Source organism: Hirundo rustica, chromosome Z, assembly GCF_015227805.2.
Source record: "Hirundo rustica isolate bHirRus1 chromosome Z, bHirRus1.pri.v3, whole genome shotgun sequence".
In the NCBI taxonomy this organism is placed as follows: Eukaryota; Metazoa; Chordata; class Aves; order Passeriformes; family Hirundinidae; genus Hirundo; species Hirundo rustica.
In genome coordinates, this window is record NC_053488.1 from 40,602,132 (window position 1) to 40,663,079 (window position 60,948).

The 60,948-nt window shown below is 40.7% G+C and overlaps 3 protein-coding genes across 3 annotated transcripts; all 3 read right to left on the reverse strand.

The window, feature by feature from the left end:
- Positions 1 to 10,233: 10,233 nt before the first annotated feature.
- On the reverse strand, positions 10,234 to 25,102 carry HSD17B3 (hydroxysteroid 17-beta dehydrogenase 3). The gene is given in 5 exon segments (XM_040090983.1): positions 10,234 to 10,340; positions 10,343 to 10,396; positions 11,447 to 11,480; positions 11,482 to 11,561; positions 24,949 to 25,102. Coding segments are annotated over 5 exon segments (429 nt in total).
- A 2,007-nt stretch (positions 25,103 to 27,109) lies between these two features.
- On the reverse strand, positions 27,110 to 48,981 carry SLC35D2 (solute carrier family 35 member D2). The gene is made up of 12 exons (XM_040090598.2): positions 48,839 to 48,981; positions 46,105 to 46,138; positions 44,437 to 44,523; positions 41,559 to 41,626; positions 39,576 to 39,647; positions 37,548 to 37,616; positions 36,392 to 36,494; positions 34,298 to 34,390; positions 31,897 to 31,964; positions 31,097 to 31,175; positions 29,811 to 29,893; positions 27,110 to 29,194 (listed from the first exon to the last, which is right to left on the reverse strand). Exons 1-12 carry the CDS (start codon positions 48,979 to 48,981, stop codon positions 29,092 to 29,094), a joined length of 1,002 nt encoding a protein of 333 aa, XP_039946532.1. The 3' UTR covers positions 27,110 to 29,091.
- Positions 48,982 to 49,621: 640 nt separating this feature from the next.
- ZNF367 (zinc finger protein 367) lies at positions 49,622 to 56,959 on the reverse strand. The gene is made up of 5 exons (XM_040090597.1): positions 56,245 to 56,959; positions 55,113 to 55,263; positions 53,333 to 53,452; positions 52,813 to 52,951; positions 49,622 to 52,228 (listed from the first exon to the last, which is right to left on the reverse strand). The coding sequence occupies exons 1-5, from the start codon at positions 56,602 to 56,604 to the stop codon at positions 51,988 to 51,990; spliced, it is 1,011 nt and encodes a 336-aa protein (XP_039946531.1). The 5' UTR covers positions 56,605 to 56,959; the 3' UTR covers positions 49,622 to 51,987.
- Positions 56,960 to 60,948: the final 3,989 nt, after the last annotated feature.

Genomic DNA, 60,948 nt, shown 5'->3' on the forward strand with positions numbered 1-60,948 from the left:
AGCAGCAGGGTACGTAAAGCCTAAAGGTCTAATATGTTCTTTCAACCCCGACTTGTTTTGTACAAGTTGGTGTGCTCCTGAGCAATGCACTACTGCCGTTCTCCATGCACAAGCTAGAGTTGCACTGCTGACTGTGTTTTGGTTACACACTCTCACAGCACATCTCTTGTTTTACTGCTTCCCAGGAGACAGTTTCAGGCACCAGGCAATGCTTCCATTTTCCAGTATGACACAAGAAAGATAGTTCCTTATGCCAGCAGCACAAAGACATCTCTGTATCACTCATCTTCCTCACCCTGCTCACTTCCCTGCCGAACACATCCTTGCAGTGCCTGTTTCAGGAGTGAGGCCAATCTACACCTCATTCCCAGACACTGGCTCAGCCATCCAACATTGGCATTTAAAATCTGATATTTTGATCTCCTAGTTTCAATAATAGCACTTCAATAAGAGGTATCCATTTGTTTGATTAACTCAGTCAGGTCACTTCCCTTCGAGAAATTTGTGCTGCTTAAAAAACCACAAACCATTAGGACTGAGTGTAGACAGTTTACAATACTATACTTTGCCTTGAAACACTATATCTGGTATCAGCAGACGTCTGGTTTTATGCAGATTCATTCTGTCTCAGTAGAGATTGAGCCAAAGCCCACTGAGGTCACTGGAAACCTTTCTCCTGCTTACTTTCTGTGCTGATAGATCAGTACTTTCTGAAGCACACTTGTAGGAGTTAGCCTACCCTGGACAGGAAAATACAGGCAGCTATAATCCTAATATGGGCCGCATGCATTATCTTCCAGAAGTCATTTTAGGCTGTACAATCTATAGGGAAAGAATTAACTTTCCCAGCACTTGCAGGTTTATCATATTCTACGCCAATAAACAGCAGTAATACTAACCAGCCTCCCTATATCTGCAACAAGTCTTCCAAAAAGGTAGCTTCCCATCTTAGTATCTCTGATGTGGGATAAATGTTCTGGTCTCCATGGAGATCTTTGACCCAGAGATCTTAATAATAACAGACCCCTTACTGAGCCCTGTACCCACATCAGTCCTCAGCCTAGATCACTCTCCTTCTGTTACTCCAGCTCAGGCACAGGAGACAGCCATCTCCCCCTCTCTCCTGCACCCCAAATAGGCTTTAGTCTACATCAAAACATTTGCTTTTGACTTCTTGCCTTCCTTTGCCAAGTATTTTTTGCACAAATACATTTTTATCATTGTTTCTTTCCACTGTTTACTTCTGCAGTAAATTTTAGGCCCATGTCTATTTGAAGACAATGAAAAGAACTTGGATGTTGATTTAATTCTCGTTGACCTGTTCAATGAAGATATTTCCCAGCACAAACTCATACTGTGCTCACAACATGGCAAAGACGAGCAGGAGCACATCTCCTCCTAGGCTTCAGTTCCAACAAAGTCTCTCATTGTTTTGAAAGAGGCCTTTAGTATCTTGAACCGTAGCAACAATTGTTTTGCCACAGATTTTCCAAAAGGTTCCCCAGGAATAGCCCATATATCTTTAATCTTTTCATAGGGAGTAAAATTCCTAGTTGCCTGGATACTTCAGGGCGGTACAAAGTGCAACAGGTCATACTCCAGTAGGTTTTATACTCTCCCTTGAGTTAGCAAGGATGTAACTTGGTTGTGTAAAGCAGAGTTTGACCTTGCTCCCCACTCACTCACTCTGCAACCATTCAACTCAGAAGTTTGCAGAGTAGTAGAGGAAACATAAGGGGAGAGAAGAATGTAATAGCCCTCTTGGGCAAGCTTCCTTTTTTGAGTTTTCTTCACCAAGCAAGTAGCCAGGAACAATAACGAGCCTTTTTTTTTTTTTTTTTTTTTTTTCTTCCCAAGTGCCTTTCTTTTTGACAACAACAACAAAAACTCACAGCCAGCTAACCCCCCAAAAAACTGTCAAAATCAAATGAAACTGAAAATAAACCAAACCAAAGCAAAACAAACAAACAAATAAATAAATAAACCCCCAAGAAAACAAGAACAAGCCCACTAAAATCAAAACCCCAAAACATTGTGGAGAGGGCAGAACTGTTTCACAGGTGGTCTCCTTTTTTGGTGTGAATGCCTCAGTATTTCATGACAAATGCCCAGACTCAGATTTGAAACATCGGAAAAGTTTAGATCACTTTAGTTCAAATATGCTTTATATAACAGTTCAGTCACTCTTGGTTTTAATAATTTCTGAAATGTTAAAATACACCAAAATTAATTTAGGAGACTTAAGTCAGAAGTGTATTTTGCCATCACTCTCTCAGTTTGCTCAGTAAGCTGGACAGCAATTTCAATGTAGCTCACACAGACTGTATTAAAATGAGGACCTAAATGTGTAAGTGTGGATGTTGGTATCCAGCTTTAATATCCAAGACTGAAAGTGAGATTTAGGAAGCTCTCATTGTCCTACAGCTGTCTCAGGAGATGCTAGGGGATGTCAAGGGGCAGTTTATACCTGATGTCTGCCATGCTCCTGCTACAACTGCTGACAGTGACTGATGGTGTGTCTTACTTTGGAAAACTCAGGGTTGTAATGCTGAAATCTGCCTTTGCCTTCAGAAACCAATATGTACCAGAATCTATGCTACCATGGCTTAAAGACTATGCAGAAGCTCTGCAAGTATGCTCTTAAACAAGAAGGGTCTTTAAAAAAGAAAGAGGACAACTGTCCCTTTACACATGTTATGATTAATTTGGGAATCTTGAAATGTCATAATGCTAGAAGACCAAAGGACAGAGCAGAATAGTCAATGAACCATTTGAAGACTCTCTGTCTTTATCCTGTGTTTTAGGAGACTGACATTTCTGAAGTGCATACTGCAATCACTGTCAAGGCCAATCCCATCAGCTGCTCCCACAGCAAAGCATTCCCCACTCGTACAGCTCTTTCATGCAGCTACCACATACTGGGATATCATAAATAAATTTTTTAGGCAAGTTGCCATATCAAATTCTTTCTCTTGTGGGTGGTCCTTGAGAAAAGTAGAGCCCTGTCTGTATTACCAGTCTTGATAACAGACTGTTTACAACATTAGGATTCAATGGTTTAGGTTTTTTTCCCTTGTTGTAAATTATTTGTCTAGACAGCCTTGAAGCTCTAATCTTTGTGAAAGTAAGGCTTTGACTTAGCTGCTGATGTAATCCACTGATTGAACACAACATATTTTTAAAATCAATCCTGCACTGCATAGTTCCTCTTCTCCTTAATCTAGTAGTGTTACACTAACAGGAGGGTGTTGTGGTTTTTTTCTTTGTGTGTGTGTGTGTTTTTGTTTGTTTGTTTTGGTTTGGTTTGGTTTTTTTGTTTTCTTCTGGCGTGATTTTCTTCTTTGCCGGAGCATGTGACTAATGTAATAACTGAAATCTGTGTGATTCAAAGTTTAGAAACTTGCATCCCACAGTTGTAAATTGTTTTATCTTTACTCAAAAAATAGTGATTTGTGGGGAAAAAATCCCAATGAAACAAACAGAGAAATAGTCAAAAGTAAAAAAAAAAAAACAAAAAAAAACCACAACAACAACCAAAAAACCCCACAACAAAACAACAAAAAACTAAACCAAACAGCCCCCCCCCAAAACCCAAACAAACCAAAATTCAAACAACAACAAAACCAAAAAAAATCCCCAAAACCCCAAAATCCAAAAGCAAGGAAGCAAACAAACAAATAAACAAAAAAACCCCGTACAACCCAAGAAAACAAAAAAACCCAACCAAACAAAAACCCTCAACAAACCAGCAGAAGCCTCACTCAACTTTATACTGACCTGCTTACTGTACATTCAAAACCCCTAGTGAATTTTGTGTGTGTGTGTGTGTGTGTGTGGCCCTTATTGAAGACCAACTTCAAGGTAACTCAGGCCACCAACACTATGGCATCATGTGTAGCTGACTATGCACATGCATGCTCCCAGGGAAAAGCAGGGGAATGTAACAAGTGTGAGTGTGTGAAAGAAAGAGAGATCCTTTAAATATTTTGCTTTGTGCACTACACCATATTTCTCACCCAATTTATTTTTCCCACAGGTTCAGTGTTCTTTTTCCTATCTCTCTTCTGCTCCATCATTGCTCAGAAAAACAGGCTAGGCTTAGTTCCTTGCAGAAAAATCAGGAAACAAGCCCTCAGCACACTCTTGAAGGGCCTGCCATTCTGTACCTTTCACTTAATGCTTTTGCAGGGCCATTAGCTGTGTGATTGTCTTACATGCCCAAACAAAATTGTGGCTCAGTATCCTTGGGATCCAGCCCATAAGGATGATGACCATGGCCAAAGGTCTTCCAAGAAAGTGCCAGATTTGAGGAGAACTGGAATTGATGCTGGTCATCCCGATGGCCTGCCCCCATTGTGACAGGATCCACCTGGAGTTTTTCTAGTGAGTGGCTTTGGTTGCAGCCAAAATTTTCATACTCTGTTTTTGAAGCAGCCTTAAAAAGCAGAAAATAACCAGATGGAATTCTTCTTCTGGCTGAAGAGGTCATGAAATTTTCCAAGATCCTGCCATTTGGGACCATTACTGGTCAGTGATATAGTGAAACGGATCAAGTGCAACTTAGGCGAGCCTGTGGGTTTTACCAAACTGAGTGGTATAGCCAACACTTGAAGGAAGGGACCTTGACAGGCTTGAGAGGGCAAGTGTGAACCTCAAGAAGTGCAACAAGGCCAAGTGCAGGGTCCTGTACTGAGATTTGGGCAATTTCCCACATCAGTACAGACTGAGAGGTAAATGGATTGAGAACAGCCCTATGGAGGACTTGGAGATATTAGAAGATAAAAAGAATTACATATGAGCTGGCAACATGTGCCTTCATTCCAGAAAGCCAGCTGTATCCTGGGCAGCACCCAAAGAAGCACATACGGCAGGGCGAGGCAGGGGATTCTGTCCTCTGTTTTCATGAGAACAGAGCTGCTGTGCACCCAGAGTGCTGCATCCAGCTGTGGAGTCTCCAGCAGGAGAAAGACATGAGCCTGTTGGAGCCTGCGGTCCTGAGGAGGGCCACAGTAATAGTCAGAGGGCTGGGGCACCTCTCCTAAGAAGAAAGGCTTAGAGAGTTGGGGTTGTTCAGTCTGGAGAAAAGAATGCTCCTCATTGCATCCTTCCAACTGATAAAGGAGTCTGATAAGAGAGAGAGAGACACTTTTTATCAGTGTCCAGTGACAGGACAAAGGGCACTGGTTTTAAATTGGAAGAGGTTAGATTAACATTATATATAAGAAATAGTTTCTTCACTGTGGGGTTGGTGAAACACTGGAACAGGTTGCTCAGAGAAGAGGTGGATTTCTCAACCGTGGAAGTGTTTGTGGCCAGGATGGATGGGGTCCTGAGCAAGCTATTCTAGTTGAAGGTGCCTCTGCCCGTGGCAGAGGTGTTGGAGTAGATGACCTTTGAAGTTTTTTCCCAGTCAAAACCATTACCTGATCCAGTGACCCTGGGAAAAGGAGGCATAACCCTCCATTAAGGCAAGGATGGCAGCTTTTCATCAAACTCCCAGGGTTGGTGGAGTCAGAATATAAGCACACAGACCCAGAAAAGTTTGGCTCTAGGTGGATACCCATTATTTTTGTTACTAAATTTGAAGACATTTGACTTTCTGAGCCATGAGTTTCCTTAGAAGTCATAGGCTCCTTGGAGGATGGGGCTGAGGAGAGGTGGCAGTATTTGTATTGAGGTGATCCTCCTTCCTCTGAGTGGCTTGGGGCAGCTGCTTCACCTCTCTGCACCTCTTCTTCCCGCTCTGTAAATGGAGGCAATACTGAATCCTTCTATGAAGAGCCACTGCTTCAGTGTGCGGTTTTGTGGTTACTAGCAATGTTCTATCACAAAAAATGAAATTCTGTGCTATGGGGTCTGTGGGAGAAGCAGAAGGCCTGACTTGCTGGTCTGCTCCTCCATCTTCCCCCTAGGTAGGGAGTACTGGGAAGAACTGCCGTATTTCCCTTCTGTTTCTATTTCAACATCAACCAGGTCCAAGAGCAAGAGCAGGTAATATAACTTAAAGTAAAAGCAGATAATATAAATTTCGAGTTGTTTGTTGAGCACTCAGAAAGAACACACGCTCTACAAAATGAAGAGGAAGGTGTGATTGCTTCTCCTCCAAGCTTACACACTGATGGCTGATCCACTCACTAACTTCTCTGAGAAGTCAAAGGAGGGGAAACCTCTTCTTGCAGATTTAGACTAATTTATCATTAGAGAGAGAACGTCTAATTTAGCATTAGAAGACTGGAAGTCAGCAAGATCTGGCCTAATATTGTGGAAATAGAATCACGGAATCATAGAATCCTAGAATGTGGTGAGCTGGACAGGACTGAGGAGAATTATCGAGTCCAACTCCTGCCCCTGCACAGGACGCCCCATGAATCACACCATCTGCCCGAACTGAAACGTCAAACAAGGATACTTAGCAAACTGACCGTGCAAGAGCAGCAAGTAACAGTATCTTCGTGTTCATCAAGAGAAACACATTGATACAAAGCTCATTGCTCCGCTCTCTACTCAACAGCCTGCAAGACCCATGAAGAATGCACAACCACAAACCACTCTGAGACAAGAAATGTGGAATTGTAATTTGTCACAGATTACAGGACTTAGAAACCAGGTCTCTTAGTCACTAACCCGTGCCTGTATCAATGGTACTTCTGTGTTACTAGGGTCCCTGTATGTCAGATAAACATTTGTTTCCAGTGACAAAAAATTGACATTGTAGGAAGGGTGAAAGCATGTTCTTCAGCATGAGTTAGGGCACTCATGTGAAAATCAGGGAGAAAATAAGGGAATTTGTAGCTATATTGCTGGCATCATGACAAGGTGCAGGCAAGGGACTCCTCAGGTTTGTTGTTGCTGTGACTCCCACTGACTCAAGCAGAGTACGAGCTGCCGCTCCTCCGAAGGAGTTGCTTCCCCCTGCAGGGACTGCTAGCACATGTAAATCAAGCAGGCAGAGAGCTGCCTGGGGACAAGGCCTCATAATGTGTTTGGAGTGGATGAACTGGGAAAGAGACATGTACTGCATTCATGCTGTACCTGAGAATGTATTGACTGAACATATACATATGTGGAGAAATAGGCACTTCTACTAATGACAGACACAAACCCTACATTCCACACTTGGGCCTCCTATTCAATGTGCATTTCCCCCAGGAATTTTAACAGCTTTTGGTGTACATGCAATATGTAACATATCTTATATTCTGTATTTATTTGCTGCACAGCTGCACAAATATAACACTTAGAAGAATACAGTTTAATAACTTGAAAATATAGTCTTTATGGAGTGATGAACAAACTGTTTCTATTCCTTGTTTTTCAAACCAGCAATGCTGAAATGTCCAGCATAGATGTCTCAATTTTACTTCCAGATGTTTTCTACATCGGGTGATGATATTCAAGCAATAGTTTTATTTCCAATTCTGACATGAAAGAGCATAAGGGTATCAGCAGTTTCACTGAGTTCTGTGGCATAACCAATTCATAGGAGCCCATGTGAGTAAAATAATTTTTCTACAACTGTTTGCAGAACTTGGTCAAATCCGCTTATACAGCAGAAAATATACATATAATTTTATGTATTGCAATTTTCATTATTTCATTTCAGAGATCTCAGCTTGATCCTTAGTTGTTCTTTTGAGACTTATAACAAGTACTGGAGACATGTGCAGAAAATTGGGACCTAAATGGTGCTATAATATATGTCTATGATGTGTTGCCTATAGATGTCATTAACTTCAATACAGCAGACAGGAATTTTTGGAGCCAGCAGGATATATTTTGTGACTTCTCTTCCATTTATGTGGCAAAGATTACATGGAATGTCCCTTACATTTGGCAAAAAAACCCTCGTTTATTAATAGAGTCCTTGCTATCTTCATGCTGTTTTACAGATACTTTTTGAAATGCAGAAATCAAATAAACAAGCAAAATTAAAAGATACAAAAAATTGCTGAATTTTAAAGAACAGAGACACATCTGATTAAATAGCATAAACTAGCCTAGCCCAGGATAGAATAGCTCAGTAGGAAAGGACTTAAAGCTATAGTTTATAGAGCTGTCTGACTACTTCAGAGGTGACTAGGAGTTTAAGCCCAATGTGAAGGGCACTATACAGATGCACTGACAGGCACAGGGCATCAACCACTTTTCTAGGAAGCCTGTGACAGTGTTTCACCATTCTCTCACTTTCTAATGTCCAGATCAGAGAGAAGAGATCAGACCCTCCCTCTCCAGGTCTCCCCTAAGGAAGTTGTACAGGACAATGAGGTCACCCTTGAGCCTCCTTCTCTCCAAACCAGACAAACCCAGAGCCCTCAGACGATCCTCACAGGATTTGCCTTCCAGCCCTTCCACCAGCTCTGCTGTCCTCCTCTGGACCATTCAAGGACCTTCCCACCCTTCTCAACCTGCGGGGCCCAGCGCTGCCCACAGGACTCAGGGCGAGGCAGCACCGCGGCTGAACCCAGCAGGATGATCCCAACCACAGCTGGTGCTGCTGTGTCTGGTGCAGCCTGGGATGGGGTTTGCCCTCCTGGCTGCCCGGACACACACTGCTGACTCACCCTGAGCTGCTGCCGACCAGCACCCCCAGATCCCTTTCTGCAGGGCTGCTCTACACACAGCGCTCTCCCAGCTTACACTTGTGCCCAGCTTTACTGCATCCCAGGGGCAGAACCTGTATTTGTTCTTGTTAAATTTCATGCCACTGATAATTGCTCAGTGCTCCAACGTATCCAGATCCCTCTGCAAGGCTCTTGTGCCTTGAGAGAGTCAGCAGCACCTCTCAATTTGGTATCATCAGCACCTTTGCTAATGGTGCATTTAACTCCTGCATCCAGATCATTGGTAAACTTCTTGACCAGAACTGGTCCTACAATGAATTCCTGAGGAATACCACAGGTGATTGCTCACCAGGCAGATGTAGCCCCCCACACTAAAACCCCTTAAGTTCTGACATTCAGCCAGTTCTTCATCCAAGTACACTGTGAGCCTGATCATCACAACAGCTTGTCCAGAAGAACACTTTGAAAGACAGCATCAAAAATCTTACTGAAATCTTACTAAATATTACTAATATCAAGAAAGACCTTACTCACCACCTTCCTTTCATCCACTAGGCAAGTGACCTTACTCTAGATGGGTATCAAATTAATTAGGTAAGATTTTCCCTTTATGACCCCACAATTACTATGACTGGTGATTGCATGGTCCTTGAAATACCTTTTAATAGCGTCCAGATTGATTTCATAGCCATCCAATCAAAACACTTGCTTTCTGGACTCATTTAGCAGTGTAGAATTACTGTGTATCCTTTTCTTAGGCTGCTGCCTCTTGCATCCCATATCGGGTATTGCAGAGCCATTCACAGGCTCTGGAAAGAAATACACTTTTTTTGTCATGGCAGACTTCCCAAAGCCCAGTGTATACTTTACATTCTGACAGATTTCTTTTTTTTCTTCTTGCAAATTTCCTTGACTTTTCCAAAGAAGCCAAAGACACAAAACACTCACTGAAAGCATGAAAATACACTGTGAACAAGATGGACATAGAGCAATTATTGGTTTATTCATAAATATCAAATAAGCAGAATTATTTGTGACCTTCAAGATTATATCAAAATGGTAATATAAATTTCTTGGAGCCTATGCAAGGCCCACAAAAGCTTTTATTTTAGGATTTCAGTAACTACATTTCTCTTAGAGGAAAAAATCCCTCTGCTTTCAGCATATCTGTTCCCCTTCTTATACTTGCATTTAATGCTTATCATTAACAGCTGCTGTGTATAACTGTTTACTCTATTTTGTTAGCATGGTATCCAAGGAAATGATGTCTCTGTGACAGTACATTCTGGTTTTATGTCCTTCCTTTCCCTCACTAATAACTTCTGAAATTGCTGGCCAATTTTTGTCAAGGAGTAGAGGTCTTGGAAAATTCCTTAGCAAGATCATGAAAACAGGCAGCTGGAGAGAGGATGAAGACTAACCAGACACCAAACTGAGCTCAGCTCAAGGCTCATAAGCAGAGAAAACCATACTGTGCTATTACCACCACACTTTACTTGTGTATTCCTCTCTTCATATTTTACATATTTTACATATTTTATTTTAATATAATTTCATTATATTAGCTTTAACAACCCACTGTCTCTTTCTTGTTTGATATCCAAGGTCCATGAAAATAGTGAAAAGAACAGGCTGAGCCCAGAACAACTTGGCTGAAGACTTTGGAAGTTATTTACACACAAGCAAATTCAATCAGAATTTTATGGGTGAAACATCCCAAAATTTCATCTCCAAAGTTGACATACTTCAGTGATTCACTAACAAACTCTTCTGCTGTCTAATAACACCAGGGTTTTGATAAATTGTCATTGGAGCAGAAACACCATAAGGACTCACTACATAAAATAAAAAATAATATTAGTAACAACAACAGTGTAATGCCATCTAATACTTATGTAAGGCACTCCACAGAGTCCCACAGCATCTGACATATTTTAACAGATACTTACAATAGATTAGGACACTGTATGGAGTAAGTAATAGTACTAGAGTGAAATAAGGAAAAAAGCTGCATAAAGAGAAGAGAGAGGACTTTGTCAGAGTCACTTGGCGGTTCATCGGGGACAGCTACAGAATACAGGTTTAGGCATCTCAAATATTCTTGAAGCATTTGCTAAAATGAAGACTAATTTGGCAAGATACCGCAATTACCTTTGTCTCTGACACTGACTCATTACGTATACTTGGTTTTAAGAATTGGCTAAGAAGTTTTTACAACACGTCATTTATACAATGGTCTGTTCGATACACTACAGCCATAAAATACTCTTAAATTAACAGACTTTAATGACTAACTGTTGCTGGTCTTTTACAGAGCTGCTGGCTCTCTTTCACCCAAGCTAGCTTGAGACTGCGACAGACAGGAAAACTCCTCTGGGTCCTAAAATCCTGGGGAGTGGCGGAGGGGCTTTTTCCTCTTATAACAAGAGAGAGAGAGACTCCACATCAGTGGCGGAGGAAAGGAGTCAGACTTGATGAGAGGGCGAATCCAAGGCCTTGTGGTCTGGGCTTACATGCAGGGGAGGGGCTAAAGGAGGGGACAAACCAACACCCAATGAGGTGGGAGTGGAACAGGGTTGGAGGGACATTCAAAGAAACCAATGGGGAACATTAAGGGAGGAACCTCCTTGGCTCTTGCCCTATCATTCGATGTCTTTACCTGAACTCTCCGGAAGATAGGAGGAACAACCAAATGACAGACAGGGCCCGTAGGAGGGGACTGGGAGGAGTGTGGAAGGATTGACAGGGAAGAAGGGCAGGGACAGACCTCGGGACATAACATTTTCCAGGGGAACAGGGGAGTACAGAACAAACCATTATAACATAAAACCCAATATAAAAATGAAATACAATACAAAACCAAATAACACACAGCAACAACTGACCCAGAACGCCAATATCCGTGTCTTTCAGATATTTTTTCAATGCTCTTGTACACTGAATTTTTAGTGAAATGAGCTTTCATAACCTTCACCTTTTGATCTGTGGCCAGCTTTGTAACTAAAGGAAAACCCAAAACCAAAGACCAACCAGCCAAGAAAACCTGTTTGCATCTTGAGAAAGAGGGAGAGCTGTAATAAGTAATGAGAGAAACAACCAGATGTCTTGCTAAGTAATGTCCAGTGTACAGCAAGCAATCATTTCAACCTTCTTACTCTAAAAAATAATACAGCACAAGCATAATGCTCTCACTCTATCCAGCTGATTTCAGGAAAATGGCCTGGCAAATATAAGATGAATTTATGCCCTGAAATCAATTGAATTTTTCTTACAAGATCTAAACAATGTTTAGTCCTTCAGTAACAGCATGGACTGAGTCCTTCAGTAATAGGTCCTTCAGTAAAAGTTCAGAAATAAAACCACATAGGACTTCTTCCCCTTGTTATCATAATATTTATCAATGAGCACTGTCAGCATACATTAGGCAAATGAACGTGCATGCCAGACACCTTACAGAACCACAGCATTGCAGAGCAATTTAAAAGAATTCTGATGGATAGGATAAGGATTTTAACAAGTGGAACTTATTTTTTTTTACACAAGAGGAGGGGTAAACAAAGTTGGATGGGATGCAGCATTTTCTGCATTATTTTTTTAAAATTCCTTGCCTGTTTTGACATTTGCACTCTCATAGTCTGAGCCTTTCTCAGGATTTTGCAGCAGTAAAAGGCATTTTAGAGAGGCGACAGCTTAAATTTTACAAGGTCAGTTAGAAGGGAAAGGGAAATGTGTGTGATTTTTCCAATGTCATTTCTATGCAGGAGAGGAGCCCAGCTGTACATTGCCATTATCCTCAGCCGTTGATTTATAGCTGTTCATATATTCAATGCAGTTTCATGTGGGAAAGAAGTAGAAACTCTTATTTACTAATTTTTAAAGGCAAGGCACTCCTTTAAAGAGGCCCAATAAGGTCTCCTCTAACTAGATGTTCACACTGTAAATTTTTGCTCCTAAAACTGCTTTCAAGTTTTATGGGCAACCTGAAATCCAGATGAAGTTTGCTGAAAAAATGACAGGCAAAGCTTGGAAATGTCAATAGAATATCAGATTGCAGGCTCTCTGCAAGTGGCATGAATTCAAGTGCACACACATGGCAAAAAAGTGCATATGGCTTTCGGGAAAATGTCTCTTGCTGATTTGTATTCTGATTTAATCATAAGAAGACAGAGAGCATAGCCTTGAACAAGAATCAGACTTGCTGAATTATTACCCAGAATTTTTGTCTCATCCATTGGTGCTCATTCACTAAGAAGAGGCCTTGTGCTAGGTCTTGAGGGAGAGCAAGGATGCAGAAAGCTGGCTTTGGGTCCAGCAGGCCAATTTGTAACAAATTGGAATCTCTTTTGGAGGATGCAATAAAGTTGCTCACTTCCAGTTGTTCCTCTTCGCCCCTAAATGCTCTTCGCAAACTTTGAGTCTTGACCACTTTACGCTACGCAAGTAATGCAGTTTGAGGAAACAGCAAGCACGCTGACTGAAGATCTGAAATGTGGGTTGCATCTTGCGTGCAGTTTTAGAGGACATTTGTCTCCATGACAGAAGAAAGGAGGAAGGAGTGCCTTTTTTCTTGCCTTCTTCTAAGCTGCAGTTCTGTGTATGAAAGGGACAAAACATCCTTTGAACCTTCAACCTATAAAAGAAACTCTAGTGGCAGATGACCCTGTCATGGTCCCAGGCTGGGTGAATGGTGAAACTATAAATAAAAGGACATTGTGAGTGTAAATGCAGTGGGCAGGAAAGAAGAGAACAACAGCTGGAGCAGACACCTACAGTGACCTTCTGATTGAAGAACTCTATAAACAAAATGAGACGGTCTTAAAAAGTGTAGTGATGTTGTGACCATCTTTCTTGTGGGCAATCAGAAGGGCAGCCAAAACCAGAGTAACATAAAAACGAAGATGAAACAAGCCATTTGGACTTTCTCTGCAACTCCTTGTCTGTACAGAACTGTACGGCTGCAACCAGCTCTGTCAGCCAACAAACAAGTACTCCAGATGGCTTTCCTCTGTCTCTTTAAGAATAAGCCAATATATTTAAAAAACAATAAAACCCTCATGCTGACAAATGAAGACAAATGAATTATCTAGCGATAGCTCTTCAGAAAATTATAACAATACTGTAAGGGAGAGAGCCAAAAAACCAATTTTCAATGTTTCTTATGTCTCTCACTCTCTGTGACAAAGATTTATGATAGTCTTTGAAGATACAAGCCATTACATCTCTGTTTAAAAGTCTTAAGTGTCCTAGAAGCAAAAAGCCTAGCTTTTCAAACACTAGGACAAGTTATCGGTGTTTTATGGGGGTTTTGTTGTTGTTGTCTGGTTTTTTGTTTGTTTGTTTGTTTTTATAATGGAGTAAAAACAAATTTAAGAAACACTAAAAGTGGAACCAAGTTGGTTAATTCAATGTATTATAAGATATATCACTAAGACTTTTACATTTAACTCCTTCTGACCTCAGACCACTTGGGAATCGGATTGCTTGTCAGATAGGATAATGTGCTGTTTTATGAAATTTATCAAAAAGGTAATAAATCTGAATGAAACATGAAGTTGTTTAAGATATACAGCATTCCAGAATCACTCCCCTCTTATTTAGATAGTTTAGAGAGTTATGAAGATATTCTGAAAATCAAGGTAGCAAAATGAATGTCCAAATGGCACAAGAACTAATCTTTGTAGAAAGGTCTTTTTGAAATACTAGAGAAATATTTGAATATAAAGAGAGAAACACAATGTCTAAGATGGTGTTCATATTCAGTGGAAATTTGCAGATAGGAGAGCAAATTGAGGAGTTTACCTTAAGGGATCAGCATGACATTTTTAACAGCCTTTTAAAATGCAGAAAGGATTTGCAAAATGAGATATTTTATGCCAGTCAGTGAACTCCCTATGTTACCTGCTTATTGGAGCAGGCAGGACAAGAGGCAGCGGACACAGCTGAGCAGATTGGGAACTCAGCCTATAGCAGGGAGGACAGCTGAATGAATTAGCATCTTCACAGGTCTTTTTGGAAAAAAGGTGTATTTTGCCCTGGGCTGTGTGGGTTCCTTTTTTTGTTCACTACTTTATTCTATATTAGCAGGCATAATTTCTGTGTGGTTTCCTGCATCATCAAATCCAAATTCATTAGCTGTGTGCTCCACTAATCTAAAGTGCTACAGCTGTATTTTTATTGTATCTAAGGATAACACACCTTAATTTCCATTAAAAAAATATTAGTTTCTAATTTCAAAAAAAACCACAAAAGCCCCATGAACAAATAAACAAACAAACAAAAAAGCCAACCAAACAAAAGAAACCCCCACAAACCAACCCTAAAACAGCCCATCAAAACAAATAAACAGTAAAAATCCCTACCAAACCAAACAAACCCCAACCACACTTGTGATGAAGAATTCTACATCTTGCAGAAGGGGTGGCTTTGTTTGTTTGGTTGGTTTTTTTAGCTTTAACAACAAGATGGTACAGATCCTGAACATAAAAATGGATCCTAAGATATAATTTTGCAAACAGGACCTAACTCTGCCTGTACAGCTTGCTTAGGAAATATAAGCAGAAAAAATGAAACACTACTGCAGTTAGTAGCATTCCATTATTTCTAATCCCCTGGTATTGTGCTTTGATCAATGTTTCACAACCGCAGTACTAAATGTGTTATGTGAGCACTATACCTGGGGTCATGATTCTGTCTACCCTCTGTAACACCTACATTGGTATTTTTTATCTCATTTTAAAAGAGCTTTCTAGTCTGAATGAATGGAAATCCAGTTTTCAGTTCCAGTGTGTCTTTAGAGAAATGTTTTTCTTACTGTGGATTTCTGCCAGTTCCAGCTCTGAGTGCTGTCCTCAGGCACACCTGCGGCCCACAGAATTTGGAAAGCTAAACTTTGAGATGTCTGTAACTACCCACAGTTTAGATTATTTTAATTCATAGCACTCAGTATCCAAACAGATGTGGCAGTATTATTCAGCAAATAATACAATCAGTTTGATAACTATGCAAGGCTTTTCAATATAATGTCCTTTGACTGCAAAAAAAAATATGGTGTACATATTAAAAAAAAGGAAACAAGAGTAATGTGTCCAGAGCTCCCTGCTGATTTCAGTGCCTCCACATCAGATACTCTATGCTTTTCATAGCTGTATTTTTCTCTCTTTTCTTTTGTTTGTGCTATCTACTTGTTAAGATATTCATTTCCAGTCTGACACAATAAATAGCAGATGGCTCACTCTGGACTTCAGCCAAAACTTGCTGAAAACAATTGAAAGACCTCACTGGGATTTGCCACCAATTTCAGAAAGCTGGGGGAAAGGCTATGCCCACAACCAGGTGGAACAGTGTCTAAACGTCGTCAGTGTAGCTTGACTTCTGGGGTCACACCACACACATCCCCACACTTTGGATTACATGGTATCATGGGTTGGCACAATATTGTTTTCTGGATATGGAGAAATGTAAAGTGTTTTGCCCTGCCCTGACCGTAGAGTGGGGTGGGGGGGTGGGGAAGGACAGGGACCTATCAAAAAGCTGGCTGAGATATTGGCAGCTAAGGTGACCAATGAGAAGTGTCGATGCGACTTTGGAGGGGACATTTAAATAAATCTGCTGCTGACTGCCCTCACTCTCACTTCAGGGATCTGCCATGAGGTAACATCGGAGGCGGCCGGGCCAGCCCCAGATCAGGCCTTGCTGCCCCTCTGGGCGGCTGGGCCAGGCCTGGCTGGGCCCCTGAAAGCCACTGCCCTCACAGGGAGGGCCTGGGCCAGCAAAGCCCCTTTCTCCTGCTTGCTGGCAGTGCTGGCCATGTGCTTGGACCACGGCAGAAGGGGCCAAAACGTGGCCCAGCTTAATCACCGCTGGCAGCGGAGAAAGAAAGCCTGCAGCTCCATAACAACTCTGAGCTGAGCCGCCCTGGATGAGACCGAGGGGTGGCAAAAAGAACATCTACCAGCTTCCTCCATCAGCACAGCTTTGCATTTTCTTCAGCTCCTGCAGCCTTGTGTAGCCTTTGCAAGCCCGAATGGATTTAACCCTTTTCTAGTAACATGGAACTTTTAAAGCACAATTCTTCCTTAAAAGAAAGAAGAAAGAAAACAAAGAGTACTCGAACAGATACTGAATGAAGTCAGTTAGATGAGAAGTGAAAGAACTAATGTTATTGGAAAAGGATTGAAGAAGTGGACATTTTTAACCGGACTTCTCTAAGGTGAATTATGGAGAAATGAACTGTTCTTTGAAGCATCTTAGTATTGCTGGGTAGAATGAAATTCTAATCAAAATTAAGGACTGATGTAATTGAGATTTATTTAGGAACTTTATTCAGAAACTTTAAAGCCCCCCTCCTGGGTTAAAAGGAGGTCCCAGCCTTTGAGACAAAGATGATTTTAGACTAGAAGAAGTATTCTTAAATAGTACCCCAGATACACTGAGAAGCTTTGCTGATAGAACATCACAGTCTGTAAAAACTGCGGGCGGTAGCAGATGTGTGACATTGGGAGCACTGGACTATTTTCTCTTGAGGCAAACGTCTTCATAAAAAGATCGTAGAAGGACTCTTCTCCTAGAGTAATGAGTGGTTATGTCTAAATAGTGAAACTGACTGAAAAGCCTAAGTTGTGTCTTTCTATGTTGTTCAATAAGAAAGTTAATAGTTTGTAAGAGGAAAGAAGTGTGTTCTAAAGTATCATTCTGTTTTAGTTTAAGTTATTCTTTTTCTCAACTTTTTTTCTCATTCTTTTAATCTGTTAATAAAACTATTTTTGTTAATTTTTAAGCTTAAGCCTGCTTTGCTTTTTTTCTCCTAATCTCTCCCTCCCACAAAAAGAAAATTAATACTGGAACCCCTACACATGGACAACACTGCTGCTGTCAGTGAAGCTTGAAGCTCCCAGTGAACAAGTGAAAAGCATTGGTGTGTTAGACGGCTGCTGATGGCAAAAGAAGAGCGTGACTCTCTGGCTTCGGGTTGGATATTTCTGCTTTTATTCTTAAGTCCTGCTTTGGTTGCTGGAGACCTTTCCCGGGGACAGCCCATGCCAGAGACCCCTGGCACCTCCCCTGTCGTGGCTTTTTCCCCCAGGGGGCAGGGCCCATAGGCGAGACCCAGAGGCACCACCCAATCAGTGCTGAGTGGGAGGAAACAGGATTAGGTTTGAGGGGGATGGGCACTGCTGGGCAAGGACAGATAGAAAAGAACATTACAAATCCGATGAAATATAAACCCAATTAATGCATTATAACAGGTGTGGGCAGAAGGTGTAGAAGTTTTTGCTGGACAGACAAGTCCTCCACAGTGCAGTGCAGTATGGTCTCTGTTAGGAAGGTGTCCAGCAGGTAGCCTTGTAATTATGCATAGTGGGGAGGAATTTACAATTTTCCTTGTCAGATACCCCCTCCTCTCCAAGAGAAAACTAGTCTATCCAGACCCCCACCCTCCAAAAAAAAAAGAAAAAAAAAGAAAAGAAAAGAAAAGAAAAAAAAAAAAAAAAAAAAATAAAATAAAAAGGAATTATGATAGATAGACAATTTCTGGGTCCATTCCTTGATTTTAGTAGCTGCAGGTTGAAAATTTACAGACTTTTTCACCCAAGTCTGCCGCATCCCTGATACATGTGCTGCTCTCTTAGATAAGTATCCTGGACCTGCTACCCCATTGGACTCAGCAACTAAGCTTTCTTAAAGGTAAGTCTTTCCAGCTTGTATAGATATAGTCATGGGTGACATACTTCAAAACATGTAAATCAAGGAATCTGCTGGATAGAAGCCATGTATAGGAAAAAGACAGTGGAAAGAATGATTTTCATTATAGCAATCTGTAAAGTTAATGGAGGATAAAGACTCATTTGACTCCTAAGTAAGTCAATCTTAAAGTATTTATACAAGACCTTCACCAGGATTAATGGTTAATTTCCTTTGAAGAAAAGAACGGGAGCATTAATTCTAAAGGCACTCTTTTTAACTGTTTCACCAAGAGCCAAATCTAATTTGGAAGCCTTAAAAAACCAACCAACCAAAACCCCAAACTTGTACTTTGATTTGTCTGTATTTACAGATTTTTAGGGGCAGATAAAGGCAGTGAAGAGCACACATTCACATTTTTTTTTAGCCCATCACATTCTTTGAAAGAAAGCATATATTTTTAGAGTGATCCATGTCTATAAGGGGCCAAGGTACACAGTAATATAAAAAAGTTTTTAGTATTGAAGCAATACTTGGAGGTACAACTGTAGCAATATCCAGCACCCTGCTGTGCAAGGTGCCACGGGAAAATCCCTGTAAAGCCAGCCTCGTAAATGGGAGCATAAGATTGAGACAAATGTTTACAAAATTCAGTTTTTCAAAAGTTCTCCTTTCATCACTATAGTTAGTCCACTTCTTGCCAGGTACAAGAGATTAATATAGAACTGTTAGGAAACAGTAAGGTGATAAGAATCTTTAAATTTTTTACAGTTTTGTAAAAAGAGCAATAATGAATTTTTAAAATTGTTTTCATTCACCTGTTGCTTGCCTAACAGATAAAAAAGAGATGCTAAAACCAGACCAAAAATAATCAGTCTTCTAGAGACTTTCAAAATATTTCCTTCAGTGTATAATCTTGGACCCTTACAAGAAAAATACACTGGACAATAAACAAATCCCAATAATATGAAAAAAAAGAAAAAATGGAGACAACTTCAAATGAATGAAAGTCTTCAGAGAGTGAAAACCACATGAAATTTCTCAGAAACACAATTTTATTTTAATTTTTATTAGGGTTTGGGAGCCTAGTCATGTTGTTGGCTTTCCAGTCATTTTACAGCCTCATCTTCCATCATCATACTTTTTTTTCCTGAGGAAGTACATTAAGCCTATTGAATTGAAGGTCCAACAGCTAGAAAATATTTGGACTTTATTAATTTTTATTTCATATAAATTAAATCTGATGCAGGTTAGAGGGATAAATTTTAACTTTTTTTTCTTATTTTTTAAAATTAGATTCAAATTTAAAAGAAAAAGATATAAAGAAATCAAAGAAAAAAGGTGAATTATATACATAAACACTCAAAATAGAATCACAAAAATGTACAACTGCCAAGATGTTGGCAATAGCTGGAATTCTAGAGCTGCAAATACTATTTAACATAACAATCCATTTGTAATCAGTCTGGTATCACCATGTGAATAAGTGTAGAACAAATAGAGAATTTTTTTCCTGTTTTTCTGAAGCCTCCCATTCCCATCAGATTTTTGGGCAAAGTCAGGGAAAAGATCATGGCTCCAGTTTTTGAAATTATGTTATTAACTATTTTCAGCTGAGCTGAGTGTATAAAGAAAGATAAAACTAAAACTAGAAAAATGCCTGTGAGAGAAAGGAGAAATAGAGCTAAATTAGCCACCACAAAACATAAAGCTCATGTTATCTGAAAGAACCTTCAGATTTACTTAGAAGAGAGAACTGCCAAAGGCCATCCACTGAAGTTCCATTCATTTCTATCGCTGACTCCCTGCAACACTTTCATCTTAAAAATATTAGAGGAAACAGTTTGCCCTGTTGGGCTCTCATGAAACAATGCAAAGAATGTTGAGAAATAAGGACCTTTCTTCAAAAATTTTCTCCACCAAGAGTATAAGGGGATGATGCCCTGCTAAAGGCATCAGACACAACCATCTGCATTTTCAGCCTTTCTCACAATATTGTGTTGTGGAGCTCCTCTAACATAATTGATCAGGTCTCCAAAGACACCTGTGCAGACTTGGGTACTTTGAGGTTTCTAAAGTCTGCTTTAAATACTCCACTTGAAGCTGTCAGGTAGAGAACTATAATTGCATACCTATTATACACTGGGCTTCTCAGTATCATATCAGCTTTGTCTCTGTATTTCATTTTATAGAAAAACCCCTCCTAAAATGTAACTATAAAAGGATTCTTACTACTAAGGTTGCATTGTATTTCACCTAAAAGCACATATTTAGGGCAATCTTATAAAAGCGTTACCTAGCCGGTGAGAGGAACCTCTCTTTCTGCTATGCACCAGACTAATCAGAAGTATAAGGCATGTATCAAGGCAAAGAGGGCCATACACCTGACTTGCCTATTTTGATTCCTCACCCACATAGAAAATGTGAATTCTTCCCAGAAACAGGTTTTGTAGGACACTATAATTACCATGAGATATAGAGAGACCCTCAAGCAAACGAAAAGAATTGTGCGTGGAATTCCCTGGCCACCTGCAGGAAAGATTAAATCTGGCCTAATATTTCAAATGATGTTAACTTTTAGTGTTGATGTCTTTAGCACAAAGAATTTTCCTAATATACAAAGCCTTTGATGTTAAAGAATGGTGTTTCCCTTCGCAATAAAGAGCAAGTACTGGCTCCCAGCACTGTGTAATAGGAAGCTGCATATGTTAGGAAATCCTGACTCCCAGTGGCAGAGAACTAAAATGCTCCTAAGACTGTCCATGTAAGATCATTATTATGAACTCCAGCCATAACATATCATGAAAACTAAACATTTAGAAATAGGACAATGATAAAGAAAATTCAAGCAGAATCATCACTCTGGAATCTGAAAAATGCATGATTAAAAAGTTTAAACCAACATTAAATGAGTATTAAGTCCCTCTGCATTTTCTAGCATGTTTTTACAGCTCAATCTGAATTTATTTTTTAAACAATAAAACTTCACAAAAGGCAAAATATGTTTTAAATTTAAACTATGCATGTGTCTGCTGCATTTACCTGGACAAATTACTTTTATTCTACATAGGTCATTAGATGTAATTAAGTTAAAATCCTTAATAATGCTTTGTGGAATCTGTAGTTGCCTACAGTCATTTTCTGCTTCCTAGAAAAGAGATCCTTTTCTCTTCCCTGGGATTGTACTGAAATGATCTGTGTTTCACCTTTCGTCTTGCTTTAACTGGGATTCAGAACCATAAGGTCCCTATGAATCAAAAACTCATTAATTCTAAGTATGATTCAAGTATTTCAACCCTAGTTTTAGTCTAGCAGACCAGATTTGAGGAGCTGTTAAATTAGGAAATGAAAGCATCTCAAATGAATGAAGCCTGTCCCAAAATGGTCTGCTGAAACACTAATTGAACACAAGCACTGGCCTGACTAATAAGAGAGTGATGAACAAGAGTAAAAAGAATAGTGACCATGCGAGCCAATTGCACCCTGCTAATGCCCTGATATCACATGAGAAGTGTGAAGAGGCCAAACCATAAATCTCAGAGTATGTCATGGTCTTGTCCACAAACCCGGTATGTCTCAGGTGCTATGTCAGTAATAGATGACAAAGCACATCTGTGGTTACTACACCATAAAAGCAGAACAAACAAGACTACATCAATACCTGAAATCCTAATCCTTTAGTAGAGATGTGGCAGACTAGCAGCTGACTCACAGATTACTTCCTTTTGTTTCCTCTTGTAAGTCTAGTGAGTTTAAACCCTATCAGCCAAGAACTCTTGGGCGAAGTGTAACAGAAGCCTGGCTTTTTGAGTATGTATAGCAAGCTAGATCCAAAATTCCAGTACTCTGACATCACAATAGTCAATTAAAAGGTCAGGGTCTTCATCCTCAAGAAGGTCAGTTATTCAAAACAACTCATCTACTCAAAATACATGTAGAGCCTTCAGGGAAGCCTGGATATTCATTCAGAAGAGGATAAGCTCGAGTTCTATGTGTGCTTGCCTCTCAATACAAGCTTGTGAAACTAAAGGTCTGTGTCCTGGCATCAACAAAGTAGGGTTCTGAGACCTCATGGCTGCCAGGTTCTTCATACAGTCCCAAGCAGCTTTTGAGCTTAAGGGACTTTGCAGAGTCTTGTATCTAGGCATAAACCTTGGAAACAAGAGAACAGAACCTGTAGATAGTGTAATCTCTCTCTGGGCCTCAGTCTGCTGAGTTTTACCCAATGAACCACCTACTGGGATTTCCACATAAAACTGAACACAGGAAACCACATTCCACTAGCCTTCCAAAATACAAAACCTGCTCTCTTTAGATTCCTGTAGCATATGCTACCAAGTGTGGAGTCCTTACATTAGTTGTGGCTCATCACCAGCCCATGCCTGAGCTCAGGACATCAGAAAGAAATTACTCACTTGACATCAGAACTAATACTCCAGAAGATTGTACCTATCAAGCAAGGGCTGCCTTCACATCAGCACATAACACCGGTGGAACCTATACCAGAAGAACATCTGAGAATTTTGTATCCTGACATCAGAGCAGCAAGACAGCAGTGCTGAGCCAGAAACTCTGAAGGCACACAAATATTAAAACAGCAGGATCGGATTTATTTATCCACAAGCCACACACAAGTGTGTGCTTCTACTTCAGCCAGCAAGATGATGTGCCAAGCTATGAGCTCATGTGGTGTGGGCTTGGGATCTGTCCCACAGAGCAGTAGCTGAGCACAGCTTCAATCAAAGAGACCACCTGGAGAGGATGGTACATCTCAGCATGGAGAAAGATGACTCTCAGTCATCTCACAAATGCCAAAAATAATGAACAAATATTCCACAAAATCTATCCAGTTCCAGCCAAGTTTTTTAAAAAGGACAGCATTGGATTCACCCTTTCTTATGGTATAATGCAGCCATTCACATGTAACAGCTGACCATTTAAAGGGGTTTACTCTTGCATAGTCCATACCGCACAAATGAAGCAGAACAATGGCAGAGGCTCCAATCTAGAAACTGGAGCCTTTGCTCCAATCTCTGCTTTCCAACCTAGAAATTCAGGTTCTTGAAGCCTTCACATGAAAAATATCACCAGGTGCTCACACAGAAAATTAATTCAGCAAGCTGCATAAAAAAGATTCACCCAGAGACATGAAAATAATATTTAGGCATTTTTGATGCCTGCTCTCCCTGTATTGATCCCATCCCATTTCCCCTGACCTATGTATTCATCAGACCCTCCCCATTTACTTATTAATACTGCAACTCAGTAAGTAGACAAGAGGCAGCATTTCCCCTTCTCTCCCATGTTTGTTGTTGTTGTTGTTGTTGTTTTTTCACAACTATGCCAAATGTTAAACTCTAATACCTGGTATTGGTCTTTGAGCTTCCTACATTCAATATTCTTTCAAAAGTGGTTATTGTATTACCATTCCCAGTAATGGAAGTCATAAGGTATGTAGGCGTTTAAACAATGCATAATGAAAAGACTAGTGCAAAGATACCGTAAATCAAACCAAAATATTTTTTTTTCTTTTCCTGTGAAATACATTTTATTAACTGTGAGCAGAAGGCATCATATCTAAACTCTTGCATGTTACAGGATATTCTTTGTCACCTGGTCACCTCAACCCTGAAGACAGCAAATCATGATTCATTGCTGTTTACCTTCTAGAAAGCAACCTAGTTTAGAAGGAAGACACCAAAGAGAAAACGTACTGCTCAGTCACAGTCAGTAATAGCAATGTTGGTACAACACAAGGCCAGCCTGCCCTCAGTGCTGACTACCATGGGCAAATAGGAAGGTACTGATGCAGTAACTCTGTACAGCAGCGGCTACAGCACAGAGATCCTTTTCCTCCTGCAACCTCCTAGAGCTCGTGATTCTAAATTAAACTATTAATTATATATTTAATTGATGTATTTTATATATTTATATCATTTTATATATTTAGTCCCATCAATTCTAATGCAGGAAAAAGGAAACAAGCACAAGTCTACTGTTCAGGTATTTCTTAACAAGCTGCCATCAGCAACATCGGCAGTCAAGGAACTCAGGAATGCCAGCACCTGTTCATTCTTGCTTTATACTGATAACCTAAAAAGCTTAAGAAAAACATCAATGATCAGTAGGAAGAAAAAGGTGCTTGTTAAACTTTGTGTTATTTTATGAGAACGGATACTATCTTAAAAAAAAAATACTGCCAACTTGCTGCCTTTGAATATTTTAGATTAAAGTAAATCTAGTTCATTAATGTTATAATTAAGGATAGGCCAGCAATTTAGGAAAAGAACACACTGGAGCAACATCAAGAGGCACAAGAAAAGGTGCTTGCTTTGAAAACTGGAGAACATATGCTAGACATAAACTAGCAGCTTCACATATCAGAAAACTGAGGATCTGGGCAATGCCTTTAAAATAAAAGCATTTGCGGCAGAGAGAAAACATCAGAAGTAGCAAAAGGGAGAGAATTCACCAGGGTGTGAGCTCTTACCAGGCTGACTAGTTTTCTATTCTCCCCTAGTACACAAAACCTTCAGGGTCATAAACCCAAAGCTTTAGGAGAAAAGAAAAAGGAGCCAAGCAAATAGTATATATCAGAAATTGTGTTTCATTCTGAAGGAACAGGGTAAAGAAATGCAAGGAAAATTATTTCTAATTAGTAACAATCCACCACCCAATTACAAGTAGGTGAAGCAGTTTTGTTTACCTGCCCGTTCTTCCATTGACCAAAAGAAAGCCTAAGGTAAAGAACTCCAGATATATGACAAAAGGTCTTTCATAAATCTGATGCATTTTACCAGAGTACAGAAACAGATCAGACCCCCAACAAGGCTGAGCAGCTGATGCTGGAACTTGTCCATGACAAGCAAAGTTAGTGAGCTTGTATGAATCAGACACTCTCTGCATAGAAAATGCCTCTTTCCAGCACACAGTTAGTCTTTGAGCCTTGGCAGAGAAGTGAGAGGAATAATCAAGTCACATGATTTCATTTTTCCAGGAAATGTCCAGGATTTAGATTAGAATAACATCACTACATTACACCCACAATTGTAAACTATTGAGAAAATCCAAACTAAACAATGATTTCTGATGTTGGCCTTAGGGGAAAGGTTTCACTCCTTTTCTGGAAACTACACAACCCCAAAAAACTAATTTTATTGTCATTGTTTACCATTCATAGAGACCAGAGATGGTCTAAACCAAACCTTTGAAAAAGAATACTCCAGAGATCAACATTATTTCTTACAGTGAAGAGTTAAATTGAAGTCCAGACATTTCCCGAACAAATTCACACTGAAACTAGAAAAAAAAAGACTTCTCATGTTTCATTACTGACACCTTCAGACAGAAACCCACAACTGTTCAGATGTTTTACAAGCGAAGACAATGTCTGAATCACAAGGAAGGTAACACTAGCTAATCTGTAACAAGAAGATAAGAAATCATTACTGTCTTAGCTTAACAACAACCCAGTTTCCTTACACTAAAGCTGTCTTAATTTTGCCATCAGGGTTTACCTCATAAGTAAGCCCGGTCAAATAAATAAAAAAGTTTTGAATATTATATGCATGAAAGTATTTACAAGCAATCACAAATAACCAGTATTCAAGGAAAGCCTTAAATTTGAGGTTCCATTGTTTCCCACAGATAAAAATAATGCTGAATACCTCTTTTAAATTAATGCCCCCAAAATTTAAAAGAATCTCTTCTATTTTATGATGGAATCAAAACACAATCTTCCACAGCCGTCAGTCTTTTCTGGATTTCCATGTTCCATTTCTATATTTTTTTCCTGTGGTTGGTAATGAGTCTCAGATAGGTCTACAGAGCTTCATGGGCCCAATATGAGTAAATTAGATCAAAATAATGAGACGAAAATGAAAATAAAATCTTAAGAATGTGAAGAATTCTTCATTGAGTCCAGTCTAAATTTTTTTCTGAGGTAAGTTTTTTTTGCCTCTCTGACTTCCACAGGAATCATTGCCAAAACTTTACACAGTGAATGGGTAGAAAGTTCCTTGGGTGACCACATTTTCTCACTTCCCTACAGCCAGGTCACTGCTAAAAAATCCCCACAAAATTTAGAGCATGAACAGATGAATGTAGAGGACAATATTGTTTTCTGGTCCAGTAATTATTTTTCTTCTATTTTGTTTCCTTGTAAATATACCCTGATACCTCTAATAGTACAAATGTAATATTTAAAACCTTAAGTTCATTAATATGAAATCTGTAGAAAAATAAGCAGCTGTGTCCTAAAAAAAATCAGTTTTAAATTCCTATCTTATTAATTGAAAGACACAATTATTGACATTCTGGATGAAACAGCCATGCAGTTTCCTAAATTCTAACATGATAGATGTGCCTGGTTGAGCACATATTTCCAGAATTTTAATCAGCATATTTACTGGAGTCAACAGTATCTCAGATATAGAGGAAAACAGTAAGTGACTGAAACCAAGTTTCTTTGTGAAAGTATACAAGCACTTCTAGATAGTACCTATTTCTTGTTATTCCTAGATTTATTTTTAAAATTATTCTGACTAACACTGTCCTAGAGACTATGATTATCAGATCTGTATTTCAGGTGAGAAATATAAGACTGAAGCACTTCAAAAACATTCTATAAACAAGAAATTAAATAAAATCACTTCCAGTATGGTACAGAATGAGCTAAAGAAACTACTTTAAGTACACTATAGCAGTTAATCATATAAAAAGCAAATATTTGTGTTGTTCATGTGCTTGGGAAAATGACATGCATCCATCCACAAAAAAATACAATCCAAACAAAATACCTGTTCAATCTGTAATCTGTATATTTTTATTTATAAAAGGTACAGCAAAATATTGATGAATTATATGCGTATGTTAGGTGTTCTTTTGTGGGAAGTATATCTTATTTAGCAGGCACCTTTGTGTGTTCATCAGTATTGCAATCAAATAGCACTCATACTAAATTCATAACTAATGAAAATCTTCCAACCTTGTCTCATGGCAGAGAGTTAAGGTTCAGGAATTGAAATTCTGGAGGTAGAAATTATCTAAAGAAAGAGGAGCCTTATAAAAGAATACACATAAAAATATTGAGGATTTTTAAGCATAAAGGAAATCTTTAAAAACAAAAGATCTCTGAAAAATACTTGCAGCAACACTTTCCCTCCAAAGGTCTCCAGCAGATAGAAAATGAAAGTCACATTCATTGCCAGCTGTGAGAAAATGAATAGCTCAGATTTTTCTTGTCACTTTGACTGTGCCTTTAAATGCCATTTCTACAATCTGCAGTCACTGCTTCTCCTGCCATTCAAATCCATGCAGGCAGTCATTCCATGAAGCTTCTGGTGTGAGTTACCCATACGTTTCTTAGATCTAATTCAGACTGGTTAGTGATGTGCTACACACAGAATAATGCTTTTCAGATTTTCTTTGCAGTATTTTAATTCAAGTGGGGAACAAAGAAGTCATTAGACCACTCTGGTTCCACGTCAAAGTCTTTCAAAATCTTCTTTGGATTTGACTATTTTCAAAAACGTTGCCCCATGCTCACAGGGAATTAAGAGCTTCAACAAGATTAATTTTTCTGCTGTCTTCCAACACTTCAATGCTCCTCTCACATTTTCAAAGGTTAACGCTTTATCCTCAGGTAAGCGTTATCAAGTATTTTCAAATAAGGAAATATAGATGCAGGCGTTATTGAAATATAGATATGAGTGTTATTGTCTCAGATGAGAACTCAGACAATCAGTCTCTTAAACACTGTACCAGCTGAGCCTACTGCAGTAATTCCCAGACTCATTATGATTCCTTGGTTAGAAACTGAAAGTATAAACCAGACAAGCTTTTACTGTATATATAAGACACAACAGGACACTAGCCATTTCTCCTTATTTAAACACAAGTCAGTCTTCCACATATCTATGTTTCCCTTCCCTACTATGTTTGTAGATAGTAGCACCACTTCTCTGCAGCGAGGTGGTTACAGACAAAATGTGAGAGGAGGGCTCTGTGATATAAAAAGAAAAATGTACCTTAACAAAACCAGACTTGTTGGCACTGGCTCACAGACACACAGACACACACACACAAAAATCTTTAAATATTAAAAAATCCCCTGTAATTTCCCTACTCTCCTTGATTTGCTGCAAAGTTATGAGGGTTCATTCATAACAGTGACAATTGCTGCAGAACACCATAGTGTGATTCAGGATGAGAAAAACACAGACAGAATGCAGACACAGACATAGACTGAATTTTCTGATTGACACTTACACAGGGAACAATCTAGGGACAAATATCCTCATTGCCCCATATGTTCTATATCACTTACCTAAGAGCAAATACATGCATGAAATAAATCTGAACCTCTAGGATCTTTCATCTCCTCACTGATGTCAAGGAATGCATATGGCATAAGGCAATGGTGAGTCAAGCCTCATGATCTTTACAGGGAGTTTTGCCTCAAGAAACTTCAGGCAGTCACCAAAACAGGACTGAAAAGATCTCACTGAAATAGCACCCAAGTAGAGGTAAATGCAGACATTTACAACTTGAGATTTGCTCATAGCATTCCTTCCTATAAATGGCTTGCAGAGTTAAAAAAAAAAAGCTAAAATCAAACTAGTTTACATGTAAAAAATGTGTGCAAGAATATTTCTGAGCCTGTGAATTCTGTGCATGTCTGTGACAACTGAGGTAGATTTTTTTTATTGTTCCAAATATGTTCCAGCATTATTTAAGGTCTTGGCAATGCTAAACAAACTTGAATCTTCAGTCTCTTTCAAGGCAGTCTCTTTCTTGGCAGTGCCAAACAAACTTGAATCGTCAGTCTCTTTCAAGGCAGGCATTTTGTCTAACTCTTTGACACTGGAAGTGCATTCTCTTCATCCCCAGGTTGTGCAGGCTTGATGCTTCCTCTTAATGTTAAAAATGAGTATCTCAGTCCTCCTGCCATACTAAAGAAAAGAGAATTAACAGTGGTGTCAAAGATACTGATGTTACAGATGTCATTTCATAGGTACCTACCTTTCCTTCTGAAAGGCTAAAGAACACCTGCTATCATAAACTAGGAGTGTCTCAGAACTATGTAATCCATCTGAGAAAGCAATCCCAAGCAGACAAAGATCAATTACGAGTTGCTCACATAGATTCAAACACACAAATATCATCTCTCAGCACAGCAAGTAACAACTCACAAATTAGAACTTATATTCAATGGTCACAACTCATTCAGCCAGTGTTCTCACTTCCCACACCACACCTGGTTTTCACTTGCAAGCCTTGAAGCTCAGAACAGCTGCTCATAACAAAAGAAAAAGAACCAATTCAATTCCACACAGTAAAACTAGAGGCATAATTCCACAATTAGGCCTTACAGTAATATTTCATATCTGAAAACAGGCACGAAAAGACATAACTGTAATGAACTTTACATCCTGAGGCAGTGCTTCTTCAGGCCAGTAATTTCAAAACTGCGTCACCTAAATGAGTCCAATCAAATGAAACATAAAACTAGAGCTCATTGAGAAATTTTCAGCTTTAATAAATAAAGGCCATTCAAGTTTCACTTACCAAATATTTAGCCCTACGAAGTTTAACATGGAAAATATGTAATCTCCACCAATCAACATTCCAATGTAAGCAATAGATATATTCTGCAAGGAAATAAAAGACATGCATTTATTTAAGTCAGATTTTGTCTCCATGAACATAAGCAATATCAACTAATAAATACACTTTTCTAAGGAAATATCTATAGTGTTGCTGACTCTAAAATCAGCCTTCAAATTTCATGGGATGTCAACCTTATGGATAACGTAGCAATGAAAAGAATAATAAAATCAGTATGTTTTCTAAATGTATACAATGCACTGTGATTTTCTAGGGAAAGAAAAAGCTATTGATATTAGACAAAATGGAGCTAGGGATATCTTTTGAAATGTATTTCTTTATAATTTTTGGAATTTAAATCCCATTTCTTAGAAGAGGGTTCTGGGTTCTCCAGCATAAAAAGTAGATCTTAAAGTTACAGTAAAATTTTAACTTCATTAAAAGTGTTACCTGCTTACTTTTCCAACTAAATGTGCACTGAAATCACTAGGTACAGGTTCAAGACAGGCACAGTTTAAAGTTAAAGATTCTGCCTCTCACCCACCTCCATCAAGTTTTGGAAAAATAGTCCCCTAAAAAGATGTAGAAGTGTGTGATCATTTTACCAACACTTTGCTGCTTTCAATTGTTTTAGCAGCTAGTCAGGACAATGACATCTGTCTCTAAAAGTCTCTAACAGAGACTGCTGTGTGATAACCTGCTTCTCAATTTTAAAGCTGCTCAAAGTGTGTCAAAGACTATTACAGCTTAGAAAATATAAATAGTCTTGCCCTGACTTCATGGCTTGATGCAGAGATACAAAATTTAAAAGAACGTTTTCAGGGCCACAGAATGAAAACTACTAGATTAATCTTGCAGCTTTCAAAACAGAAAAAATATGTAGAAAGAGAAGCATCACCCTCCTCTTGTGGATTTTGTTATGGTGAATATATTATTTTCCTTAGTCATTGAAGGAAGCATTTTCAGTGGCTAAATGTACATCTTTTAATTAAAATTGTTCCGGTTTCTCTCATAGGAGAAGTAAAAATAGATCAATACTAACAATGCTTTCTGGAACATACCTGACTTTTTCAATGCAAGAGAACAGGGTCTTTTTTTGGTGTGACCTTGTTTGGTACAAGCAGTGTCTCAATATCAGCCCTCATTTTGGGTTTCCATCTTAAAGTAGAATCAAGATCACTGCTGAGCCAGTGCTGTTTCCGATTTATTAGAGCATTTATATTTTCCTCTTCTGGTCCACAACTCACCTTGATGGCACCAACAATTGTTGTTGTGAGCGCAGAATTGTAATGACTGCACAGGACCGTAGAATACATCAAGAGAAACCTAAAGAGAGGAGAAAAATTTATAAATTTCTCCCAGGGAGCTTGAAGCACTACTTCAAGATGTTCAACATTTTCTGGATCAGTATTTTTCTGGGATCTATAATCCCACCTGTTTCAAACCCTTATAAAAGAATTTCTGCCAATCTCTATTTTAAGTTAATGATGTGCACATACAGAATACTCAAAAAATATATTAAAATATGCTACTTTAGCTCTAGCAGAGTAATCCATTTTCTCTGTGTTGTTTATATGTCAGTATTTGAAGTTAGTTTGACCCCTTGATTATGATATGGAAGAGAAGAACAGGATGCAACTCATTCTTCCTTTGACTCTGCAGTTTCAACAGGACCAAAGCATTGTTTCATTACTTTTAAGTCTCCCACACCTTCCCAGCTGCTTTAAAGAACAAATGCACTGAAACAGCTCCTATACCTAAGGACTTACATGCTATTAACTGCAAAAAAGTTAGATGATTGGAAGAGACAGCACAGAAAATACAAAGCTAAATGTCATGTTGTTCAGCACTGTACTGTGAGGTTAAAAATCCAGATAGTACTGAATAGTTATTTACACCATTTGAAATAATTAAAAATCAAGACAACCCTTGGGGAAAAGCCATTTTCTTTGAAATTTAACATAACTTATTAGTGAGTCTTACATTTGAGATGCGCAATTTGAAACACTGTCATGAAAACAACCTGCTTGATTCCCCATGTCCTTACCCCAGGAAGCAGGAAAGAATAAATTGAAAGACAAATAAAAAATTTGTCCAGTGCTGGAAATGTGTTGCCTATTAAAAAAAAAAGAGAGAGAGAGAGAGAATTATGTGCTATATAATCAACTGTACACACATATAAAATGTACTTAATATGAAAGCATGTAAATTCACAAAATATGTTTAATTAATACCAAAATTATGAACCATTTATATTACTTCTGGAAACAGTTTAATGCATCTAACTTGAGAAACTACAGGATGGCAGCACCCATGATACCCAGACACATACTTGTAATATGTAGAGCAGTGCAGATACACAAGTGCTCACTGTAAGCAATGAACATAAATGCAGTACAAAAAACTGTGTTTTGGTATTTACTGAGAGATAACACTGTGAATAATAAAACTTAACAAATAGTGTTGATGTGAGATACACAGAAACAGCAAATAATAAATAATTTCCTCTAAATCTCTTCCACACCACAGATTCATTCATGAGCAGCTTTCAAGACCCAAGCCTGCATTTTTGAGCATTACTAAGGTCTCTCAACAATGAAGATCAATGAAAAGGTTCAATCGCTTTGAAGTGTCCTTCCTAGTGAAGTGCAACAAACACACAGTGCCACACAGTCAGTAAAAAATATGTCACAGATTCTTTTCCATCACTAGTAACTCCTGGATAGACTTCATTTTAATCTGGTTTGTTTACACTTGCTGCATAAGCACCAAATTCAGCTAAGGCTCAATCCTTGGGAAACAGAATAAAACCTGTTAGTCCATGCTGAGCTGCATTCAGCTGATCCTCTGCCATATGAGGTAATAGGTAAGAAGGATCTTCAGCAGCTCTGCCCTACTAGAATTGTGCTGGTGTGCAACAACAAGCTGCAGAGTATAACACAGAGCCATTCTGGGGCTTCCTTCCTCTTACATTGCATCATGCTTTCCTGCCCTCACAGTGAGCCAGCTGGTGAAGGAGAAATGAGTAACTCAGACATTCACTCACAAACTTCAATCTCTACAAGATTACAGAACTAGCTAGGAGAGTAGAAGCATGTCCCTATCACATAGACATGGTATTGCTGTTTTGACTTCACAGGAAAAGACATATGCTGTGATGGGTCAAGGCAAGAAGCTCTGCCAGGGTAGAAACTGGTCTGAAAATCTGCCAAGTACGAGGGTTATCTACGATAATTTGCTGACTTGTCATGAGTATTTTTCCATTTTCTCTGTTTTCTCTGTGATTTGATTTCTGTGTGTAACACTGACACTGTAACTGTGTAACTATCTGCATCATTTAACAGGACTTCTATTATTAAGTGACCAAACCAATGTGATGCACAGCAAGCACAATGTATTTCTCTAACATATATTTATTCTCTGCAGGTAACTGAGCATTAAGTTATTTACAGCAAAGCAGATAATGGGCACAGCACACTCCTTATTTTCCCCTGAAGAAAACCTAGCAAAAAGGTAAACTTCCCTGACCAGGTCTCCCAAAATGTTTCCAACACTGTGTGCTGGTAAAGCAGTTGAAATCTTACAGCTATACAAACTTGGTCCCCTTTTCCAAGATAGGCAGCAGCTGCAATTTCCTAAACTGGCACAAGGTCATGCTGGACTGATGAAATAAAGAAATTTCACATTCACAGCAGACCTAATTCTAGCATTTTCAGGGAATCATATTTTTTCTACTTAAAGCAGAATTCTAAGAACACAATGACAAAATCATGTGAGTTCAGGGCACAACAACATACAAAAAAGAACATTGCAATTATTTATTACACCCTCCAAATAATTTAAAACAAGAATGTAAAACATTTCTAGAAAGGAATATGAATGACTAGACTCATTTTACTATTACAAAGCAACTCAACAAGTCTGTGAGGGAGCCAGAAAAACCTTCTGGTCTGGTACTTTAGGTATCAGGACAGACTGCCTATGGACACTGTATTAGGATTACCTGGGGTCTTGCTCTCATTCTATGAGAATGCAAAATGTAGGTCACCAAACTAAACTGAGTCTAAACAGACTCTGTCCTGGACATCAGAATGAGAGAAGCACCTCAAATTGTCAGTATAGTTGCAATCTCATTTTAGAGCATGTGGCAAATCACACAGTGCAGCTGAATTCTCAAACATTTGTTCTAGCTGGGAGTCCCCACATGCATGTTAGTTCATAGACAAAGACTCAAATAAGGACTATCACACAAATTCAGCTTCTCCTTAAGTGAACAATCACAAGTTCTTACCTGTAAAGAAAGTCCAACCCACACTTTTCAAACACTAATCACTAACATAGCGGTAGGATAATCTCTTCAGAAACAAACAGAAAGCCCCTCCCGCTCCCCAAATGAAATCTGAACAAAATAACATTATCAGTCTGAGATGTGCACTATTGCTACTCACCTGCTGAAAGTCTCCAGTAGAAAAGCTAATGATAACTGTTGGAATCACCATGAAACAAGCATTATAAAACAGGACACCATATTTTCCCAGCTCCTGTGAAATATGAAACATGGTGTTTGGCATCAAAAGCCATTTTAATGAGAGCAAAATACTACATATTACTCTGGTAATTCTTCTGACATTTTTGTCAGTGAGGAAACAGAATAGAATACATCTCAATTTAAAATACAAACTTGCAATCCTTGGATTCAGTGCTTTGTACTAACTGAATTTCCACTTCAGCCACTTTGTCTGTGCACTCAGTAGAGTATTACTGCTCTATCTTGGACACTTTCTGTATAACACCAGGAATTTTTAAAAGCACTGGCCCAAAACTGCTTTGTGTTAATTTCACATAAATCTCTGCCTGGCCAAGGAATTACCCAGTCCTACAGCAAATCAACCATGAAAACATATAACAGGAAAATGAATGAAGATTGACTCATAGATAGAGCTCATAGTAATCACTGGTAATTGATGTAACTTTATGCAACTTGAGGGTTGCCACATACCCTGTGAGTTAATTTGCTTAATACAAAGGCAGAAGATTAGGAGAATGAAAAAAATAGCCTTCCCTTCCTGCAAATAACCTCCCTTCAGCCATGTTGCTTAAAAAAACCTCTCCAGCATATCTCTTCTCCTGTATTTTGCAGAAAATTGTGAGGCTGTTAAGTGTTGCTCATAAATAAAAATGCAGTCTGGAATTGACTAAGATGTCCAAGATTTTATTAAAAGAGAGGTATTTCTGCTACACAGAATGAACCACAGAATACAGGAACCAAATCTCTATCCAAAATGGCTCCTTGCTATGGCTTGGTATGTTTCATGGCACTGCATTTGAAGAGCAGCCTGCCCAACATTTATGTAAGTAGCATGTATCAACATATCAACCAATTGCTCATCTCACCTGCCTTTGCTGCATACTTGCTTTTAGATAACCAAAAAAGTCTACAGTTAACAGTGGTTATGACTCAGGCTGGACAGTTCTCTGTTTATTTTACATAAACCTCACATAATGTGTGTTTCTAGTCAAAAAGTCGCAGACACTATATAAATATATACCAAATTTAGAGGTAAACAGTTTGCTTATAGTTTGAATTTTTTTTTTTTTTTTTAGTAACTATAGACTCTGTCTAAAAGACTTGGGAGAAAAGAAAATACACTGTTTGCTTACCAAAGCCTGGCCAGAGATAAAAATAACCATTTTTTTCCTGGCTGTTCTGTATTAAGAATGCATATATCAACTGAAACGTGAAAGTAAATGAAGCTGTTTATGAGTTTATAATGGTAAGTACATAAAAGTCACATAATAAGTAGAAGTCCTAGGGTGACTAATGTCCTGGGGTGACTTTATGATGCTGAATTGCATCTCCATTGGTCTGTATAGCCCAGAAATAAGTTTTGTATCTTACCCTTTAAAACTAAGATCTGAGAGCGAACGAGGGGAAAAGGAGAAGTGGTGGAATTTCTGAGGTAGCTGTATTCAAAAACATAAAGATAAGAGCTTCAGCTGTCTCTCTTGGTGTACGTTACCTGCAGCACAGACAGCTGGAGAGAGCTCTCCTTTGCTTTTAGTTAGTTTTTAGTTAGCTGAGGCAGGGAAGCTCCCCAGACTGTGGCTCTTCATTTTCTCAGAACTGAACAGCCTGCTCTGGACTGAAAAACCAGAAAAACACCAGGACCTGTGGCCTACCAGGGCCCAGGATGCAGCATTTTCCAGTGCAAGAGGGACTGATAAAAGACTGAGCGAGCCGAGCTACATCCCATGAAACAACTTTCTGAATTTGCTCTCTCTTCAGAAGTGAGAGTTTTTATTGTTTAATATTATTCATTTTTTATGCTTGTGAATACTTTACTTGTTAAATAAAGAGTTTTTTCCACTGTTCTCAAAGGAAGTTTATCTCCTGAACACGCAGGGGGAAGGGCCGCTAGAATTTGCTTTCTAGAGGGACCCCTTCAGAGGCTTCCTCCCGAAATTTGCCCTAAACCAGGACAGCAGCCCACCATTATCATATTGTCATAATGCTAAATTCAATCTAATTACCCCACAGTTACCTTTGGATCAATTTTCTGCTTTGTATAAACTCCATTTGCTGCTGTGAATATATCGTTTAACAACACAAAGATGTAGCCCTCCAGATTGAAAGACAGATCAGACCTGGGAAAGAAAGAAATAAGATATTGTAAATAAGCAAAAAATATGCAATGCATAGCATTACCTTGCTTACCAAGATGAATATTGTGAATGAAGATATGCAAATCCCATGAACTTGCCAGTCACAGGTTTTTCTTCAAGCCTTCTTTATAAGTCAAAGTACATTACGTTTCTCCAGTCACAGGACCATCACAAATGAGACATCAGAGAGGTCCTAATACTCAGTGTAAAAGTGGCAGGAAATGTTCAGTTTTTGTTTAGAGAAAAATTCCACCCTCCTCAACCCTGACAACTAATCCAATTAGAACTGAATATACTTACCTATTTCTTTAACTACAAAAAGTGGCTAGGGAATAAAATCTGACTGTTTTTTACAGAGCAGTCATACTGTGAGAGCAGACAAATTGTCATCCTTTGTTTTGACTAGTTATCTCAATAGAGGGTAATTCATCTGAAAGGACATCACTCTATCTGGGTAACATCACATGAAATTATTTACCCTTGTTCATAGCAAAGCCAGGAAACAAACAAACAAAATGTTACCTTTTCAGTTAGGTAAAGGAATGTTCAAACAGAAAACAGAGCACAACAGCATTTGGGTACTTTGTGAACATTACCTTACAAAGGAACTTATTTTAAAAATGTGTGCTTTTTATGATTAAAAAATTATACAATGCCTAACTCCATATTTGACAGTCAAAATGTCAGTTTTTCTACCCAGAACAAGAATATATTTTTCCAAGATTATTAAAGTACGCTCATAACATGAAATAAAAACAACATTCCCCACACAATTTTAATTTGCTTCACTTAGGATCCTGCAAACATGGAAAACCTAGATGTGGAAAAAGACACACCCAAAGACTGGCAGCAGGAATTAGGATTTTTCCTTTGTATAATGCATCTCCTGGTGATGTTTCTAGAGAGATTTTCCAAATCAATTTTATCCAGAGCAACTCATCTCAGCTTTGGCTTACTTGGGACTAAACAAGGAAAAAGTCCTCCTGGTGTCCCTCCCCTCATAATATGGCTTCATATGAGAAATTAAAACCTTACCCAGCAGCTATGAAAGCCCCAAGAATGATGGCAAATACGCTGACTATAATATTCAGTGGGTACCGTTTCCTGTAGGCAAAAATTGAAACAGTTCACATTTTCATTACTTGAGGCAGAGATTAAATGGCTGTCTGCCTGAAAAGTTTCAAAGTAGTTAACAATCACAGAACATTTAGAGGAGGACAAAGTCTTGACAACATTACAGAAACAATATGACTGCCCATGTGCCTGCTGTCAGACCTTGGCCCTGAGAAGGGAGATTGAAAAAGCACCGTAAGCACTCTCTTACTAGACAATTATAATAGTAAAGATTAAAGGTTCAAAGTAACAGCACTGAACCAACCAAATTTAATGTATATTGATATTCATAGTAGACATATTTCAGCGTTTTCCAGCAGTCCAATAAAGGAAAACCACTGTACATCTCTCATGCAGTTTTTCATATGACCTTTGTTGAGGAAGATGCTATATAGCACACCACCCAGATTATTTTTAAACACATACTTATTTTGAACTCAGATGAAAACTTTGTACTTGAAAGGGAAAACATGGAGCTTAATACATTCTTCACTACCATGTCAGTGCTGCCACACAGTAGTAAAAAGTATACTCTAAACCTACAAAAAGGTTTTTATATCTGTACTGCTTTATTTGGAAACATCTTAAGTATTCATTTTTCACACCATACTACAATATTCCTTACAGATATTCCCCTAGTCCTTATTCTGTCAAGGCAGACTGAGAGAGAAGATCCACCAAAACAAAATGTACAATGCCCTTGATAAATGCTCTTGGAGAAATCCTATGTGTAAAGGAGCACATCTGTGGATCACTGTCCCAACAATAAAGCGCTGAGCAGATTCTAGATAAATTAGGCTTTGATCATAATGACTCTCAAGAGTGACAACCCAAACTTTGATTGTTTCAAAAATCCTGACATAAGCCTGCCCAGACTCTCAAGAGTCCTTCCATTTTCAGCCCTGAGGAAATACACTGTCAGTCTGCACCAATACAGCATTCTCCTCCCAAGCTTTCCTTTGGTTAGGAAGTTATTTGCACTCATAGAGCACACTGCTGTTCTCCAGCTAAGCACTTATGATAATCTCAATGACTCACTTTTTTTTCCACTTGCTTGTGGGACTCTTCACATCCACAGAACACAGCAAGTTTTGCTTTCCTTGGGAGAAGTTAAAACTATAAAAGAATTCCAGAGTACCTCCAAATATGAATCACATTGATCAATTAACTGCTGCTTCAGCCAAAAGGAAATGACTGCTTACTTGGGCCCTTTTTGCTTTTTTAGCTTTCCCCCGACCATCATTCTCATGTTGCCTGGGTTCAGCTTCAGCAAGCTGGTTTTCTCTTTGTTAGTTCATCCTGTGAGTCCAGTGCCAGCCATGTGGATAGAACGGTGAAGTTCTAAACAAAGTATGATGTATTTACATGCCTGTTCCTCCAACAGTACTACTGAAATTAGAGATACTGAACAGCTAGCATATCCTTCTTAATTTCTCATGAAAAATAACATAGATGTCTGTAAGTAAGGAATTCTCTGAACTAACAACTGGTAGATACCATCTTGCTTCATTAAATGTTTTCAGACTTGACCCAGACAGTTACTCTACATAACTAGACTGTCATGCTATTAGCATTCTTCAGAGATGTAAAGATCTGCCTGTTTGATGCAGTTCACAGTTTAGGAGCTTCCAAGACAAGACACAAACATAACCACTGAAAGTGTCTGAGTTGCGTCTGCTGGCCTGAAACCTGTGTAACAGTCTGAAGAATGAGATATGAAAGTGAAGACAAGTTGATTTTTTTTCCCCTCTCTCCACTAAAATGTGTATCTCTATGCCTTCAGAAGAGCTACATAAATCACTTTGCTTTTCTGTATTTGTACGTAAAAATCATTCATTCAATATTCTGATGAGATGACACAAGTAATCCATTTGATATGATCTAAAATAAAGGTATCTTAAATGAAAAAAAACAAAACCACAACCCCAAAAAACAAACAAAAAGGATCACCCAAGTATGATGATTTCCAGCAGTAAAGTAAGTGGAATGGTAAACTTCCTGAGCACTGTAAACATCGGCAAACTGTCAAAAAAAAAACAAAATAAAAATCCAAGTATAGTATCAGATTAACAGCATTCTTATATTCTAACTCTTATTTTACTAACCCAGGGGATGGAACAATTAGTCCAGCAATAAGACACCAAAGCAAATAGCAAATAATTTAGTTTGTATATGAAAATGTCAGTCTGACATTAGACGCACATTAGAAAATCAAATAATTGAAAGATAGCAAGCCTTGCCAATTTCTAAACCAGTGCAACTGGCTATAGTCTGAAGAACACTCTGCATTACTGAAATGGAATATAGTAGGTATTTTCTAGCTAGCATAACTCTTATGAAATAATTCTTTCTGCAAAATTCATAGGCAGAGTTAAATAAAAATTATTTCTATTGTAAACTTCAGAGGAGAGAGAATAAACCTGTGTCTGAAAATGTGTAACAGAAATAAAATACAAAGAAAACATGCTTAGTATACAAGCTGTACTTTGAAAAAAGTAAAATAAATCCACTACCAAAAAGTTAGAGGAAATACAAGAAACATGAAAGGTGGCACCAGCTGCAACTACCAAACAAGCTGTTACTTTTAGCAACATATTTTTGATCTTCATGAAGTAATACAGTTGGAAACCTTTCTGGGTTTATTAATGCAGTTGTTAATAATTATCTTAAGCAGGGGATTAAGTGGTCCATATGGCCATGCTGTCACATTTACAAAGAGTTGCAGAATCAAGCATCTAGTGTTCATAGCTAGAGAACATTAATTCTATAGATAAAAAGAAATGTAAACAAATTAAAAGTAATACACTGAGGCACCTCATCGCTCTCGAAAACTCCCTGAAAGGAGGGTGTAATGAGGTGAGGGCAAGTCTCTTCTACAGTGAGAGCACTAGAACAAATGGCCTTCAGCTGAGAGAGGGGAGATTCAGACTAGATATTACAAAGAAAACGTCACTGTTAGGGGGATCAGGCATTAGAGTGTGTTGTCCAGGGAGGTGGTGGAGTCACCATTCCTGAGGGTGTTTGGGTCTGGCACTGGGTGATAAGGTTACTGGTCCAGTGTTTCAGTGGTAGTGTTGGTTTCACAGTTGGACTGGATGATCTTAAAGGTCTTTTCCAACCCCGACAATTTTATGATTCTGTAGCTTTATTTCCTTTCCTAGCATCTGTCTCATAGTTATGAAATGCACACAAACCTGCAAATTTTGTTTTGATTTAGCTTAGTACCAAACCCTCCGGGGCCTGGAATGACATTAAAAAAACACCTCAATGGTAGTGCTGTTTCCTCCAATTGCGGTGCAGCCATCATGCTTCTGTGCTTGACTTACGTAGAAAATATAGTCTCTCATTCTATTACAGCACGTCTACACTACTTACACCTTTTTAGCACTAGCATGGAAGCAGCTCTCATGGGTCTACATTTACAGGCACATGGGAGTCAAGGCATCCTTCAGCAGTGCTCCCGGACAACCTGCTTTTGGCACTCAGCAGGGCTAGGCCAACCCCACCACCCCAATACACAGCAGTTTTTTCATCTCTTGGTGATTCCTAGATATCTGCCATGACATCATGGTATGAATACTTTCCTTATGTTTCTTTCTTTAGAAACACCATACAATTTTCTGGTTAAGACATCCAGGAAAAGCTGGATGCTTGGGTGTGAGGGTGTAAGCGCTTTCATGGTCACATGGGTGTGTTGTGATTTCATGTCAGTACAGCCCTGGCTAACCTCTCCTTTAAAGGAAGTGGACAACTTGTAAACTGATCAAATGTTTGGGTAAAAATTTCATAACAGTACCAGGGGTTTAGACAGACAGGCAGACACCACATGGATTAAAGACTCTAGACAATGCTCTTTTGTAGTGTTTCTTTTTTACCCCACAAGAGGAAAGGGTAAAAATCCAAACAGTCTCTTATAACTTCTAGTTACTGTACCTGAGTTTGCTGGTACTTGATAATCCACTTAAGTGGTTTCCAACATAAATCAGAGGCAGAGGAAACAACTGCGATAAAATTAAAAGCACAACTCCGATTATTTTATCTAGAAGTACTGTTGAGAAACTTTACTTGATAGAATTTGATACCTGTCATATCAGAGGCTCTTTTATCAAGGAAGAGGGGTTTTTAACAGGAAAAAAAAAGAAAGTAACTATGTTAAAAACTCATCTGCAGCTCCAAATTATGTGACTGGTCATGACCACAGCTTCACTGATGTCCTTAAAAGAGTTGCAATCTGCCACTAATGAGACTTAGAATCCATTTAGATACACATTAATCACTTTTATTCTAATTATTATAATCCTCAGATTAATACCCATTTTAGCACTTAATTTTAGATATAAAAGTAATATTAACAACAGTGGCTAAATAAGCAAGTGAATAGGTGGAATAAAAAAGTTAATAAACTATAAGTATGCTGTGCTTCTCTATGTACTCCACATATATCATTAGTAAAGCTGGAAGTTGTATCATTTTAGATCTACCCAGAAAATTGCACTATGTGAGACCTTGGGAAGGAAAAGTAATTATGAGTAAATTAAAATATGCTTCTAGCAAAGAGATTGACTTGCAGTCCATAACACTATATAGAGAAACAATAATGGAACTTCAGAGCCTTAAGAAAATATACAAGAAGACATGCCTCCTTACAATAATCAGTTGCAATTCAAAGCCATTAGTTTTCCTGTTACAGAAAAAAAATATTACAGTATCACAGAATAGGTAAGGTTGGAATTTGCAGAAAATTTAGTCCAACCAAAGTAATCAATGAGGACAAAAGCAGTGTGTACATTTGGTCCCATTCACTATTAGTCAAGAGGGACTGATATCGCAGAAAGGCATAACAGATCATCTATCCTAATGTGTAATAGTTGCTCTTGCTTTTACACAGGGACACTTTAAAGGACACTAAAGTCAAATGCTATGCATTCATAAAACTTTTTCTGCTGGAAAAGCATACAGAGGAGTGGGGTGTATTTTATCTACGTTAAAAATTCTGCGTTTCTTTCACAGCAAGAGAGAAAAAAAGTAAAAGTTAATTGATAGTCATCTGAAGTTAACTTTTAAGTGAAAGTCATAGTAAAAGTAAACAGGATGATAAAGTAAGCAGGAGTATGAGTAACAAATACTCAGCACACTGACATATGTTTGCAAAGATTTTGTAATGCATTATCTCATCTGCAGACTTTTATTTAGAACATTTTGGTTCATTTAATTTATAGGCTGAAAACAGAGCAGACATTATATTAGCTTTCCTCTGAAATTCATTCCATTGTAATGACAAAATTTCAACATCCAGCACAGCAGCAGAGATCGGTGAAACATTTACTTAAAAAGGGTCAGCAACTCCAAAGTTTTGTCACTAAAATGAGCATTTCACTACTTTAAAACTCTAGCTGAATGCACTGAAGGCATAAAACAGTTGAGGAGTGAAAAGTAATGATTATCCTAGTGTCAATGCAAAAGTTGACAAAAGGATAATGAGTTTGCCTAAGGGTTACTTAAAAAGTAAAGAAATCAACAATGAACAACCCAGCTGATTCACTATGATCAGTCAAATCCAGCACTACAAACAATATGTGAGTCCTGGAAGCTAAAATGCTGACTGCTCCCAGCCTATCCAGCAAAGTCTTCCTAACAACAGATATTATTAGGATAAAGAAAATAAGTGCTGTATTTTTTTAATGCATTTGTACGTAAGTTAAAGTGAAGACAACAGCAGAGAGGGACCACAGCAGGACTTGGGGGGATGGACGGAAAAAACTTCTCAAGGTCTCAATTAGTTGTTTATATGTGGAACTCAAAGCTACCCACTGGGAAACCTTCTTTCTTATTTTGGAATAAAGAAAGATTGTCCACTTTATGAATAGTACCACAGATTTTCCTCCAAGACTTGTACACGTAGCAATGACAATTATTTCAACATGCATTAAGAATAAACTTTTCTGTGAGACATTCTTTGTAAACCTCATACTGATAGTAAGACAAGATTCTACTGTAAAGATGTGGGCCTGGAAAGCTATACTATCTGAGCCCTGCAGCAGGGTTTGGAATACTCCCTGTGTTTTGGAGCAAACACAGCCGATACCCTGTAACAAGACAAAAACACATCAGGCTAATGGATCAAAGAAACTTTCCAGCAACATTACATAGATGCAGAAATATTTGAGGATCATTGCTGTAGTCATTTCACATCCTAGTTCCCAAAATGAGGTAAGAGGGGGTCCTCCCCCAGCTGTCCTCTCCTGCCTCTTTAGACCATACACATTTAAGGTCTGTATGACACAGCTAGTCACCACCTACGGCATTTTCTGTGGGCATTATTTTAGTCCCTGCTATGGAACATAAATCCTATACTGGGAGTCAGCTGTTGTTCTGGTTTCTCATCTATCACATTATTTTTCTATTATTTTATCACATGCTCCATTCATATTTCCAAGCAGCCTTTCTCTCTTCATGCTGTGCTCAAAAGTCTTTCACAAACATATATCTCCCATTGATCCCACAGAGAGATATAGCCAGAAAAACCTTTCAGGAATATGAAAGAGTTCATCCAGCTGTAAAAAGGTAAAGCACCCTTCCCATGTGCTGCATAACAAAATGGCATCAGATTTCTCTGCAAACAGTTTATCTCTATAGCCTAAAGTAGAATATAGCAGAGAAATTAAAATTATCAAATCCGTATTTAAATGCAATGATACAAATAATCCCATTTGAAAAACAAATGCAGATGTCTTTCTTGTATCCATAAGAAAGAATGTTACTATAAGAAGTAACCCTTTCCTATCAATACCAGGGCATATGTGATCCTTACCTTCACAGGGATACTTTTGTCAAAATCAGGGAAGTGAACAACCTTATTTAGTTTTGACACATACAAGATAAGTATAGTGGCTGCCATCTAAACAAAAAGAAAAGATGAGAAGTCATGTAAGAGCAAAATTGTAATGTATGAATGAAAAAGCTGCTTCAAGGACAAAATCTTTTATACAAATTTGACAAATGCTAGGTTTTATATATTTCTCTAAAAGAACAGCACAAATTTCAATTAACAAATTGATATAATTTTGCTCTTATCAATTTTGCCAGCTCTTTATTTAAAATACACACATATATTTTACTATCCTGAAGAAAATTAGTGGCAGTCAGTGAAACAATGCATGCTGAGAAGGAGCAGAGAAAATAAAATAGGCCACAATCCCAGATAAACCAAGAATTTTTTACTCAAAGAATTGTTTAGTCTGCAGAACCACTCCCAAAACTTTTTTTTTTTGGTAACGCAAGATGGAGGTTGGACATTGATCAGTCTGTTGACAACATGAGGAAGAAATAGTAAAGACGCAGACAGAATGAAGAATATCTGAGCAATCATACATCATAAGTGTTAATGCTGTCCCCAGGGAGTCAAAACAAAGGGTCAGATTTTCCTAATTTACATAAATACAGTAATCAGCTACCTAGAGGATGTGGTGGTGTCATGTTCTGCAGACTAAAGCATTAAACCATATCATATGTACTTTATATAGTGTTCAGGAAAATCTTGGAAGGATCAATCAACAAAAAAATTGAAATGCCATTAAGTCTTAGATTCCGCAAAGAAAAATGCTGTATCAAGACATGAATTATTGCCACATTTTCTAGCCTTTCACTGAAACATGATCTGTGGTTTCTTGAGCAGTCTAGATGTGTAAAACTTTCTCTCTCCCTATCACATCACAAAGCCTTTACAAGACATTTTACTCTCTCTAGCACCTAACAGCAGAGATGTCAGATTTGTGGTACCCTATTTTCAATTCTTCCTTGCTACCTCCTGCTGTGCAGCCTCGGCAGAAAGCAAATTCTCTATAAAATGTATTTGCCTAAACAACACTTGCTTCAAGGCTCAGTCTTTATCAGTGGTCCCTCTGCAGTGATACATTCTTCCTTATGGACCCAGTCCACAAGCATTTGAATTCTAGTTTTACTATGATGCCTCCTAACAACAAAAATGATAAAAAACATTTCTGCTGCAATACTGAAACATACCCACGGGCAAATAGAGCAAGAAAGAATCAAAATTTTGCACTGGTCCTACTGGAAAACTCCTGGGAAATGGGGAGAAAATTATGAGGAAATACATGGTTTGGCTACAAATGGCAATATCTCTCCATGTAGTCCACAAAGGCTCAAGGACCATCACAGAATGTATGTACTTGCTAGAATAAAGCTGGAAGGTTTTGAAGGCCAGATTCCTTAATTACTGAACTTTACAATGAGAAATAAATAGCACTTTTACATGACTCTCTCCAGGCAATAATTTTGACTCAAGCTCAAAGTTGCCTGTTTTCAATGAAGTAAATGACAGTTCCTCATAGTGTGTCTAATCCAGAAGACAAGCGGTTCACCATAGCTGTGATTTTGCCCCCTAAAATCTACCCCTATTATCATGAGTTTAACTTACAAAATAATGAATACTTTTAATATGCTTTACTTGTGAACGTACCTGTCCAATTCCAAGAAACACTGGTGATGGGAAGCTGAAAAGCATGAACAGGTATTCAGTACTGAGGAATGGATAGAAATAATTAGGAAAAATAAAAAGTTAAATACCAAGGTCAACAATTAAACATGAGGATGACTGGCCCGTGTTTAAGAAGAGCTCAGTATCACTACTACACTTATTGTAGTACAGCCCATGCACAACTGATCAATTCTGAACTGCTAGTTGTTTGGGGAATACTCATAAGTGAACGTAACACACTTAGAGAACTCTTAATGTGTTTTTTCTTGAGTAGCTTCACATATGCATTTTGAATCCTGAGATGGGATAGTAACTTAAACCTCTTGCACTTGCCCTAACATGAAGATTATCTCTACAGTCCAAACATACCAGCAATATCTTTTTGTCAAAATCAGGTTCTTAGGTAAATCTTGTAGAAACATCTATTGTATACTAAACCAGCTACATTTCTACTATAACCCTTTTGTTAGCTTTCACTGAAAGCATGGATAGAATCACAGAATAGTTTAGGTTGGAAGGGACCTTAAAGATCATCCAAGTTCCAAACTCTCTGCCATGGGCAAGGACAACTTCCACTACTGCAGGTTGCACAAAACCCCATCCAGACTGGTCTTAAGCACCTCTAGGGATGGATGGGTGTCCACAACCTGCCTGGACCACTTACCCCAGTGCCTCACCACTCACAGTAAAAAAGTTCTCCCTGATAATCAATCTAGGCCTGCCCTCTTTCAGCTTAAGGCCATTTCCCTTTCCCCTATGACTACAAAGCCTTCTGACACTTCTCAAGCTCTTCCCTTTAGGTACTGGAAAGCCACAATAAGGTCTTCCCGGACTCTTCTCCAGGCTGAAAAACCCTGTCTCTATCAGCTTATTTCACAGCAGAGGTGTTGCCATCCTGTGATCACTGCTACTGTGATTAGTGGCCTCCTCTGGACTAGTTCCAACAGGTCCATGTTTTCGTTGTATTGTGGGGCCCAAAATCTGGATGCATTATTACAGGTGGGGTCTCACCAGAGCAGGGGCACAGAATCCCTTCCCTTGACCTGCTGGCCACAGTTTTTCTGATGTAGCCTAGGTGGCTGGGTTTCTGAGCTGCAAGCACACAGTGGTGGTTCATATTCAGCTTTGTGTCCACAAATATCCCCAAGTTTTTCTCCCCAGGGCTAGTCTCTACCCATTCTCCATGCAGACTATATTTGTGCCTGGGATTGCCTCAGTCCAGGTGCAGAACCTCGTACTTGGCCTTGTTGAACTTCATGACGTTTGCAGAAACTGCTGTACTCCTACTTGGTGTGGTGAGAAATATACATCTCAAATTAACACAGCTGGGATGGGAACAAAGCATCAACAAAAGAAACAAACACTCTGAATCACAGCAGGAAGGCCATAAGAGCATTACAGAGTTAGGAGCAGCCGGCAGCAAAAGACATTCGGGGAAACAGAAGTATCAGGGGCAGGAAAAACATAAGAAACAACAGGACTTCAACTTGTAATCATGTGACACCTAAACTACCTTTTGTTTAGTATTTACAGCTACTCCTTATGAAGATGGAAAGTTCGCCCATTTGTACTACCCAGATTTCTCCAGACATCTGTAATTTGCAGAGACCTATATATTTCCAGCAATGCTGTAAGGTCTTAACACAAAACTTAGGCTTACTGATGGACATACTGTACTCGATTATCTCACACAGGTGTGCTAGATGTCTGCCAGGGACTTGCAGGGAGCTGCAGTCTGTAGGATAAAAACCACTATAAAAATTCTCAACTTGAACCATGTACAATTTATGAGACATTAAATACAGCTGCTATATGTTCAAATAGCACTGAATGTTGGAAAATGACAGCTTTTGAACTTTCTGGTCATTTTGGTTTCTCTTATTGTGACTGGAGATTAGCTAAACCACAGCAAAAATAGAGCAAAGATTTTAAGTACAGCATGTTAATGGAGGGGAAAAATTGGCAGTCACAGGACAATCATAGAATCATAGAATATCCTGAGTCAGAAGGGACCCACAAAGATGATCAAAGTCCAGCAAGTACAAATCTAGATGGGAAAAGTATGACTTGGAGATGAATACTCAAGTTTCTTTATTCCTCACAGCTGCAAGACTAAGAGTAAAATGCAAAGTGTAAGATGCATTTAATTTTTACTGCAGTTTAATTTAACTGCAGTTAATGCTGTTGCTTAACACAGTGGTAGAATATGCTAATTATCACAATGATTCCGTATAGGAATTAGCACCATCAAGTCAAGGATGGAATCTTTCAGTGTTATTATCATTTTATGAGGTTCGCTTTTCGTTTCTGGCTACCTCAGAAAAGAGAGATGCTGTAAGGAAGATACTGTTCGGCAGGAACAGTTAGGGGATGTGCTGTTTCCCTCACGGGTGTCTGAGGTAGTGCGATCCCGTGGGAATAGCGAAAAGACCCCGAGGAAAAGGGGCGTTGACGGAACCGTGCCTGCCGTCGGGCGGTGCTGCAGAACTGGTACATATTGGGCACAAGTGGGGTCTGAAACGGAAGAAACCGGCCCGGCTCCCACCAGCTGGCTGCCCGGGATCCGAGCTGCACAGACGCCCGTGGGTCACGCCAACGGGAAGGCGAACTGGAGCGGGAAGGCTTCTCCGCCGGGCAGGGACAGCCGGGGATCTCCCGGCACCGGCTGTACCAGCGCCCGCAGGTGGAGAGCCGCCCGCCCTGCCCCGGCGCTCACCTGTAGGCGCTAAGGAGCGCCTTGTTGACCAGCACGGTGAGGAAGGAGCACGTCCCGTAGAAGAGCGCCGAAAGCACCCTGGGAAGCGCCAGGGACGCGGCGGCAGCGTCCGCCTCCTCCCCCGCGGCCTGCCCGGCGCTCATGGCGACGGTGAGCGGCGGCGAGCAGGGCCGCACCGCGGGCGGCGTTAGGGCAGCCGTGGGGCCGCCGCTCCTCCTCCTGTTCCCCGGCCCGTCCCCGAGCGGCGGCGGCGCCGGGTCCCGGGCGCGGCGGCCCCGCGGGCGTGTCTGGAACGGCACCGCGGCTCGCTTCACCTGCGGGGGGCGCTGCCGCCGCCAGGGCCGGGGCGCCCACGCAGCGCGGCCTGCGGGCCTCGGCGACCGGGCCGGCACCGCGCGGAGCGCCGCCAGGGGCTCCCGAGCAGCGTCCGGCCGGTGCTGTTAACCACCCTGCCGCGCTGTTAACCCGGGCCAGTGGCAAAGCGGGGCCTCTGAGGCTCACCCGCGGTAGGGAGAGGGCCGAGCCCCTCGGGGACAGACGGTAGGGACAGGGCTGCAGCCAGCCCTCAGCACCCCCAGAGCTCGGCCGGGGCTGCGCAGGGAGGGACCGACTCTCACAAGTTTCTCAAACTCTAACGCTCTAGGGAATTTACCTCCGGTGGTTTAACTTCTGTCAAATTCCAAGGGACAGGGAAAATAAACACCTTCAACCTTCTCTCCAACAGGTCAAGGCTGTCAGAAACAGGGAAGAGGATGGTAATAAATAATTACCAAACAGCACACATTAAACCCGGAAATTAAATCAAGTTTTTATTCAAAGCATCTATTAGAATGACAGCACATCAACTCTTCTGCTTTTAACTCATGCCAAACTACAACTTATATCTTTCAAAGCACTGAACAATTTATTGTATGTAATCACTTAACGTAACAAAAAGCAGTCTTCCACATCCTATCTTTACTTTTTTTACTTGGTATTTTACCCAAAACTTGTCATGATCCAAAACTGCTTCAGCTGTCTGAATTTTGTCTATGGCAAAGTACAATCCAGTGTACTTGTCAGACTTCAAAGACCTGAGGAAACATTCTTGCTGACTGAAAAAAACCCCACCTTAAAAACCTCAAACCCAACAACAAAAAAACCCCTACAATCAATCCTGATGAAGTAAGAGTCCAGTCTGCAAGTGGCTGGTAATTACAGTCTTCTGCCCTGTGAAATACTACTCAGGACCAATTCTGAGTTACGATTCAGAATTACAACAGATATATGTTTGGGGCTCATTTTGGGATCAGACTATTCACATGAAGCCAGAAGAACAGTCAGAAGTATGTAATATTTTTTAGAAATGCAAAATCTACATACATGAATGAATTACCAGTTTTATGTAGGCAAAGAAGCCTTGTATGACTAGTGTTTCTTATTTTTTTCAGAAGCTGAAGCATTAGTTAAACCGTATCACTGGTGCAAAATTATTTACATTCAATGAAAGAGACTTTTTTCGTTTATATTATTCAATTACTTTTTAGTTAAGTGCATCAACACAGAATTTAAACAAACTGGGTTAATGAGATTTTCAACCACAACAGGTTATCAGAGAACATACTTTAACAGCTGCAGTTTCTGATACAAAACCACTCTACTCTTCTGGGACAGCTGTATGCATCTGGTCAGCCTATATCAAGTGATTGATAAAATGTTTTCTTCCTTTTCAGTTCAAGTGAGAAGGAAAGAGGCTTCCCTTCTCATCTGAATTTCCTGGCTTCCAAGAAGAGGAAGAAGTTAAAGCAAGCAGGTCAGTAAATACACATTAATAATATCCCCTTAAGCAGTAGCTTAACAACAACAACAACCAACAACAGAACCACACACAAAAAGTTCAATCTGAAAACAAAGTTTTGTTAGCATACTAGGAATCCCTGGCTGCCTTCAAAGCAAAAAACGGTAAAAGATCTCCAGGAGATAATGCTACTGAAAGTATACAACATTCACAAAGTGACAAGATACCCTGTTAAACATTTTATATCAGCATCTGAGTATTAGGCAGCATTCTGCAAATTCATTTATTTGGGAAATATATGAAATCACACTGTTAACACACTTGCAACTACCTTTGGAAGCCTATTTTCTAATTGTATAGTGAATACTTTTCTGCAGTGTTTACTTTATAGCTGTGCTATGGTTAGTGAACAAAAAATTGGCATGTTATGCTGGAGTAAAGCAGTAAGGTGGCTTTATGCACAGTAAGTATGGAGGCTTCTATTTGCTAATCATTATAAAAGCAGTATTTTAAAACTTAGTGTTTGCTAATAGAAGACCTAGAATAGTTTACTAAAAATTTATACCACCCTGTAAATAACCCCTTTATTAAAAAAATCAAGTGCCAAATCACTACAGGGCCCAAAAACACCTGAAAAAATATTACCAATTGTTTACCTTTTTCTAGACTTTGCAAGACTAATCATTTTAGATAAAACAATGTGCAAAACTTCCCAACTACACATGTTAGGAATAACAAGTGCTACCAAGAGATTCTGCTGAAATCAAATCAAAAAAAAAGATGAGGCAGCAAAGTCAAGCCTCATACCTTGGGCAGTCACAGTGAAAATATTCCCTGCATGAAGCATTTTCTTTCCCTGTACAAGCTGAGACAACTAATCTTTGCCCTTCGCCTTGGAGATGCTAGGTAAAGATATACTGTCATTAGAAAAACATGGTTTCATTGCTGTTTAACAATATCCCCAGACCCATCACTTTGCTCGATAGTCAGATACCTTTTTGTCAGCCTTCTTTGGCCACATGTACCATCCTGCTAATAGCCAACACTTTGTTCAGAAAGTGTTTCCTGTGAAATCTGCTTCAGATAAATGAGTTAACCTTGCAAAATCTAGCTTCCCATGACACATAAATTTGTCACTCCTGCCTTATGCAGTCCCATATTTACAAAATACTTAGAAATTTTACATCTGTCTTCTACCTTATCAAAAGTGCAATTCTCTCACCCCATGTTATGGGGCAACAACATTCTTCATAAATTCTACAGAATAGCAGCCTATTACAAGCAAATAAGGTGCTTAGCTTATGCTTGGGATCTAACTGGTTAAGTAACACCAGAAAGTATATATTTTACGGGCAGAGACAGCTCCTCCTATTTACTGTCGCAGGGGTGCCACAGCTAAGTTTGCCAGCTCGATAAGCGCCAGCGCACCATGCATGCGTTCACGCTGCTCCTGGAGGCGGCGGTGGCGGGCAGCTGAATGAGCGCTGTTTTTCTCTTCATCATCCTCTTCATCAGACTGAAGATACTCCATTGGGTCCTGCTGTTCCTGATCCGTTTTCTGGATTGCTTTGGCCTTCAAAGCAGGAGCACGCTGCTCTCTAGTCTCCCAGTATCTATAACATCAAATGTGAGGAATACGTGTAAGATACATACAACAGACTTGCACAGCAACAATTCAAAATGGGCAAATACCTCCCAAGTACTAGCTTGCCTCCAGCCGGGCACTGCACTTGGCTTTATCTTTCCACCCTTAAATGGTAGTATTTAAGCTTCCAGAAACCTTCTTTATTCAGTATTTTAAGTGTAAAGTGCCCAAGTGAACATCTGTGACAAATTTCCTGTCTCCATGGTGTTCTCAGCAGGCATTTCTCCCTAGGCATACAGAGCCCCTCACACAAATGCAAATTCAGCAAAACTGTAGCACTGCCTAATAAAGTATTAGCAGGTGGTGATCAAGCAAAAAGAAGTATACAAGCAGAGAGCAAACACAAAACAAAACAAAACTGTAAGAAAAAGATTTCACGAGGAGCTTTGTCTTGACCAGGAGTTCATAATTCTTCAAGGCAAGGCTGATGTGTAGTGAAAGAACATCTAGTTTTGGTTTCTTGAGGTTTTACTGTCTCAAAGAATAAATGCTGTGTCAGACCACCCTTTTAAGTATTTTGGGAAAGGGACATGACACCATGAGGGAACCTACTTTGCTAGCCACTCGGCCACAGCTTTATTGTCAGCTGTCTGCTTCTTACTCAGCCTGTCCGTGAGCTCCTCCCTCTTCAGTCGGGCATATGGATGTTTGGGACAGTGACGGTTTGCATGTGTGAATCTGCTTAAACAGCCTTAAAAAAATACAAAGTGACAATGAAGAACTTGTTACAGAAAGCAGCCAGTCAAAGAAAGCGTAACATCTGTGGGATGGAAATGCCCCTGAATCCACCCTTCCCAATCCACAAAATCCCAGGTTTGGTTGAATACTTAGGGCTCTTCTTAGTTTCAAAGTTCCTAACATGCCCCATTATTTTATACATTAGTATCCACTGACAGAGAATGTATGCAATCCTTAGATACATACTTGCAGAATTAGGCAGATTCTGCAGGGCTCTTCTCTTCCCTAGAAGTTCCACCAAAATTAAATGCCAAAGCTTCTGCCATGTAAACATGCATACATTTCCAATATTAGTCTGACCCCAGAAAGCTGAAATTGTTCTCTGATGACTCACCATTCTCTGAGCAGACAAAAGGCTTCTCTCCTGTGTGGAGACGCTGGTGAGTTTTGAGCTGCCCACTCTGCACAAAGGCTTTCCCACAATCTGGGTAGTCACATAAATAAGGCCTTTCACCTTAAAAGCAGTAACACAAGAGATTTATGAAAGATGACTACAAGTGTCATAGTAACCAGTGGTGGTCCCTGGCCTGAAACTTGCACAAGCAAACTCTCCTTTTACCCTCTCCTTTAGACGTAGAAATTTACAACTACTTAAAAAATCCTGGTGTACTTTGAAGTGCATGCTCTGTGCTACTCGACAATATACTTATTTCCAAAGAGAGAAAAAATAAAGTACTTTTCCTTGTCATATTATCTGATTTAAGACTCTTAGATAGCCCTACATAAATTTTGTCAAACTATGCATATGTAGACCAAGAAATATATTAAGTAAATGGACAAGTAATGTAATTCAGGTTGTAATCAGAAATATTTTATCCTTACCATAGCCTGAACTAGGGTAAAATATCTGAGATCAACATTACTATAAGGTTGTAAAAATATCTCATTAGGAGAAATATCTCTTGTTTAAGAAGTTATGATGGAGGCTGCATGAGAAAATAATCACAGATTTAAGTTTTCTTAGGACAGTCATCAAGGCAGATTTCTCCATGCAAACTGCAACTAGAAGAACAAAGGTAGCAGGTGTTTCCTTGCTCAAGTGGATCTGACTGCACACACTACACAAAGGCATGCCATGCCACCGCCCTTGGGAAGGCAACAAAATGAGGGTGCGTGTGGCTCACTAATTCAGAGGAATGACAGGGTAAGCTCTACTCAGTTAAGTAGTTCTTACAAGTTCAACACATTGTAGGACAAAGCGAAGTAACATCTTTTGACCGAAAAAACATGAGGAATGCTGCTGCTTAATATCATTATCTAGATTAGTCATAGTGACTTGAGTCAGAAGGAGATGGCTTTCGTAGGATTTTGTTTGGTTGGTATGGGGGTAGTGCTGGTGGTTGTGTCTGTATTGTGATCTACATTTGTTCATATTTTGTGGCAAAATGGAGTCCTGTTGAAGAAATAAAGTATATTTGTTTGGTTTAAAAAAAACCCAAGCAGCATCTTCAGTTCAAGCTCAGCTGAGTATTGAGTGACTTCATCATACATTTTAACTTAACTGCAAATTACCTTCTAAATACAGTTCAGTAAATTAGCATGATCTCCTCCACCCTAGAAAATTAATTTTAGGTGGTGGGAAAAAACAGCTGGGTGGTGATTTTAAACACGTGGACTCTTCTCTCAATATTTAAGCACACTTCCTAGGATGTTACGATCCTGAAGTTATCAGCGACTTTTTAAGTTACAGTAACATCTTAAAGCAAAATTTCAATTGTGATGTGAAAAATACATTAGCAAGGAGGAAACAAATCACAGAGAAGAGGCAATCAAGAAACAAAGTGCTACCAAGCTCACATACAGAGCATGGAGCTAAAGACTAATTCTCTCTTACAAAGTGAGTCTGTGACATCGACAGATAAAATGTTTACACCATTTGCCTGTACTATTATAGTGCAAATTGCTGCTACACTTCCCCAAGACAAACATGGTTACAAAGACTTTGATTGACTAACAAGCATTGGGAACAAAGTATGATTAACTTAGCAGTTACAATAAAATCATAACAGGTCAAGTTCTCTAGGGATCCTTTATGCTTGTCTGGGGAGTTTTAATCTTTCACTTGTGCTTCTTAAGTGGCTCTCCCCATCTATTCACACCTTCCTTTTACTCACCAGTGTGAGTTCTTTTATGGGCTTGCAGTGACTTCTCTCGTGGAAAGACCCTGTTGCAAATATTGCACCGTATCCTGCTGGAAGAGTGCTCTCCTTCACTGATTAGGTCTCGGACGGTGTCTGCTCTTGGACGGCCACGTCTTATTCCATCCTGGGTGTAAATAATGAGTCAACTAAACTCAGGCACGTCCTCCCCTGTGCAGTTTGGCCAATGGGCACAGCCATCTCTGGAGTGACGGCATGAGTAAGGATGGTGCTGTGACAGCACTGATCCATACCACACTGTGCCCAGCCCACTCCTAACTTCCTCCTAATGGCTGTGCTGTGGCCAGTGCAGGAGGGGAGATGACAGACCCCACCGTGTTCACAAGGGGCATGGGGAGAAACTGACAACAGGGTAACAGAATGGTTCAGGATGAAAGGGACCACCTGCTCCAGACTTCTTGCTCCAACAGAGTCATTCCAGAGCACATGGCACAGGATTGTGTCCAGGCAGTTCTTGGGTATTTCCAGAGAAGGAGATTCCAAAACCTCTCTGGGCAACCTGTGCCAGTTCTCAGTCACCAACACAATAAAGAATTCCTCCTCACACTGAGGTAGAACTTTCTGTGTATCAGGTTCTGCCTATTGCCTCTTTTTTCTATAGCTTGTCACAAGCAAGCAGATCCATCCCCTTGGCACTCTTGTTAGATATTCATGTCCATTAATAAGGTCCTCTCTCAGTCGTTTCTTCTCAAGGCTGAACAGGCTCAGCTCCCTCAGCCTTTCCTCATTAAGAGAAATGCTCCAGTCCCTTAATCATCTTTGTTGTCCTAAACTGTACCTATTCCAGGAGCTCCATATGTCTCTTCTGCTGAGGAGCCCAGAACAGGACGAAGCACTCCAGATAAGGAGAGGGAGATAACGTTTTTGGTTTTTTTCCCGATGGCGAGCGTGCTTTTTTTCTGTTTATTTTTTACTTCTGAAACGAGGACGGACAGCCGCTCCGTCCCCTACCCTTCCCCGCGGCGCGCGCACCGTTGCCGGAAGTGACTTCACTTTAAATGTCCGGGCGGAAGCGCGGGAGAGGCGCGCGCCGAGAAGTCACCCTGTAAACGCGCGGCCCGCCCGCCCCCGCCCGCCGCGCACTCACCTTCAGGTGCCGGTGCCGGCCGCCGCTGCCCGGGCTCCCCGCCTTCGCCTCGTCCCCGCCGGGGACTCTGCCCGCTCCCCCGCGGGCCGGCGGGAGGGCTGACGGGCCGGCGGTGCTGTCGCCGCCGCCGGGGCTGAGGGTCACGTTGTGCGCGTTCTCGCCCCAGCGCCAGGGGTAGACCATGAAGTCGCTAAAGCCGGGGCTAGTAGGGACGGGCGGGACGGGCATTGGCTCCTCGTCCCCGCTCCCCCCGGAGGAGGGTTTGATCGGGGTGGTTTTGATAACGGAGACCAGGACGCGCTTCGGGGAGTCCTGGCAAAAAATCACCGGGGTGGGTCCCGGCGGGAGCCGTTCCGCCATCGCCGAACCCTCACGGGCAGCGGCGAAGGGAACGCGGAGAGAGAGGGAAAGGAGGACGCTCCGCGGCGGCACGGCCCCTCTATCCGCGCCCGTGTCCCGGGATGGGCCGTGCAGCTGCAGGGAGGTCCTACGGCCGTCGCCACCTGTCGCCGCCCGCGCCCACCTCAGCCGCTCATCACTGAAGACGGCGGCTCCCTGTGGTCTCGCTGGCTTGCACTACGCACCCCTCCGCCTCCGCGGCCACCCGCGAACGGATCCGCCAAGTCAGCGGCGGCCCCTGGCCATGGCAGCGTTCAGAGAGAAGCTGTCACAGCGTCCCCGCACCTTTCCGAAGCGAAGCCGGCCCCGCTGGCAGCCCCGGTCCCGGCGATGCCCGAGGAGGAGCCGCCGCCGCGGCTGCGATACCGCCGCGCTCGCAGCCCGAGCAGAGCCCCAGGTTTTCCCGCGTTACGTTTCGCGCCCGAGCGCAGCCAATCACCCGGCCCGGCGCGAGCGTCACGGGGAGTCTGTTCCCGCCGGCCAACCGCTGGGCGGGAAAGTCGGCGGCCGCGCCTCTGGGGGCGGGGCCCCAGGGCGAGGCCCTGCTGCTGCTGCTGTTCTATTGGGCAGAAGCCAGGCGCACGGCCTCAGGCGAGGCTCTGATTGGTCCGCGCGGCAGGGGCGGGGGGAGGCAAGGGTGGTGCGCCCGGGCAGGTTTGGCGCGCTGTGGCTGCGGGCGGGCTGCGCGAGCCAATCCCGTGGCAGCGCAGCGGAGTTGGCGCGCCCGGCGGGTGGGACGGCAGGTTATGGATTCCCTTCCCTGGGGCGGGGGGAGCTCTTTCCTCAACGGCGGATAGACCTGGGAGAGAACCTGCGGGCTCGGAGGGTACCCCAGTGAGCTACCACCGCCTCCGCGGGGATCGTAGGGCGGGCGGGGTCGGGACTGCGCGGCCGTTGTGGCGCTGGCGAGGCCGCCAAGGGGAGACGCCCCGCCTAGCAGCGGTGGCCGCGCAGTAGGGCGCTCGTGGCTGTACAACTACATGCACCGGTCGCGGGGCTGTGAGAAGAGAGCAGGAGACGTTGTCACTGCCCTCGACTCGGGAGTTTTAGGAGGTTCTTCAGGCAGGTGGTATTTTAAGAGGATGGTGCCCGACTTTATTCAGTGGCAGCCAGCAATAGGACTAGGAGCAATGGCCCTAAACTAAAGCACAAGAAGCTTCACCTCAGCGTGAGGAAGAGCTTCTTTACACTGAGTGTGGTAGAGAACTAAACCATAAGTATTTTCACCTCAAGATGCGGATGCTCCAGCCTGAGAAGGTGCATTTATTACACTAGTAGCTAAATTTTGAAGCCAGTATCAGGAGCACAGAGAAGACACAGAGCTATAAAAATGGTGAGGTTTTTTGTTTTGTTTTGTGTTTTTCCCAGATCTATTTTGTTCACAGTTCAAATGTTGCAGACTGCTGCCTTGTAAGAGTGTTAGCAGACATCACGGCTGACAGGAACAGGAAAGTACAGGGAAGAGCAGGTTTGCAGCATGTGACTACTAACAAATGCCCTTTTGGATAACAGGGAAAATCTACCAGTTCTTCCAGTGCAGAGGCTGTAATATAAGTCTGCATCATTCCTTATCCATCCTGAGATCAGCAGCCCTTTCATTTTGAATTATAGTTGATTTTGCCTCGACTGCTCTTTTAAACTAACTAAAAATCCTCAAATGTTTGTTTAGGCAAATTCTTGTTCATTGTAATGCTATCCCAGCTTCTTAAAGTTGGTGTTACATGTTGAAGTCCTACCATTACTATGCCGGGTCAAGCCTTGCTTACCAGGCTAGAAAGAAAATGCTGGAGCTTGTAACATTTGTTTCCAAAATGAGCAAATAGGTATCCACATGCTTGGATCTGACCCCTTTAATAACCTTTGGTCATAAAAATAGCCCGTGGTAAACAGTTCTGGTGCTATAATGATGTTGTAGAGGAGTAGTAATACAGAAAAATGTTAAAATCTACTTGAAAATGAAAAAAGGAAAAAATGACTCATGTTAAAATAATTGCATAGCAAAACCAAACTGCAAATACTCTTCATAACTTTCCAAAACGGCATGACTAACACTTCAGATAGTACATGTAGCTGCTAAAGAACTCCAGTGATGGATGGAATTAACCTTGTGAGCTGGTGTACAGAACTGTAGATACTAGGTGTTGGGGGTTAGGTTTAGTTTTGGTTTTTTTCCTTTCCCTATAGAATTCACCCTCCCATAAGTTGCTAAGAGACTCAATACTGATCCTTAAAGGGTGCTTGACCCACACAAAAGAAGTGTCAAGGGTGGGGGAAGATCACTTAAGTTTGGGGGAGGGAAAGGCTCAGTGCTCCAGGAGCTGAGTGTGCCCTTCTCCTGCCCTTGGCATCGGAGAGGACAGTCAGGCGACTGCTGGCTGCGTGAAGAGTCCACTGTTAACCGAGGGTCTGGTCCTGGGAATACTACCACCATCCATCATGTGCTGGAGTGCCCAGGAATTCAGAGCTTCTCGCCTGCCCTGCTGGAGCTGGGTCAGCCGCTGTTCAGCTGTCACGGCTTCTTCAGCACTGCTCACTTTGCCTGCCAGGACACCCCCTGCCTGCTGGGAACAACCCACCATTTCCAGCCATCAGCTCCTGTTGTAATGCATTAATTGTGTTATGTTTTATCATGTGGGTTGTCCTTACTCAGCTTTAACCTAACTTCCACTGCCACTTCTCCCTGATTGGATGATGTCTTGTCCCTGCCTCTGGGCCCTGCCCCCTGGGGAAAAAGCACCTGCTTGGGCGGGGCCAAGCTCTCTGGCACCGGAAAGCGATCGGGGAAGATCTCCAGCCAAGGCAGGGCAGGACTGGAGAAAAAAGCAGTATTTTCCCCCCGGACAAAGAGCTGGTTCTTTCTTTTGCCACTGGCGGTCATCTAGTTTCGTGGAGAGTTCCCACAAGCCCTGGAGTGTCTCACTGTTTTGGCTTGGTGCTCTCAAGGTCCCAAGAGATCGGACTGCCCCAGGCTTGTGAAACAAAGCCCCCCAAGATTCTTGGTTCTGTTTATTATTATTATTGCTGTAGTTGTTGTTGTTTGTTTGTCCTGTTATAATTATTAGTAAAGAACTGTTATTCCTTTCCCCATTGCTCTGACTGAAAAGCCTCTTTAATCTTCTAAATTATAAATAATAACTTGGAGGGAAGGGATTGGAATTCCCCATTCCTAGAGAGGCCCCGCCTCTCCCTAGCAGTTACCTGTCTTTCAAACCAAGACAGAATTTGGTGCCCAAGTATGAGGCATTAATAGAAAAAGGAATAACATTCCTTAAGTACCTACATTGTTGTGTACTGGATATCACGTGGTCTGGCTTACCCTGGTTCGGGTGGAATGTGGTGGTGACCGTATTTCTCCCATTTGTGGGCCCTTACCTAAACATGGGCCCTGTAACTAAGGCTATTGTGGCTGTCATCCAGTTTGCTATATGGGCTGACAAGGTGAGGAATTCATGGATTTTTAATTGCCTCTGGAAGGCAGGCGCATGGATTCAGGGCTATCATACGCTAACTGTGTGTATCTGGGGTTACTTTAACAACGGTACCTACTGTGAAGAAATGGCACCGGGGGAAATTTTTTCACAACCCTTCACCCAGCTCTTTGGGCCTACCCCACCAGTCTTTGAAGGGTTCAAATCTCTGAATGTTAATGACATCATACAGTGGCTGGTGTTGCTGGTATGCCTGTTCTGTTTAGCATTTAGAGAAAAGGGGAGACTGACCTGGATAACCACCCTGATACCTACCCTAGGGAATAAGGATACTGCCCCACAGCCTGAGCCCGCCCCACAGCCTGACCCTGCCCCACAGCCTGACCCTGCCCCACAGCCTGAGCCCGTCCCACAGCCTGACACTGCCCCACAGCCTGAGCCCATGCCACAGCCTGAGCCCGTCCCACAGCCTGACCCTGCCCCACAGCCTGCCTCAGAAATAAACCACCCAGTCTGGGTGAAGGGGATACATAAGATGGGCCAGATGCTGAGGGAGTACCTTTCCCCTGTAGTAGGCTCATTAGCCCCAGCTGCTGGTAAACCCTCTCCCTGCCCTGACAAAGGAGAGTCTGATGTTGCAGCAGTGGAACCCACAGATATTACAACTGTCCAGGTTCCAGCTGAACCACAGGGGCAGCCACAGCCAGCAGCAGTTGCCCCTGTAGAAACAAAGAAGTATAAGGCGAAATCAGAGCACCTAGGCAACAAGGATAAGAAAGGAGGGCCCTCACAACCTGCAGGAGAGCCAGAGATTGAGACCATCACTGAGTTAAGGAACTCAGAGAGGAGATGAGGAGGAACTGTTCCCATGTGGCAC

Bases quoted from the DNA above. Each gene is read 5' to 3' on its own strand.
- SLC35D2 (XM_040090598.2), bottom strand. From the start codon at position 48,981: ATGAGCGCCGGGCAGGCCGCGGGGGAGGAGGCGGACGCTGCCGCCGCG. The intron at 39,648-41,558 runs GTACAGTAACTA...TTTTTTTGACAG, and splicing joins TCAAGTACCAGCAAACTCAG to TTTGCCGATGTTTACAGTGC. The intron at 29,894-31,096 runs GTGAGTTGTGGA...ATTTCCTTGCAG, and splicing joins CAATTGTTGGTGCCATCAAG to AATATATCTATTGCTTACAT.
- ZNF367 (XM_040090597.1), bottom strand. From the start codon at position 56,604: ATGGCGGAACGGCTCCCGCCGGGACCCACCCCGGTGATTTTTTGCCAG. The intron at 53,453-55,112 runs GTGAGTAAAAGG...ACTGCTTTTAAG, and splicing joins CCATAAAAGAACTCACACTG to GTGAAAGGCCTTATTTATGT. The intron at 52,229-52,812 runs GTAGGTTCCCTC...TTGATGTTATAG, and splicing joins GTGGCCGAGTGGCTAGCAAA to ATACTGGGAGACTAGAGAGC.